Source organism: Apaloderma vittatum, unplaced genomic scaffold, assembly GCF_000703405.1.
Source record: "Apaloderma vittatum isolate BGI_N311 unplaced genomic scaffold, ASM70340v1 scaffold9654, whole genome shotgun sequence".
In the NCBI taxonomy this organism is placed as follows: Eukaryota; Metazoa; Chordata; class Aves; order Trogoniformes; family Trogonidae; genus Apaloderma; species Apaloderma vittatum.
This window is the reverse complement of record NW_009713194.1, coordinates 1-61,994: the sequence shown is the minus strand read 5'-3', so window position 1 is coordinate 61,994 and position 61,994 is coordinate 1. Positions and strand designations below refer to the sequence as shown.

General features: G+C 40.4%; 1 protein-coding gene across 1 annotated transcript; it reads left to right on the top strand.

Annotated features, from left to right (window-relative positions):
* Positions 1-13,700: 13,700 nt before the first annotated feature.
* On the top strand, positions 13,701-57,711 carry LOC104268708 (glypican-5-like; the record flags this gene model as incomplete). The annotated part of the gene is made up of 4 exons (XM_009868271.1): positions 13,701-14,395; positions 51,080-51,210; positions 55,607-55,666; positions 57,586-57,711. Coding segments are annotated over 4 exons (1,012 nt in total), but the record flags the coding sequence as incomplete, so codon positions are not given.
* Between the last annotated feature and the right edge of the window lie 4,283 nt (positions 57,712-61,994).

The window sequence follows — 61,994 nt, the reverse complement described above, 5'->3', positions numbered from 1 at the left end:
TTAGGCTGGACATTAGGAAGCATTTCTTTACCCGGAGGGTGGCCAAACACTGGAGCAAGCTTCTTAGAGAGGTGCATTCTCTGTCGGTGTTTAAGAGACATTTGGACATGCCTTGACCTGGGCAGCTCTGAAGAGGTCAGGCAGTTGGACTAGATACTCTTGTAGGTCCCTTCCAACTGAAATAGTCTATGCTGTTTGCAAGGAGCTGGTTTATAAACTTGCCCAGAATGAATTAATCAAGTCAACATTTTTTCTTCTGTAACCTCATTAGGAGTGTCAGTGTACAAGATTGATCTGAAAGACAAGGGAAGACTTTTCAATAATTTGACACGTACGGAACGCGAAGGCAGATTTATCAGAGAAATTGAAATGGCCTTACAGAATTTAAATGATTTTGCGAACTTTAAGGCCCTGCTTCGCAAATCCACTTTCTTGGCAGGAAACTGAAGTGTGCATTGAAGTTCTGTGGGGATTTTGTGGATTAAGAACTATATTGCAGAACTAGGTTAAACTTTGCCTGTGCCAAAATGCTTTTTTGAACGGGGTCTAAAATGCAGCAAATGTCTCTTCCTTCAGGGCCCAGAATTTTTTATGCTTTATCTGTTACCCTCTCATTTTCAGTCTGCCAGTAATTTCCTTATTTGGTTGAGTTGTTGTTCCTCTCGGTTTCTTTCAGCGCTTCTGCTGGGATTGATCCCATTGCAGGGTTATACTGATAAAAATTCCTGCTAAAGGGTCTCTTTCAAAATAAGCAATCAGTTCTGGGGCTTCAGGGAGTAGAGCGTAAACAGTGAGAGGTGTCTATTAAAATGAATTGAAAGATCCAGAAAAAGTGGAGAATTTACTTATTTCTCCTGAAACTTCAGTATGTTTTTAAAAAATAATAATAAATGTGCGGTTGAAAAGCAAGGACTGTGGTATATGGAAGTGAATGGATGCATATTTGAAATAGTTTCACTATGAACTTTTAATATTTAAGATGTGTATGAGCTAAGGCTCTTGTCAGAGCTTTGAAGGGAAATTTTTGGACTTCATGCCTCAGTAATTTTCTGACTGAAGAAAGCAAGTTGGCAATAAGAGGCTTCATGAGTCTATTTGGAAGTAGCGAGATGGCTGCACGGGGGTAATAGCAAAGTAAAATGCAATTTATAGCTGCAGCTTAGAGCTGCACAAGTAATTTTTCACAAACTGGCCCTTCTGCAGCAGAGATGCTTGTCTCAAAAGCTTTCCCGTTCTTTTCCGGTTTAGATAGCTCTCCAAACTTGTTGGCAAATTAGAGCCCTTAGTAGCATTAGACAGGGCATTCATGATGGGCACATGCTAGAAGCCAAATGTTAGGTGTATCCAGTGTTTCCTGTAGTGCCTTCTGAGCTTTACATATTAATTTCTTTCAACCTGTCAACCTCTTCACTTAGGAATATTTTCAATTTTCTGATTCATTGTGTCATTGTTCTACAGAGCTGCTTGATTCACAAGCCTCCTTTTTCCCTAAAGATACTACTGGCCTAATTTTAACCGTTTACGTAGATCACAGTTTTGGTGCTTTAGCTCTGAGTACTTGTTTGCTAAACACTCTCTAAAGCTACCTGGAAAGGGAAGTTCTGAATTGTAATTAAAGAGAACAATGTATTGCTGCAGTCGGTCTCGGGTAACTTGATTCCTGTGGAAAGTCTGCTGTAGCATAAAGGCTAATTTGCTTTTATTATCAAATTGCTTTATCTGCAGCTCTGGTTTTTCCTTAAGTTGTTGATTAAAAAAATCACAAAACTTTCAAAAGAACTATAAAAGCTGCATATACATGGGAGGCCTCAACAATGACACATTAAAGCCAGTATGACAGATGTCCGTGAGAGATACTTTGACCCTCAGTTCAACATATAACATTTCTGTGGTTGAGTTTCCATCGCTAATGACCCATGTTTAACCAAAACAAAGTATGTGTCGGAATATCCATAAGCAAACAGCAATGACTTCAATAATACAACATAAGAAAGTAGAAGAAAACTGGGATGCATTCCCACAAAAATCTGCAATCGGTGAGATAATTGAGAGCATCAGTGGTCCTCAATAGGTAAAGCTGATGCTTAAATACCTCCGTGAATCGGGGCCCAAGCTGCAAACGTGAATTTCAGGCGCAAAAATTGAGAGGACCTCTCCTTCTTGTGGGAGGACTGAAAGGAAGCAAAAGAAGTTCTGCGAGGGTTTTATGAAGCGTTTTCAAAGAGTTCTGACATGTTGAGGGATAAAGATTGCCAGAGAAATGCACAAAGGAGATACATTGCACCTTTCTCTCTGTAGGAATAAACTGGTCCTGCAGAGAGAGGAAACTCTCTGAGCTCAGAGCACGCTCCTTTCAGTGCATATAAGGCACGTCCATCACATTTTGTGAGCGAGGGCACGCAGGCGGCTTACTGACGTGGGGACTGCAGGCGGCATCGTGTTCTCCTTGGTGAGCCGCCTCCGGAAGGCCCTGCTAACGAAATGAGTATCAACTCTTAAAGATACCTCATCAATCCAAATCACAAATAGACTTTTCGTAGGAGGCCTTCAATGTCAGCAAGCCCAGAGGGGAAACAGTTACTCACTCTTCCCAACCTTGCAATCCCCAGATATTCCAAGTTTGGGACTATCTGTGGGATCTCCTTAACTCCTTGAGTCAGCTCGCTTTGATCCCAGCCATAAAGCTTTATATGGAAGAATTCAAAATAAACAAAGCAGATCTGTGAATTCTTTGGATAATTTTTCAGCCTGTCATTGTTCACTCTTACAAAATTCCTCTACTTCTGCTTCTCAGGAGAAAAATATGATGTGCTGAATTGTGATCGGACCACAACAGACCTAGGGGATGAATAAGCAAGCACAGGGTTGCAACTCTGCAACTTCATGAATTTAAGCAAATTCTGTGACCTTGTGAAGCCCTACACATCTTGGAAAGTGTCTGGATATGTGTGGCAACATTGAAATACGGTGCCATGGTGACTTTATTTTGATCAAGAACTGCACAATTTTCTGCACAGAAGAAGTTAAATTGCTTTGGTCTTTGTTGGTGCAACTGGGACTTGTCCTGAAAAATCTCTGTAGTCAGTGTGATTGGAAAAACTTACCTTTGTGTATTTTCTTTTCCAAAGAAGGAATTTCAGAAGAAAAAATAGGTGTCTTGATTTACTGGTGCTAATGGGCTTTGTGTGCTTTCCCTTAGGAATAACTAGAGCTAGTTCCTCACCAACATCTGGTTAGCTATCAAATCTCCAACATCTGTACCTCTGCCAGTGCTGCCCCATATGTTGAACACATGCCAGGCCCTTTACTTGAAGGAATTTGGAGGATAAATTGAGGAAGGAGTGCTTCACCATAAAGAAAAACGTATTCTGTTTTTATAGGAATATTTTAAATATTGATCCACCTTTAATTTTGTCATTGTTGATTTTTAAAGCCTCTCTCACTCAAAATATTTTTCTAAATTTATAGTGATTTGGATTCAATATCTGTTGAAGTCGCCCATGGAAGTCTTTTCCACTATTTTTCTTCAGTAGTCTAGTGAAATCCTTTGTTCTGACTGTAAAGAAAGTCCATGAGCAAGGTCAGTTTCTTCAAGCAAACACATCCTTTCAGCTACCTCATAGTATTATGATACCAAATAATCTACAAGGCAAGACAGCCAAAAATAGAGGTTGCAGGAGAGGTTTTTGGTTTTTAAGCACTACTTGCCTGTATCTTTTATCCAAGGCCAATACCTCTGCCTTTACTCTAGATGACTACATGCTTTCCAGCGTAGTATGGACAAGCCCAGCGGCTCTCAACCGTGTTGATCATCCATGAAACATTTGGTGACCTCTGGGTGCTCTGTGGTACAATACCGAAGACAGTTTTGGTAGACAGGAGTTGTCCAAGGCTCTGAAAAACACAAAAGCCACTAAATTGCACTGTTGGCAGAAGATTACTTGTATGAAAGACTGTCTGCGCACCAAGACCTAGCTTAAAGGGCTTTTGTGCTTTCCTTAGTTTACTTTTTGCCATGTGTAGGCTAGCTTGAGAGGATGGGTCAAGTTAGCAGGTGATACTGGGAAATGAGGTTGGTGTTCCCCAATCCAGAATCAGAAGAAACAGCCAAAAGGTTTTGTGGCCCGTGCTTTTGAACAAATTCAAGGTACGCAGGGATTGTGACGACGGTGGTTCGGTGCGTGACTGCCCTGGTGAGTAATGATCCTTTTCCCTCCCGCAGCTGAGGGCTGGGAGCTCGGTGTGTGGGCACGCAGAGGGCGGTTCTCAAGCCAGCTGGCAGTTCAGGCTTAGAGAGTCTTCACTGTTGAACACACAGGGTTGCTTTATTGCTGGTCTCTACATAAAGACTGTTTTCTTTGGTTTCAAGTTGTTCATAAATACAGATTTAATGTAGATTTTTAAAAAGATGAGGGGTTTTAAAGTCTTGTCTGTGACCTTAGCTCTTTAATGGAACTCAGATATAATTTAGTCATATTTCTACATTAGTACCTAAATAATAATAAAAAAAGTCTGAAAAACAAACAACTTCTCCCTTCAATTTTCATCTTTGATAAGCTAATCCTATCTCTTGTAAGTATTCTTCTCTTGGATTTTTAGAAACGGGTCATAATGGACCACCTAACTAATTCAGCTGGAAATCATGAAATAGTTCATGACCTTCTGAAACAAACGTATTAGTTTTCCTACAGCCAGTTGAACTCCTTAATTAGAGGGTCGAGAAAATTCTCTCTAGAGACTCCTGTCTGGTTGCTTTTCTGTTAATGAAAAGATTCCCAGAAGAATGGAAGGATTTTACATCTTCCTGCTTTCTCTTGATTGACTCAGAAGAAGAGATACAGTTTTGGGGGGTTCTTTCTCCTTAACTAGTGCAAGTCAATAAAACTATTTTGTGCTTTCTTGACAGTCTTTAACACATCAGAGAGAGACAAATAAAATACCGAATTTGTTTTGTGTGTCACAGTTACTGGCAACTTTCAAGTGTGTCCCTGCCAGGAACCACGGCCATGCAGTGCAGCGCTGTGCCAGAGACGGGAGTTAGAATATGGTCGGTACTCTGGTCACATCCAGATTTTATGTTTGACAGTTCCCTGGAGGTAACATCCCGGTGCTCAGAGCCCCGTGGACCATCTTTAGTGCCACCGCCTAAGTCAAGCAACAGAGAGGAGTCTGTGGTGTTTTTGGCAAGCCTTGCTCGTTTGCTCTCCAAGCCCGATTGTGTCAAACGTGCCGTGCGTTGGGGCTGCAACAGACCACCAGCATGAATGCCCTCTCTTTTTCTAACGATGGCAGCTCTTCCCCTCTGGTATTAGTACCTGGCACTGTGCGTCGTTGGGCACAGCTTTCACTTTCTCCATGGCTTTTGTTTGCAGGGAGGCTGTAGAAGTGATTTTTGGCCATTTTTTTCCAAACATTTTTTAATATTGCCTCTCCTCGAGCAATATAAACCAGCAATATCTCTACATAGCCACGTTTTACCAGTACGTTAGCTGTGTCCCCACCTCATTTTGGCCCTTCTGGTTTTTATATGGCAGTAGTCCATGGTTACTATGACTTGCTTGCTCCTGAACCCTTGGATGTATGTGTCCTACATGTGTTGTCATTTAAAGATTATCCTCATTCTTACCTTCAAGATAAGAGTCACTTTTTTCCCTCTCCATACAGGCCCAGAGCACTGAGCACTGTGATAAATGACGCACTGCCTCAGGCTCTCAAACCAGCCCATACTGTAGTCAGGAATATGTAGGATTCTTTCACAAGTCTGTTTTAGTTCTGGAAATTTCAGTTAGATGTACTATAAATCTGATTTCAAAAGTACTTGTGATAAAAGTAGTCTGGGAAATCCAAAGAAAAGTGATACCCTGTTATTCCATCCAGTGGTCTGTGGGAAGAGATTACCTGAAAGCCTTAATCCTAGAGATTGCAGTGCAGTGATTCACAGCATTGAGAAACTGTTTATGTAAGTGGAAGAGTAATTGCTACGGAACCCCTGGAAGAATGAGGTAATTGTTTTGCACCATCTCCCAATGACAGGAGCACTTTTGTGTGTCCGTGCTTAACGTTTATAGTCTCCAGGCACAGTTCTCTCCCTGGCCAGCCTCAGGTGTACGTGTGCCCTTAGCGGTACCTCAAGCTCCATCTTTCACTGTGTATTTTGATAACAACCATGTGGGCTTTCAGAAATGTACAGGTACAGTTTAATAACCAAAGTGTTGGGTATTGAAAATTGGTAGAAAAGTTGTGCAAGACTTTGGCGCTGGAGAGTTCTGCTCATTCAAACAAATTGCAGCCATAGATACCAAGGTCCTATTCTGAAGAACCCAAACTGAGGGCAATCCGCTTTTTAGAGCCAAGTGTAATTCCTGTTTAACACCATGCAAGTCTTGGATTGTTGGGCCAACTCACCTTCTGGGGCTGACTATGTTTTTACAGCAATACTCAAGTGTGTCAAAAAAAACCAACCCCAAACCACCCCATGGCAAGAACCTGACTTCAAAAGATACTGGGGATTTACTTAATTCCATAATGTGATGATCCAGGTTTGATGTTGCAGAAGGTATTTATTATTCAAGCTGTTATTTCTACTGGAAAGCTTTTTTAGTTTTCAAAAGAAAAGACTTTCCAGTTCACTGTACATCTTCGCAACTGCGCACAGGGTTTAGCCTGAAAAAAAATAACAGTGGATTGCTTTTTTATGTGACACAATCTTTGTTTGTTAGAACAGTTAGATCAGACCTAATTTAAGCACTGTAGACTGTTTCTGTGGATCTATCTTGAAAGAAGTATTGATGGTAACAGAGTTGTCTTTCAAAGCTATTTTGCAAGTGCTCTGTGCTGTAATCTATCTTGGGAATTGTGTGCTACTTGCTGTAGCTGTGGCTTCCAGTCATCGCTGTCTGTGTTAGTGATTGATCAAATAAATCAGATAACATCGTTTGTGCTCCTAGTCTAGTAGCTGTTAAACCTCCTAAGAACTTGAGAAATAGTTATGTGAAGGACCTAGCTACCTACATATACATAACTGCTAGGAGTTGGGTTTTTTTTCCCTTGTAGATTGTGAGAACCATTTTTATGAATTAATTGGTCTTGGGAAGCAAAGACATAGCTGAAGTTGTTAAAGCACAGCTGTAGCTTGTTCTTCAGTTATTTTGGCCCAACTCCTGTTAAAACTGTGAATTGATATTATTAAGTAATAGCTGACAGGTTTGAACTTGGCAGATATGAATTATATGAGTCATCTTTTGGAATTCTCTTTTGACGGAAGGAGATTAATACTGAAAGCCGTGGCTTATAAAAAGTCCAGTCATAGTCCTCAGGGCTTTTACTGCTCTTCTAGATCATCTTACCACGGTGATGCTAGATCTCCATCAGCCTTCTACTGCACAAATATTCCCAAAGAACTACTTGCTTTATTTATCTATCAGAGGAAGCCCAGTGGTGTCATAAAAGGTTAATTCCACATCTGGTGTCCAACTTTCTGCTGTTTTACTTGAGACTGCTCACTTAAAAAAAAAGGACTAAGTAATTGCACCCTATAATTACAGTGTATAAAATAATGTACAACTGTACTGAAAGGCAGTATAAAGAAATAATAAACAGCTAATTTTACCAGCTCATTCATTGTATTTACAAAATAGTTTGAAGGTGAAATAAATAACTAGTAGCTCAAAATGGTGATCACTTCCTCTGTAGTCGCACACCTGTGCCAAGGCTGAAAGCATAAGTTTGTACTTATGAAAACAACAAACAAGATTAATTTTCATGCCAAGATAGAAGGCTTTAGATGGAACTTGATGGTGTTCATTCCTGTAACGGGTGCTGAAAATCCGTCTGCCAGCAGACCATTTGGAAACTGGTGTTCCAGAGTGTCTCGGCTTCACCTACGTTACCAAACTCCAGGAGTGGTTCTGCTCCTCTCCAACTCGGGCTGCACCCGCCTTCCTCGTGGCAAACCACTGCCCAAGCTCCCGGCACAGGAGGTGTCACTGAGGAAAGACCAACTATTCTTATGCTCTGGAAGTTTAGAATTTGTTAAAGCCTTTGCAACTTCTCCTAAGTTTTCTTAAGTTAGAAACAGCCTTAAATTACACTTGGAACCGAACAGAAGGTTAAAGGATGATAGTGTTAGCTTGTAAATAATCCTACTCATTGATTTCTGGTTGGTCAGTGCTGTCCATAGCTGCCGGGTATGGACAGAGGAGATGGCACAGGCTTCTTACGTTTCAACTTGGGCAGAAGTTTCTATCAACAGCTACCAGACGGGATGTTGTTCTGATGGTATCAGCGTAGACAAACTCATGGAGAGGCTGTTAAGTAAAGGCTTTGCACGTATGCGCAGTAATGGAAAGCTGTTGTGTTTTTTTTCTCTGATCTGTATTCTGAAGGACTCATTAGCTCTAAAGACATCATACCCTCTCCTTGCCGTCAAGGTGAGCAAATTCAAACGTCCCTTTCTCCCCTTCCCAAAACTGACTTTGCTTTCTTGCTTTTGAATGTGTTTTTCCCTCTGCCGTGTCAGAAGCAGCTGCAGGAGGCGAGCAGAAAACAAGAGATGCTTCCACTCGACCCAGGTTCTGAGAGCTTTCAGGTTTTTCTCTGCCCCAAAACATTCTGGAGCAAGCTTGCAAGGTTTCCTGCGAGTGTTGGTGTGGTGTGGTGGAGAGCGTACTTCCGTGAGACTGCTGTATCTTCATTAGCATGCTCTGTCTTGTTGGCTTCCTCAAGAGTGACTGTGTTTATAGGAAGATTGCCATTCTAAAACCAGTAAAACACATGGAAAAGTAGGGTGTTCATGAACAGCTTTGGCCCTGCAGTCAGCAGAATAATTCACTTCTAGTGCCTCACAGTCTTTGCTATGAGCAGAATGTCACAAAACAGAAATGAAGCTGAAAAGTTTATAATATGTTGTTTTCAAAAGCAGCTTTATGAATGACTGGATTTCAGGTGCTGTTTCTGTAAACATGACACAATTTGTTTTGTACTTACATTCTTTTTTAACGTATTCTTAAGATCTAGAAAAAAACCTACCTGTTCACCTTGTTCAATGATGTTTTCTGAGCACTCTTTGTTCTTAGTCTTTTAAATGCATTTAGAGATCGCTGCACACCCAAAAAGGTAGAACTCTGAACTTTATCATTTGCGTGCTATGTAAAATGTGTACGTGGGTGAGATTTTCCACTGTGGGCATTGTTCTCTTTACATCAGATTGCAAATAGCATGTGCTTAAATTCTACTGCTGCAAAATATTAATACGTTGCCCTTTATTTTGGCAAGCCATAAAGATGCAGAAGATTTAATGGACTTGAAAGCATTAAAAGGAAGCTATTGTTCAACAATCTATAGCTTTCATTCATCCTGTAACTCTGTAATAAATGCAAGATGTTGAAGGGAAAGCAGCCAGATATTAGTGTGGTCCTAAGAGACCAAACAAATAATGGAGCTACTTAAATTTGTCATTCTTCTTTCATGATTACACTCAAACCTAAAATGTACACATATGTTATTTCTGTCTAGATAGTTTCAGTGTTTGCTTATACTCTTGGTTTATTGAGCATTGTTAAGTCTTTTCAGTAATGTGTGTCATGTAATGGTTTTGGTTTGAGGTTTGATTGGTTTTTTTTTTTTTTAGAAGTTTATGGACTTTTTAAGCTGAAGTTCAGCACACAGTCACCTCTTGCAGTGCATAAGGAATTATTAATGTAGTTGAGAGCCGTTAGTGGGGTGGTTTAACTCTGTCAGTTCTGTGCCCTGTAAGAAATGTAAGGTTTATGAGATGAAGGCAGTCCTGAACGCCAGCTCTCATCCTACCATGGGTGCGCAGACTCGCTAAGCACTTGAGTGAATCGTTCTGTTGAGATGTTTCCTTGAGGCTCTGTTGCCGTGTGTCTGGGAGCCTGAAAGAGTAAATAGTTCCTCAGAACACACCCAGAAAGGTTTCTGTGGCAGAAAGAGTGGTAAATTGATGTGTGGCAGTTTTGCATCTTTGCCTCTACCGTTACTTAAAATCTACTTGTTCTTTTTCCAAATAGACTTTTCGGTAGGGAAAAAATAGAGGAAATTGTTGGAAAATGCTGGTACACCAGTGTTGGGCAGAGTGATACATGCCTCGAATCTTCCTTCCTTTAGCAGAAACAAATTCTGTAGCTTCTTCTGACATACTCAGATGTCTTAAATCAGGGTTAAAGCAGGATTAAGTCCCACCAAACATGTCAGTGGTGCAAATGCTGGCGTGAGGTAAGTCAGGAATAGTTTGAGATTTTCGCTGCATTAGGTACACAAAATGTAGCTGCTGTCCGGTTTGAAAGAAGTCAAACACCCTCTGTGTCAGGCTGGGTGTACTTCTGTCGGAAGGAAGCTCTCACCCAAACCCACCCTGTGCCATGCTCACGATGAATAAGCGTGGATGCTGTATGTGCAAAGCAATGCTTTTCCATCTCTGTGTGTTAGACTGAGCATAATACAATTTTTAGTGTATACCAATGCTGGGAACCAGGCTAGAAGCCCAGCGAGCAAACTGGTTGCCTGCTTGACCTAGCGAGCTCGGTGCTGCTGGTGGAGCAGCCAAACCAGCGTGGCTCATCTCCAGAAGCTGATTTTCAGACACCAGCAGTTGAGATGTGAAGTTCCCAGAGGCGAGCTCTATTAGATCAGCTGGGTTTGAGCGTCACGAACACGTCAGTGGTGGTGTCAAGTCTACTGTATGTGATAAACAGTTTGCACAGAATTCTCCGGGTGGAAGGAGATGTTACCTGACTTCCACTCGAGCGGTCGGCAGTGTGTTAGCTCAAGAGCCAAAGCTGACTGTCGTTTCGCTTTCCCTGTACCATTAGATTAAATAGGGCTGTTTGAGGAACATGAGAACAAACCTTGTTCTCCACCTTGCTATTTATTTTTGATGCTAAAGGAGGACAAAAGATATATAATGTCTCCATCAAATTCGGGGGGATTTTGGTTACGGCTTATTTCTGTTCCCAATCATTGTGTTTGCAATTTTTGCTGCTGGTGGGGAAGTTGAAGCCAAAGGCTGTGAAATGTTTCTCCCCGTGCGTAGGCTTAGAATTCAGGTTTTTGCAAGTTCATAAATGTCTGAAGTCTGCTGTATTTGACTGCACAGGTGAGCACCCAGTTTTCAGATAGTGGTTACACCTTCCTTGGGGTGTAGAAACCCCATGCAAAGCACCAGACAAGGTGCATTCAAAGCTTATAATCAATCACTTTTAAAACAAGATGCTAAGGTTGCCTGCTCTGCACAACCAGAATGCAAGCTGTCCGGTGTCACAAAACCGTTGCACTGCGTGAAGCCCCGTTATTTCTAATTAAAAATCTAAGAATATCCCGCTGATCCAGCAGTTTGTCTCAAACATCTCTAAATGCCTTAACAATGAAAAAATACCTTTTCTTCTTGGATGTCATTGCTTGAGTGCCTGCAAGCACGAGACTTGTTTTTGTGTCCAGCCAGTGGTGATAAGGATGCAAATGGTACCTTATGGGTGTTTGCTGATCTACAATCAGAATTTCTAAATTTTTTATGCCATATTTTTGATGTTAAAGCTCTTTTTGCAGGGGGAATGAAGCTATGTACTGTCACGTTTTTTCCTCTTATACAATGAAAAATAAATGATGCAATTAAATATTTTGATTTCATACTTGTTTCAATAATGCAGAATTTTATTTAAATGAATGCAGAATTTTCACAGTTCAGAGGTTTGAAAATAAAATGCTATGTGGTTTCTGTCCTAGGAAGCTGCTAATATCTATTTTTTGGGGGATGTATGTTGTGATCGACTGTTTTGCTCTCATCTTTCACTGAGGCTATTATTTCTCAGGACAATAAGGATACTGGCACATTTGCAAATTCATATAATTTAGTTTTTAGATAAGAAGGATGATGCCTGCTGTGTTCTGCTTTTATAGATGTGGAAGGCAAAGCGAGTGTCAGGCTCTGTTGGTGTTATAGGGAACTGTCCCTGCTCCCACAATCTGATGAGAAGCTGAATATCCATGAGAGAGCATGTGCAGTCAAAGGAGGAAATCTAAAATATTTTGAATATTTCCATTGCCTTTTTAGTATGATAAATGAAAATGACGTTTAGGCTTCCTCTATGAAAGAAGAAATAAACACGTGGGGTGATGTGACAAACAAAAAACTTTCCATAATGTGCAGCAGCACACAGCTAACTGTGCTACAGTGTAGACTGCGTCAATGTTTCTGTTATAAATCCGATTTTCAGAATTTTTGTCAGCTGCAAAAGTCTACTTCAATCTGAAACTTGGCTTTTATCTGCCTGAGGATGAACTTCCCTCTTTTTCAGCTGAAGTGCACCTGAATTCTTAATTTCTAGGATTTTATGAGCACTCCCAGAGTATGCATTGCTGTAATACCAGTGGGAACGCTGAAGTGATTCTCTGGCAGAAGGATACAGTGCGCGCGTGTGTGAAATGCTGATGATTTAATGCACAATGAGATATGTTGTATTATCTGCCTAGTTAAATCACATTTTGTGGTAAAGGGATTGTAATGCTTATCATAACAAGCAAGTTAGTTGCCCAGGGAGATGTAACAGAGGAAGGCAGTGAGAAGGCTTTTCTACAAACCTTTGCAGCGGAGGCTAATCATGACTTCCAGTATTGTATCTGCTCCTTTGCTGGGCTGATCTTTGCGCCACTTGGGTTCGTGTTCCGTTGCAGCGAGTTGCACGGTGATGTTCCGATGAATGCAGAGCGGGATTAGACTGAAAACCCCATTATCTGGCCAGTCCTCAGGAGGTCTACAAGGAGAGGGCTCCCGCCTTGACTGGAGCCACTCGCCATCCAGAGACTGATTTGTGTCGGAGGCTTTTTGTTGTAGAGTTCCCAAGGAAAGCACTGGGAATGGTGTGGATTACTGTCTTTGGTGTCATAAAAAATAATCTTGGGGACTGATCCCTTCCTTTGCCCTTTTATGAATTGTAGCACCTTGACCAGTGTTTTGGGTGTAGAATATTTGCCTTCTGCAATTTGAAATGCATTCCTAAATACTTTTTTTTTTTTAAGCCTCTTGAAAATAGTGTAATTGAATAATTGTAGGAGATACTGTTTTCCTGACTATATTATTTTATTTTGATTTTGCTACACTTGATGCCAAGCCCTGCCCAACCACTGGCTGGTATCCGGACCTAGTGGATGCTAACAGGGAGAGAATTTATTCAAACAGCATCTTTCCTTCATCCTTGAGTTGTATCTTAAAAGAAGTGCCTCTCACCCACCCACTCACCTTGCTGTGAAACAAAACTTTTTTGTGTTTAGCTCAGTGAAAGCTTGTGAGATAACCAGAGGGGTGGTTTGGAAATGGTCGGTAGTTTAACTGCCCGAACGCTGTGCCACCTACAAAAAGCATCTCGCACGGTCCCGCCTCTGCCCATGGGAGTCTGTGCAAGTCCTTCATGGCTCCCTGGAGTTTGGGTCAGGGTTTAGCTAGTGAGAATCCAGTCATCTTTTTGAAAATAAAATATTTGTGTGTTGCCTTTATCATGCACATGTAATACGTAGCTGTCTTACGAATTCTATTGCTGATGAAAGCTATATTAATTATTAGTGTATTCATACTGCAGATTTTGTGTAACTATTGATGCTCCTGTTCAGGATAGGATTAGTCCTGTGACTAAGATGTCAGGTGCTTGCTATTAACTCCCAATTCTTTCTCTCCCCGTCCCTTTTTTTAGAGGCCTTTGAGTCTTTGCTTCGCTTTGCTGAAAACCGCACAAGTTCCCTGTTTGAGACAGCTTACAGACCTATGGCGAAAGAAGCCGCAGAGCCTGTTAAAGAACTTTTTACAGACATCTCTCTCTACATTCTGGGTGCAGAAACTACAGTGGAAAGTGCAGTATTACGGTTCTTTGACAGTCTCTTTCCTCTGGTGTACAGTCGGCTAATAAACCCCGGAATTACAGATTTATCAGAGGACTACACGGAGTGTCTGCGGCTCACAAGGCAAGACATAAATCCGTTTGGACGCTATTCTAAAAACATGGTTACAGAGCTGTCAAAATCCCTTTGGGCAAGCAGGATGCTCAGCCAGGCCCTCAGTCTGGGCATGGAAGTGATCAATACTACTGAACACGCAGCTCTCGCCAAGGAATGTAGCAAAGCTCTGGTGAAGATGCAGTACTGCCCCCACTGCCAGGGCCTCACCCTCATCAGACCCTGCGTGGGATATTGCCTAAACGTGATGAGGGGCTGTTTGGCCAGCGTGTCGGAACTCGATGCGCCATGGAGGGAGTTTATCTCCACGCTGGAGTATCTGACTAATGAAATGGCAGCCTCACACGATCTGGAAATCGCACTGACGGGAATCCGCAACTCTGTCAACGAAGCCATCCTGCACGCCCAGCTGAATGGACCACAGCTCTCTGCTACTGTAAGTAGTCTTTAATTATTTGCTTACTCCCATTTAGCACTTTCGTTACGCCATGAATAAATACTGAAATGGGTTGGTGTTTTCTGCATCAGTTTTCAGTCTTCAACTAGAACTTTAACAGCCTGTGAAAACGTTGCTGATAGTTATGATGGGGTTCAGTAGGGTCTGCTTCGAAATGAAAGGGTTGAGGGGGAGGTTTGTTACTGGAAAAGCAACCCAGTAAAGCAGATAGCTCTGGCTTGACTACAGAATTTTCCAGCTAAAAAAATTGGGATATATCGTACTTGATATCAACAATGCATTTTCATACTCTAAAACATCTGATCCTCTGCCTCTAGGAGCAGTGTTTATAATATGTGGGCACGTTCCGCAGGATTTGGTAAAGAGGTTGGAAAAGAGCATTTCTAAATAAAAGCAAAGAAATTAACTTTCATATTTTTGCAGACCCCTTTATTTTTGTGTTGACTGAGACATCAGGAAGGCAGGACAGGTCTATAATGAGTACACCCATCACACAGAAGTTGGAAAAAGAGCATGAAAAAACCCGAACTTCTTTGGCAGCATTTATGTAATAAAGGATAAAATTGGATTTGTTTTTTAAGTGGTAGGTTAAAGAGGTAAGAACCAGGATGGCAGAACTATCTCTTAAATAATAGCAGCATATGACTGACAGGTGTTCTCTCAAGGTGTTAAGGATTAGATCAGAAATTATTGAAATGACTAATGGTGCAGCTGACTATGTCTGTGTGAAGTTTAACATGACTATCAACGGAAAAAAATGTACCAGTGTGGCCTTAAGTAGGTAAAGACTAGTCTAAAAAAAGAAAATAGATCTGCCTGTCCTGAAAGTAAATTAATTCTTGCAGGGAACAAATGAGAATGAAGAGCACACATCTAAAATTTTAATTCCTGTGCTGAGCTCTGGTCTCTGTATCACATAAGAGAAAAAAATACTTCAAGGACTCTACCACAAGAAGCTCTGGCAGAGGGTATTCTAAACTAACAATGTATTTTACTAGGAGAAAATGGCCCGTATGTTTGTAACCTTCCAAGATACCTAATATCACAGCTTTCTTAAATTTAGAGTGTGGCAGAGCCAGAGACTTACAGTCAATATAAAAAACCAAACTCAACCACTTCTAGAAAACCAAGAAAACTTTCACTTGGTATTCGTAGGTATCTCAGTTCATGTTGCTTCAGGTTCTCCTTTCTTTTTCATCAGTGACACTTGTTTCTGCTGGTTTATCTTACATCCAAGGACAAACATGAAAAATTAAGAAAACTTTGGTCCAGTTTCTTGGATGACGCGCAGTCGACACTGGAGCCCATGGGCATCGCGGAACAGCAGGTCCCCACCCTGCTAATGCCAAAGGGGTTGTGTCAGAACGTATCCCATAAAGCAGTGTTAAACCTAGAACACAAAACGAACGACCTTGGTGCATCCGCTTGAATTTTCACTCAGATGTCGTATTTATGTGAGTCCAGAAGGGAAATGAAAATCAACGTGCACTATTACTGCATATAGTAGTGTTATCAGCCTGTAGGTAGATACCTCTTAAATCATCACATGGCATTGTTACTGATTACACAGAAGTAATTAGGAATAAAGTTAAGCCTTCTGACTACTACCGGCAAAAATGGCCTGAGAGATACATCCTGCAATATATGCAGCGTGTTAGAAAATGCTAGACCTTAATTCTGCACTGCCTTTGTCACCTACAAAATGCTAGACCTTAATTCTGCACTGTCACCCTCACAATTCCCATGCACTCACTTATTTGCTTCTTGATGGGTCGAGAGGGGGTCCTGGAGCGGGCAGCAGGGCTGAGGATTTTCTTTAATGATTACTCAAATAATTCTGTTTGGGTCTTCCCCAGTTCCCTACTCATAACCTTAAATGTCTTTCTTTTCTCGTTCAGAATAAATTCAGAAAGTGCTGTTGTGTTTCAAACTACATTAATACTTATTTCCCCAAAGTTATGTTTGTTTTCTCTCACTAGTGAAATCTCTGTGTGCTGAAGAAGGTTGTGTGGGCTTTTAGGCACCGTTCTTTAAGATAGAAAAGTTTATTTTTCTGTTTGAAAGCAAAAAACTATAAGCCAGTGTGTGTTATTCTCAGTCACCCATTTTTTTTCATTTGTCAGCAGGGTAAGATTATATTTTGAAGACAGAGAGTGTTCCGCTATTTGAGCAAGCATTAGTCTGATACTGATTAAAAACTTTACTGATTAGTTACAGAGGAAAACTATTATTTAGAAAATTGAGCTTAATGAAGCTGTATTTCCTTCTCTGAAGAAATGGAAAGGAGTTCAATCCGTAGCTTCAGGATTTCCGGCTGTGAAATGGCTTCTTGGAATCTGGGGTTTGATTCTCAATTACACTGGGGCCCTTCAGGGCTGTGCTGACGAGATTTGTACCCGGGTATTTACTGTTTCTTTTACTTACAAGAATTTATTTTTTTTTTTCCAGAGAAGGAGATACCTTTTCTTTCCCCTCGTAAAAACACCGAGATCTGTTTCTGTTCATGTAGCATGCTCTTCAGCTTCTGCAAGAGTGGAAATGTTTAACTTCTGTACAGTTTCCATTAAAAATGCTGTAATTGGTTTCATTCATTTATAAATAATCTATGGAGAATTCGTTCAGGAAAGCAGAGTATTCCCACTAATTTTTATCTACCTAGAGGCAGCCTTAGTTAACACATCTGCCGTTTTAGGAAACATTTTATATTTTTTAATAGACAATATAGTTAATTATTTGAGGTTCATTTTTAGCTTGCTGTTTGTCTGGATGATAACAATGGAAAGTTAGATTATGTCTTCTTTAAAACAGGAGGAAGGGGTGAAATAAACCAACAAAGCACTTAGGATACTTTGCTCAAATGAAGTACAGTCAATTATTATGAATTTAAAAAACAATATTAATCCTATTTGTGTGAAGAGTGCATAACTTCAAGAGACTGTGGCCTCTGCTGATTTTGCCCATTGCAGCAAAGAGAAATGCCTGATGTGCTGGGATAGCACGTGTCAGAGGTCACCTTTAAGGTAGGAGCAATCTCTCGGGTTCCTCCGGAGCGTGCTGGGCCATTTGCGCAGTGACGCGGGCTTGCAGCCAGCTCGCTTAACCTGGTGCGAGCCAGCCCCGGTCTGCGCCACGAGCGATCATCATCAGCGCGTTCGTGTTTGTCTGCTGGAATCTAATTGTCTTTCGCATTGCTTGGAGCCCTGACTGCTGCTTGGTGCCAGCTACAGAGACCAAGTTTGTTCAGCCTCTCCTTGGAATTTTTGAGACTTTCTCTTTGTTTTTATTTGTCGGTGTCATGTTTTAAAGCCAGTCTCATTTTCCATGTATTCAGTCTATCGTATTGCTGTATTCCAAACTAACCTTTCCGATTTATTATCTTTCTATTTAAAAGTAAAATACCTTCAACTAAAACACAAGGAGTAGGAGAGACAGTTTTGAAATGCATGTGACCACTGGCAAAATGTGTCACGAGGTCGTGTAACAAATGCTGTTTTTTAAGTCCCAGGAAGGTGGTGTGGGCTAGTGAGGGCTGGGCTTGTAGCCCACCTTCAGTGGGCCAACGGTCCTGCACGGGGACAGGTCCTGGAAACGGAACAGCAGATGAGGGAGGGAAAGATTTCTGTTGGATCAGAACCAGAATTTGCCCAGCCCTGCTAGGGGCAAATCTGCATCTCCACACGTACAGAGCACCTCCCTGTGCTGCAGTTTTAGCTTTCAGGGGACCTGGATATTTTCTCTGCAGAGCAGCGCTGCTTTTTCCTGGTCGGATCTGAAGGGCGCGGCTGATCTGTGGGATGGGTTTACCGCTGGACAGGCAGGAGCTCAGCGGTCAGTGCCCTGCTCCGGCACAGAGTTCCTGTTAGCTTTGCCAGCTGGGGATGGCACAGAGATTCATCTCCATCTGTGGAACAGAGTATTTCCCTTTCCCAGGTCAGAGGAGTGCTCTGAAGTCTGAGAGCAAAAGGATGATTCCTTCATTTACTAGATTATCGAAGCGTGTGAGACGCGTTTGCCCATGTTGGTAAGCATTGCTGTCCTGGGTCCCCTCTGGGCTTGTGGACGTAGGGATTTGTCACTTGTTCCTCGGCCGTGCACAGCACTCCGCGGGCGGCTGGCAGGCACTGTGGGCGTCACTTGCAGTCGTTGGGTCACGTTTCAGCAGTGAGCTCCGTGAGGCTGCCAGCCCTGATATTTGGTGGTGGTCTCAGTGCCTTAATTCCAAGGGCAGTGAGACCATGTGCAAATACCCCTTTAAAATAGAAAAATTCTGCCCAGTTTATGTTGCTGTGTATTAGGGCTCTGTTTGTCAAAGCCATGGCAGAGGCAAGGTTTTCAAAGAACAAGCACGTTATGGTCTGAATTCCACTTCGGTTCAATTACTCGTCCTTCTCTTCAGCACTTACCCCAGGTATTTCTATAACCTCAGCTCTGCGTGTGGCTTCTTGTGAAACTTGTCCACCCACCCACATGGTGGAAAATGCAGTGATGTGTGTTAGCAGAAATATTTGGAAGGTGGGAAGGCACGTATTCCTCTGTGTTCTTGCTGCGTGAAGTCCGTAAGCGGAAAGTACTTCCCTCGTTACTATCATTTTAATGGTGGGAAAAGGATTAAATGAAGAGAATGTAAAAAGCCACAGAGCTAATATTTTTAGAATGGCCAACTGTCACACGAGAAAAAAGTCGAAAAGCAATAAAAGCAAAGGCTAATAAAAGGCTTGATAGAGAGCGATTGTAAAACCTAGATATGATCAGAGATAAAGCATCAGGAGAAAGAAGAAAATATCTGTGCCTTGAGCCAATTAACTTCTTGGAGACGAGTTTACCAATTAATGTGATAACAATGCTCTAAAAATGATAGAAGAATAAACTTTGCGAAGAGGAGCAGATAGAGGCAGGAGAATCACAAGAGGGGAAGGATATTTAAGTTGCAGGATGGCAGGAATTTCAGGGGTTTCGTGAAGAACAGAATTATTGAGTGTTAGAGAAAACAATCTGTCAAAATCCCAGAGCAATCAATGACAGTTCCCACAAGCTGCAAAGACATAAAGGAGAAAGATGGGTAATATCGAGGAGAGATCTGCTAAATACTTGATTATGTTTTAAAGGGAGTTGGTTTAAGGTTGTAATGAAGGAGACTTCCTGATTCCTGCTTCTGGCAGATCGTTTGAGTGGTGTTTCTTAAAAATGTTGTGGTGTTCAGAATAAATTCAAGGCAGGCATGAGAAGGCGTGACCTTGTAGCAAGGGCTGTTTTCCTCAGGGATGAAGGAAACGCAAAAGAGTTTGACTTTCCATGCCTGCCCAACCTATGGGCATTTGCAGTTGGGAGTGTCACTGGGAGTTGGTGAGGCAAATCATGTAGAATTTACAATAAATTAGCAATTAAAAAAAAACCCACAGAAAATACTTTTAGGTGGTGGTTCTTGTTGGCTGGTTCCCCAGTCTCCTCCCATCAGTGGTTTTAAATTTTTATTTTTTCCTGTTGCAAAGCAGGTAGCCGGTAGTCATAAAACACGTGCCCACCCCTCTCCACTGTCTTCTAAACCTGCTTCCTTGGAGCCATTTTTAAATGCATTTCTCAAATTTTTCGTATTACGTCATCACTAGTGCTTTGACTCCAAAATTGCTGTTGCTGACCACTACGTGGTACTTAATGCAAAAGAAAGTGGCAGCTTTGAGAAGAATTCAGGGGAGGGCTGCAGGGACATAGTAATTGGAGGTATTTAACCGAGAGGTGGGTAAGATGGGGAATGCTGGTAAAGTTGGAGAGAGCTGGGTGGTAATAAGGAGTCTAAGAAGAAGACAGAAGCACTGAAGTGTGTCTCCTATTTGGTTCTTCCAATATTCTTATAAAATAGCTGTATTTTGATGTCCTATCTTGAAAAACAAATGGAGAGAGCTCGTGTGATTTGTTTACTCACATTCAACAAAAAGTCAGTGATAGAGGTAGAACTAGAAATGAGTATTTTTTTAATTTTTTTCCAGTTCTTAGGACAGTACTTCAGCAGCATGTTGTTTTTAGAGATATCTGGGGGCTGAGTCTCTGCACTACACAGGCATACGTGGTGCAGTTCCACTTACACCCTTAGCCAACTGGAAGGTGCAGAGATCTGTCTAATGTTGCACTTAACTGGAACAAATAATTCCTGCTAAAAAGCAGCATATATTACCTTTGGTAGTGAACAAGCAAACGATGTAGGTGTTTGGTAGATTCAATTTAAGGATGGAAAGGGGCATCTGCCAGTCAAAGAACAGGATTGGTGTATCCCAAAATGCTCACATTACTGTGGTGGGCTTGAGCCAGAATTTACAAGCGAGCGGCTTTTGGGAATAAAAAAATAAAATAAAATCTTGCCATACATTTTCTGGTAAAAAATCGGCCATATATGGAAGGTTTACAGAAGATAATTTAGGTGGTCTGACATTGTTATGAATGGAGTTGGAAAAAAAAAGTAATCCTGAGAACTAAAAGACCTTAAACCCCTTAAAATGGCACCTTTAGGAAAATAAGAACTTAGAGAAAAGACTGCCAAACTTGCAACGGCAGGAGATTGACACATGGTAAGCTTACAAATTTGAAAAGGAAATGGCAGTACTATGAACAAAATAACTTTGTGCTGAGCGAGTTCACAGCAACAAAGAATTTCTGCCAGCCAGTAATGAACTACTTGATTAAAGACATTGAACAGTATCATAAAACACTCCTGGAGACTTTGGAGAACACTCAGAGCTGAGCTCAGGTGCTTCCTTCCTGCAAGTTTTCCAGTTCAAGTGATCAACGCCAGCTGTCAATAAGAGCCACATTTAGCAGAGGTTGAAGTGGTATATTCAATTCCTTGTGTTTAGATTGCTGAAAACAACCGTAAAAACATCCAGGAAAAACTGTGTTGTGCAATATTTGCGCTAGAAACGTTATTTAAAATGACATTTGCTTTTTCTAAGCACTTGGCAGGAAACCTCCTCTGCAAAGAGAAAATTGAGGAAATGCCTGACTCGGAGGTATCTGTAAACGATCTTGATGGAGCCAGAATGGTTGCCCGGTTGAAGCTGTCGGATTTCGTAGTGCCTCCTGCAGACATGATCTTGAGTGACACAATCACTTCAGCGGAAGGCATGGCCTTGTATATTTTGCTCTCATCAACCAACATTACATGAATGTACACGAGGTTCAAATCCTCTTTGAACCCAGGGACAGGAGAAGACCTTTGAGTACCCCGGTCAATGGCACTGAAGCCACACCTTGTAATGTCACAGCCTGTTTCTGTGCGAAAGGTAGAAGATTGGTTTTCACAGTGGCATAAGACAGATAAAAATATGTCTCCATTAAAATTTTGGTTTATTTCTCTTGGGCTTTCTGCTCATTAAGATACTGCTCTCAACTTACGGTCAGTCATGAATTAATTTTTAAAAATGAGCAGTGGAGTTATATGTCTGGAATCAACTGAATTTCATGGAGTATAAGCATCTAATTCTTGTAGTCAGCTTTTGTAAGTCTTGCCACGTGCTATTTGCTTGATTTAAAAGCATTTTGACACTTGAGTACTGTACAAGTATTTCTGGAAATAATCATCTAAATTGTTTAATGCCTTTGCCTCACTCCCATCTGTTACAAAAGTCCTCTGGAGAATTAGAGCTCCCGTAGTCTTGAACAGCTCTTTAAGAGGATGCAAGGAGCTTTCTGGCCCACGTTGGTTAATGACAGTTGTCTTTCCCGCGGATGTTTCATGCCAAAGAGTAGCCTCATTTCCTGATGTTAAGGATTGTCTCATCTATAGTGATGGAACTGCTTGAAATTTGGCATTTGAGTCAATATGAAGTAGGTTGAAATGAAGTACTTATATTTTCAAAAAACCCTAAATTATTATAAATCAGAGTAGGTATAAAAAACCACCATGTAATTACCGGTGAGTTGGTTTTGAGAGACAGTTACTGGATATTATCCAGCTGTCATGTTATTTGACTAAACATGTAGAAAAAAATTGGTTTTACATAAATTGTGTAGCCTTAAGTTTGCTTTTGCAGAAATGATCACTCGTTTGGAGGTACGTGTCTTTTCATACCCGAGGGCATTCTGTCGCTTCTTACCTCCCAGCTGGCTGCTGACTTGCTGATAGTGCTTAGCCACACTCTTAACAAGTCATTAATCTGTAGTAAGATAAAAAACTCCTTTCTGCCTGGCGGAGCAGTATTCAAGTTCTACTTTCCATTCACTAAATCGTGTATTTTGTGTAAACATGTAACCTGAAAGTTTATGTCCAACGTTCATATCAATGGATTGATGGATGTAGCTTTTTGCCAGCTTTTAATCTGAGGCCAGTTCTGATCGTGATTAACCGTTTGTGGTTAATTACTGTAATGAAAGTTTGGGGGATGATCGCGATTTGGGTCTGCTGCCTTCTGACAAAGGCTTCTTTCTTTGAGAGGGATCACAGCACCGTTCTTTTCTTTTTCCCATCTACACTCCAGAAACGCTTGTTTAGCCTAGTGTCACTCCCAAAGTGCCTGTGGAAAACGCGTCGGGTATTTTGGTGTGTTGGTGGCACCACAAATGCTGTCAAGGTAGTATAGTGTCCTCAGGAGATTTTGCGTGCAAGTTGATTCAAAACAGGTTACATTCTGGATGATTCCGGTGTTTCATCGAAGTTGCGCGGGCCTAGACTAAAGTCCGGGGTACAGCCAGTAAGTTACCCAAATGTAGAGAGTAAGAATAGCAATTTAAATAGAAAGCCAAGAAATAGTAACCTGCTTGCAGAACGAGAGGCCTAAACAGTGCAGCAAAAAAATTCATTATTTATTATTCACCATCTTCGTTTAGGGAAAATAATTAAAAGAGCAATAGATTTCTGAAAAGTACATTTCATGAGTACATTGTTGTTTTCTTCTCGAAGTTTAACAAAAACAATGATATACCATGGATATAAATTCTAAATACAGGCTTAAAAGTATGTAGTTAGTAAAACAAGTGTCCCTGGCCCCTGCAGGAGTGTTAAGGGCCATAAAGAGTAATACAAGCACACAGGCTCTGAGATTTTTCACCACCTTTGGTTCCTAGAGGAGTTCCTGGGAATTCTACAGAGAAGTGTGATTTTATTAAAATGATAACGAAAAGCAGAACCCAAAGTTGTAACCTGTGTCGAACACATGATCAGAATGATGCGTATTTTCACCCTGAAGTTCAAAATGCTTGAGAGTATGCCCTAAGTCATCGTGTCTGGGTCCTGTTTGACTTCAAATCGATGCCGTGTGAAGAGGAGGGTGCACCCGGGTGGGCCTGGTGGCAGCAGGCTATGAGCTCCAGAACAAAAATACTCTCGGAGCCGTAATCGTAAAGCTGCCAGGACAGCACAGCCATCGTGTCACAGAGACAGTGCTGGCACTGAGCTCTCTGTGCCCTACGTGGAGTGGGATTCCGGTGTCAGCGCTTCACCAGTGTTGCAGCTGAAAGATGAAGAACGTGAATGTGGTAAGAGCCCAGGATTTCATGCTCGAAGCACAATAGTGAGCAAGACAATCACTGGTTGGGATATAACATTTATGGAAATGATGATACTTGAGCTGACGGATGATGTGCTTAGTGTTTCAACGAGGGTTGTTTATGCTTTATTCATCATTTCTACTTCTTTTTTATTCTGTTCTGGGCACCTATTGTAAGCCTCCTTGATTGTGTAAGTCATGTACTGAAATTGAGTGTTATTTTCTGTTACAAAATCAATGTAAACTACAAAAAAAAAGAAGAGAAAATAGATGTGCAGATTTTAGGTTTTTTTTATGAACCTGACTATTGCGGTTTATTAAATATTATGGATTTTGTAGCTGGGGTGCTTTGGAACTTTGGCACTTCTGTTTGTTGTGGTTAATTTTTGGTCTTAAAAATTAACAAGGCATCAAACAATGAAGTTAAGAGTGTTGCTGGGTTGGGGTCTAGTCCCTGGTAAAAAATGCAGCTCTAGCATATTGGCAGCTAGACTGCTTGTTATTCATTGTAAGGCGTCTAGCTATGGGAGTGTTAGATGTTTGACAGCATTGAATAGATTCCAGTCAGCCATACAAACTACCTCCAGTGAAGTGGAAAGGACCATAAAATTGTTTTAGCAACAGCTAATTCTCTTGAGTCTTTTAAGGCTTTTTTTCCCTTTTTTTTTTCATTAACTGTTTGATCACCAGTAGAGGATTTGCCAATTTAAACAGTAAATGTTCCCAGATTGATTCCACTTTTTTAAAGATTAATTATGAAAGCTTTTCACGGATTTTGCATTTATCATAGTTTAGATTTTGAAAACAAAACCAATAAACCAACCAACCCAAAGTGTATATTTCAGAGTGGTACCTTTCTTTGAATATAAAGCCTGAACTATAAAGAAATTTACAGCATTGTTGTTTAAAAAGTAATTATTCTATAAATAACCTGCAGTCCTGCTCTTATCAGCAAGGCATTTGGGTTCTAGTCTCTTAACTTGTAGCTATTTCACTTCATGTCCTTGCTCATCTTCCAGCTGTCAAAGTGCCACACGAGCTTAGTGCTGCAGGGTTCTTTCACAAGCGGCTCACGGACTTAACTTTTCTTTCCCATCTCCAGCTAAAGCGGTGTGTTAATTCTTCCAGCTTTCCTTGCCTTGAGTAATTTTCTTCTCTCCTGAATACCTTAGACTGTGGATTCAGTATGTGAAAGAACATAAAAATGTGTCCTCACCTGTCAAATATCTCATAATGTAAGAGCAAGTTGCCTCATAATGTGCAGTAGTTCAATCTTTAAGAAAAAGCCGTGAACATGAAGTGTTTAAGTAGTCTGGGAGACACAGCGGCAGTAGCATGGGAGGAAGCATGAAAAACTCTGGCTTTTGGAGTACCAGGGGAGGATGGAGAATGAGGGAACAGTTTCATTGCAAATACTTCAGGAACCTGGGTAAAAGAGGTTCAATTTTGCAATTAGGGTGCAAGGCTTTATTCTGCTGACAGTAGGTGGGCAAATGACATGAGAGTGAAAAGCACCTTGTGCCCCAAAAGAGACTGCCTTGTATGAAGAAATCTTTCTTCTACATTGGGAAAAATGACATATTTCATCCAACTGAGTACACAGTTTTTCTTTCCTCTCCTGTTGGCATCTTTGCCCCAAGAATTATTTAGTTAAGTTAACCTTAACTGAAATAATTGAGATAAAACTGTCATTACCAGCATTTGGTCTTACAGTAACAAGACAAGCTGTGCTAGAAAGGCATCAGGCAACTGGCAGCATCAGCGTGTGGGCTGGATCGGGGTAGCAAAGGCAGCTCTTGTGAAGAAACCTCAGGCACAGCTGGGAAACAGGATCCTGGTGACTCACGGTACACGTTCCCTTCTTCTATAGTAGCTGAGGTGAAAGTCCCTGGTGTTTTTATGGTGCTTCTCTATACTTCTGTTAATTCTAATGAAACTTTATTTATAGTCTTCTAGGCTGTCTACAGAAAATCCTTACTTCACACACTTTAGTCTTGCTATGCTGGTATGAACCAGAGAAGTCAACACAGTCTGTGTAAAGAAAAAATAAAATGATAAACCCTGGTTATTGAACTTTTACCTGCATTTAGAGGCGAAGACTGGCCTTTTCATTAAGGTTTCAGGAGAGACGGATGTGGGATTTCTAAGGCTGCATCCCTCATATACAGCAGCCAGATGCTTCCTGCGTCCATAGCACCAAGCAGAGCAACCAAGCGTCTTCCACTGGGTATCGCTTTCCTCTTAAGGGGAGTCTACTCAGAGAAAAATTCAATATTTGTGTAGGAAGATACCCCAATGTTTTTGTTCATGACTCAAGCTACTTCAAGTGTTGCCTTTTGTATGCATCACTACATGGAGACACCATAAAAATCTGATTTTTTCAAGTCGAGACAGGGCCTGAGCAGTTTGTGGTGTATTTCCTGTGAGCTATTAGCAGTCACTGGGATAACTTTCAAAGCTTTTTTTTTCCCCTTTTTTTTTTTCTTTTTTTTCAATGGTAAGAGCTTCTATTCACCCTATCTGAAGCACATACTGGTGGCTCCAGTCTCTGTTTCCTAGCAAACCTGCTCCATTCTGCACCATCACCTGTAGTCATTTTTTGGGAGACCAAACAGTTTTAATCCTCTCTAATCGAATTTTGTCTTGCTCTTACTGCACACGTAGAGCTCCTGTGCTTGTGAGCCCTGACAACGTGGGAATCTTCATCTTCCGAGAAGTGGGACTAGTTGCTGCTGAGTTCCCCAGAGGGCATTTACTACTGGAAATATTAATGAGGAGTGGAGGATAGGAGACAGAGAGGAAAATGTAATTCTTAAAATGAATTCATCAAGCATTCAAGTCTTGTTTGTTCTGTGTGGTCAGAGCGGGGTCAGGACTGCAGGGCGAAAGATGAGCACGGACTAGTTGCTGCTGAGTTCCCCAGAGGGCATTTACTACTGGAAATATTAATGAGGAGTGGAGGATAGGAGACAGAGAGGAAAATGTAATTCTTAAAATGAATTCATCAAGCATTCAAGTCTTGTTTGTTCTGTGTGGTCAGCACATGATGAGCACAGGATCCTTGTGTCTGGGACTGGAAAATCACAGAAGCATTAGGGTTGGAAAAGAGAGAAATCATCGAGTCCAACTGCCAACCCAACACCATCGTGACTACTAAACTGTGTCCCAGTTTCCTGATATCCCATCTAAATATGGAGGTGACCTGAGGAGCAGACTTCAGTCTGGAAAGCGAAGAGGAAAATGGGTTATTTCTGTCCATCCTTGTGCCCTCCCTGAAGGACACTTGTTTGCTCGTATGAGGCAACAGAAGAAATATTTGAAGATGTGCACGTATTTGTTTGGCAGGCCCATCGGTTCTCTGTAGGGAGACAACTACACCGTCTGTCTTTTGGTTTTCTTTATGATTTAGTCAATAATTTTTTGTTTAAAATATCACTTAATCGGATGGTTTTGTTTTGCATCGCTGCTGTTCCTTCAATATCTCGAGTTTACCCTTGGTTCTCATTTTGCTCTTAATCATTTTAACTATGTGGGGGTTTCCCCCCCCCCTTTTTTTTAATAAGCAAATATGCTGCCTTCTGTGGGGGGCACAGGCACGAACAGAGGAGGAGAAATAGCTTAGACCCCAGAAAAAGCTTTTTTTAGGGAATGAAAGATTCAAGTAAGTGATTAAACGAGGTAAACTTCCAAAAATAGTCGTGTCCGGGCAAAGGTGCGGTTTGTGACAGGAGTTTCTTGTTTATATTTCTGAATTTTGTGGGCGTTGAAAGAGGGAGGGGAAAGGGGGTGCGAAGAGCTGAAATAGTGATCTGAGGTAACGGGGAAAAATCGGATGCTATTCCCAATTAAAGTCGTGGCTGTAAAGAAGTTGTCAAAGGAAAATAAACCAAAAGGCCTGCTGGAAAGGGGAAAACATCTGCTGCATCTAACTGCGTTTGTATCAAAATCAAACTTATCACGGTTAGAATGGGACAAGTGGTGGTTTGGAGAGAATTTGATGTGCGCAGAAAGAAGGGAAAAAGGGAGAAAAAAGCTAACCGCGTAAGGAGAGATTTGGAAGAGGGAGTCAAAGGGTGGCAAAGCAATGAGCAAGGTATGTGAGACATTGAGACAAAAGATGTGGAAAAGAGCTAAAACCCCTTTTTTGAAGAACCAAAGTCCTGGAATGCTTTTTAAGGTAGAGTCAATGATGGTCATTTCTTACTGACTGCAGGCAGGTTTCGACAGCTGGCATGGGCTGGCTGGTCTTACAGACCTCTAAGCAATGCAAGCTGGTTTCCCTTGGGTTATTCTGAGAAAAAGAGATTTAATAAAGTGCGGGTGTCCTGCGTCAGGTCCAGAAACATGGCCGTGTTTACCTGTCTTCTCAGCCAGGCTTAGCAACTTGAGTAATATCATATAAACACAGCTGCGCTGCATCTGGATGAAAGCGTATGAGCCTCCATGGTGCTGCACGTGGCCATGAGAATTTACCAAGGCAGAGCCAGGCTCTGTTTTTCCTTTGCCGTGGTTGCATTTCAGGCAATGGTTTCCCTTAGCGCTGTGTGGCTGCAGTGCTATGGTTTTTCCAGTAAGGCTGAAGACACACCACATGATGGGTTTCCCATGATGCCCTTTGGGGAAGGGTGTCATGTCAGCTTACTGTCAGGGTGGACAGACTCCTCTGAAGAAATCTTTCTTGTCACTGATTATATTCCTGTTATTCACTTTTTAAATTATTTTTTTTTAAAAATTATTTGTTTTGTTAGTTTGACCTGGCTTCAGCCTTGATGGAACTAAGAAGTCGGCTCCTTACAGGATTAGGTCAGGAAGCAGCTCCATTGATAGATTCCAAATTTCAGTATGAGCTTAATTCTTCATGATCATTATTCTTCATGATCATTATCATTATCATTAGGTGTCCGCTTAGCTCAGTGGTTTGAGCGCGGTGCTGGCAACAATGACAACACCGAGGTCGCAGGTTCGATTCCCACTCAGTCCCCATGTGTTGCCAGGTCTAGTCGAGAGGTGGCGTCCCTGCCCATGACAGGGAGGTTGGACTAGATGATCTCTAAGGTCCCTTCCAGCCTAGGCCAGTCTAGGATTCTATGACTATTTGAACTGATGCTTATTGTGATCTGAAAGTAAAAAAGAATGGCTTGTTCCTCATGTTTAACTATGAAAATATATAATTAGACCACAATTCCATTTTGGGACTCCAATTAGTCACCCAGGATTTCCCACTCATAAGAAGCGTAATACACTTTTAAAAGGCTTTTCATATTCCTCTCCACTGCGTATAAACCCATGAGAATTTTTCATCCCTTCTCTACAGTATAGTTATGCTTTTTTGACATCAAACTCCAAAGCAGTTGTATTAAAACAAGAGAGAAGTCAGCAACTAAGTTTTTCAGAGCAGGTTAAGCCTAAATCTCGTTCTGTTCATCTTTGGAACTTTAATCTTGTAGCACAGATATTCCTGACAGCTTGGATTTGTACCAGCTGTGGGCCAGATCCTAGCAAGTACAAGTCTGTGCTCAGGCACTGCAATGCCAGTTCATGCCACCTGAGCGTTTGGTCTGTGTAATTCATCTTCATGTGCTTTCAGCCCCTTGAGCTATTATAGCCAAATTGCAAATGCCTGGATTAAGCATGAAGGAGTAATATACACAGTGAGGTTTGCCTGGGAGAGAATATGCTGACTTCCCAGCACTGCTGATCCATTGTAAAAATGACTCTTGTGCGTCACAAATCAGTGTTGGCTAAATGTTTGGATGTGTTTGCCAAGCCTAACTCACTTATATTCAGAAATAAACATGTGTCTTGATCTGAATTTTGTCCCTTGCCGCCTTTTGCAGAAATAGAAGCAAGCTGCTTTTCGCTCAGAATTGTCCTAAGAGGTTTTTATTGCCAAAGGTTTTGGTGTATAGAAAACCGGCAACAGACTTAAGAGAGGTTGTCACATTTGAGCTTCTATGTCAATATTTGTCTTTTATATAAAATCGCTCCAATTTAGTGTCTTCGGTGGGATCTGTGATGGGCCAGCAGAACTGAAAATGGCAGATCTATTTTTTCAGTGTGAAAAAAAGTGTGATACACTTTTTATCTCTTTTTTTTCTTTCTAACTCTCAGATGCATTGCCCTCATGCATTTCATGGTGCGTTGAAAGTGGGATGTTTTCCACAGCTAGTACAAAATATGTTGAGTGGAATCACATGATGCTGGAGCTGGAAGAGATCCCAAGAGGCTATCTGGTCTAGCAGAAGAATCAGCTGTGTTTTTGTGTTACTTGTCTAATGGACTAGAATAGTGTTTACGGAGAGCTGGTGCCAGATAACCAGAAACAGTTAATTTCTTTTGTATTTCTATCTACTCTTGTTATATCCACCTCTTCCAGTCCATCTAACGACCTTCTGACAACTAACTAACTAACTAACTAACTTCTAACTAACAATCTGACTCAAAATAAAGGGCTGAGCCAGTAACATCATTGTAGTTTTTGAACTGGATGCTTCAAAAGAAAGTCAAAAATTAAGCCATCAAGTATTGAACAGGTCTCACCTTGGCCTTCTTCCCAATTTTTGTTGTAGTAACTCTCTGTGAAAAATAATGAGAGTTGATTTTTCTTGGTTTACCACAAACACCTTAAAATTGGGGAGCTCATCTGTCAATCTCCGGATTCAGAGATTATGTTCCCCTCGAATTTGCTGGGATTTCCTAGTCTTCAAAGCTGAACAGCCTTGCTGCAGTGGGTGTGGGACAGAGCCAGTTCCTCTCTTCCACACCTGCCCTTGTGGATTATCTTGGTGTGGCTGCAGTAGCCAAAATGTCTCCTCTTTAGCTGTGTTGTCCCACCGTCATTGCCACCAGCTGGGAAAGGAGGGGAAGTGGTGCAGAGATGGCTTTCCCCCAACATTCCAGAACTGAAAAATTTCTCCCTTTGTTTTTTGAGGCTGATGGTCTTTGAGTATAAAATTTTAGGGTCGTTAGAGTCATTTCTCACCAATGCTTTAGGAATTATTGGAAAAATAATCCCTCTTTTTTTGAGCAATTTGGAGGATGGGTTTTTTAGGTATTTGCTTCTGAAGTATTTTTCCCAAGTGCTTGTTCTTTTTCTTTTGTCTTACAGAGTCTTAGATTTTTAAAAGACACATAGAAAATTTATACATTGAAATATAAGCTATCCAATGCCATACTACTCTGGTATTAGTTTTGATTACTTTTCGATCTACGTATAATCTGTTTTTTCGCAGATTGAATGGGAGAATCTCATTGTCGCTTATCCCAGTGATTCTTTGCTTGTCTCTTGTTATCCAATGCCATACTACTCTGGTATTAGTTTCGTTTACTTTTCGATCTACGAATAATCTGTTCTTTCGCAGATTGAATGGGAGAATCTCATTTTCACTTATCCCAGTGATTCTTTGCTTGTCTCTTGCAGAGTAAAGGACTAATAAAGTGAGCACACTTTATGGCTTCTTTTTTGGTACAGTGGCCTTCAGCTTACATGGCGATCAGGCCACTGTACTTGAGGTCAACCCCCACCCCTCACTGGGCTCAATCCTGAAAAATAAGCAAAACTCAGGGAAAAGAGGTTTGCTTGGCAGAAAGAGTGAGTTGACATTCTGGATGTGAATACATAGGGCTCAATTCTGCAAAACACTTGGTATCCTGTCCCTAGTCCCACCAAACACTTAAGCACAGGCTTAACTTTCAAGCAAGCACCAGATTGACCGACACCTAGAAAGGCTGAACCCACAATCCTTGGGTTGCTGGAGTGGTTGTGTCACAGCCAGGGCTCGCCGTGTCGGGAAGAGCAAGGCTTATGCTGCCAGCGCCCGGTGCCTTTGCTGGGGAGCACAGCAAATCTCCCTTGACGGGGGTAGGAAGGAAAAGGTGTGGAAATGTTCCCTTACACCAGACAAGAAGTTTCCTCCACCCAGCAAATTCCCAGCTGTCCTGAGAAGGCTTTTGTGCTCAGTCTATCCTCTTTTTGCCTGAGCTAAGCTCTTGCACGTAACCGCTCTGCACATGAGTCGTTCTGTCCAAGAGGAACAGACACGTCGTATTAGAGGGGCTCCTCTAGGAGGGGAGAGGGAGCGATCTGTCAGTCAGCTGTCAAGTATCCTGGCATTTTCATGATGAATTAGGCTCTGTAGATGCTTTGTGGCTTGGCTAACAAAGAGGCAGACTTTTTTTCTTTACCCAATTCCCTAGTGCTACTCCTACAGAACATGATTTTACAAAGATTTTCTTTTTTTTAGTGCTTTCAAAATATAATACAGAGCACTGAATAAAAACGAGAAACCTTACACACATTTGAAGATTATTTTTTATATCAAGTTTTCTTTTGTTTTGTCTTTTAAGATTGTGATGAACTTGCATTCCTGATACATAACCAATGTCTACTTAATAAGGTTTATTAATTTTATATCCTTGCTTGTTTGCATGTTTCCCTTCAGATTCCATGGGTTATTTGTATTTTGTATTGCACCTTGCATGTCTGTTTTATGGGTTTATATGCCTTTATTATGTTTAGTGAACAAACTCTGTTGGTTTTGTGTGTGTGGTGTAAGTTATAAATACTTATTCACCAAGATATATTTCTTTTCCGTAAAGCAAAATAGTACTGTAGTCATAAATCTTTCTTTGATCTCCTTAGTATGTTTAAGTATATCACTAGTGCTGATTTTTTTTTTCCTTCCTTAAACTGATTTACTGTCTAAATCACGCTGTTCTGTTGGTGTTTATAAGTAATGGAAATCAGTCTTTTGGTCTCTAATTTTGAACCCTAGTATAATTTACTGTTACGGTATTTTAGATGACATTCCTTTTATATTTACATTGTGGTGTTGTTAGCATTCACAAAGTAGAGATGGCAAAGTTAAGGCCATGTATTTCTATCTTCTGCAAAAAGTCCTAAATGACTTTCCGTAAAATCATGACACTTTCATATCTTGGACCAGCTTAGAAGTGAATTATCTAAAAGACACCGAGGCTTCAAAAGGACAAAAGTATATTTTTTTTGGAGGTGGCTACCGATGGCAAGACGTTGCAAAGAAAATAACTGGAACAAAAGGTTAGTTCTGATTCGATAGACATGGCTGGCATTGCAAGCAGACTTACCTCCCACACCGCATAGCAATGAGAAGGGAGCTTGGTGAGAAAGTTCAAACTGCAGAAGATTATCCTTTCACAAATAAGTTCTTTTAAAAGGCCCCTGTTGAAAATTGTAAGATTATACCTCTGTGGAGAGGTAGCTCTTTGAGGAAGTGCTTATGCCACTTACAGTTTTTGGAAACTCTTAAATCTTCTTGAGTAGAAGTAACAAACTTTTCATCCCTTTAAATAAGATATGCACTTTCTGTCAAGAACAGGTCTACCAATTGTGAATTATTTGAAGAGTTTATAGTCTTTAGAGGAAAAAAAAACCCTGAGATTTGCATAGTAGAATATGCTTTTAGTCCTTTTTATTGCCATGCTTTTTGAGTGACTGAAAGTTTCTTCAGCTTCCAAGTCATAGTATCTAACAAGTTTTGATGTATCCATCTCATTTACCTGTTGTGAGCATGCAATTTGCATTCTTTTGCCACAAAATGTTTTGTTACTGTGCAATCTGCATTCAAAATTATGGACTGAGAGTATCCAAATATAAATTGTTACAGTAACTTATTTGATAGTCCAATGTAAATGCAGAAGCTCTCTAAACATATTGAAGCTAGTTGTGCAAGACCATTTTCATGCGGTTTACTGTAAAGTTGAGATGTTAAAAATTTGGTTAAATTACTACTTTTTAACTCGATAGCCTCGATCTGTTTCAAACGGGTCTTCTAAAGAAAGCAGTAGGTCTTAAGTGTGGCAGTGATTTTGATATACCTAAAGTGTAAATACTGTATTTTAGTAGTAAACTGGAAATCAATGTAATATTATTTACAACTATTAAACTTGGTCCCAATTCTGAGCCAAAAAGTTAATCAAGAGCTAAGTCTGGTAAATCCCAATGGTAGGATCCATGATGAACATGTTTTCTGGGATATTTTGATGATATGGCATCAAACATATATATTTTTTATGTGTAGCTGATTAGTCTGACATTTAAGTGACTTTTCTAAATGCTCTTTTGCAAACAGATATCATGTCCATATTCTTGAGGTGTGATTGAACTATTTGAATGAGAAGATATTTAAAGAGAAAACAAATTCCTCTTATATTTAAAAAGCAGAACTATCCATGTTCATTTTCTGCAATTTTTTATCTTTCTCCATCAAGAACAACATAAAGTGTTTCTAATAAAATGTGTTGAAGTGGCTGCTATCGTGCTTTTGCACCTTTTCCTTCTGCCTTGCTCACTGCTTTAGTAAGATTTGCAATCTCTCAGTTCCAAGGTCAGATTCCTGACAACAGTGACATCACCTAGAATTTATTTACTAAATAGATCCTAATAATGAAATGGGAGTAAAATGCCCATAATAAACTATTCAAAAACTTGGAAAAATGATGAAGACGCTAGGATTTGCTGTGGCATTTCAGCCGAGCTATATAATCTCCATGTGGTTGCAAGGGAGTGGAAGAAGATTAGTCGAATATGTCTGCCTGCGTTGGGAGTGAACTCCAGTACTTGCCACATGAAGTTTATGCTGAATATGGTAATTTCAGTATTTAGCTGGCAGAGTTAGAAAGCACGGATTGCAGGGATGGGGAGAATTGTCAACTCTTTTGTTAGTTGTAGTTAACCTCTTGGAAGGTTGAGAGTGGATTTATCCATGTTTGGCAAAAATTGATTTCAATGCCTGATAGCGAGAGATCTCTTTTCTGAAGTCTCAATTTTGAAGCAATAGTAACAAATGTTATAGAAACTTGTAATGTTGAAGTGGATCTCTAAGGAAGATCACTCACAAGATCGCACTCAAGCTTTCCGTTTTGCGACTTTTGTTTTGAAAACGGATTGTCCTCTAGCTTCTTCCTGTCCCCCCCCCCCGCCTAATTTATTTGGTCTTTATTTGAAAGATTAGTTTTAAACAATGCTTTTTCTTTTTTTTCCTTTTGCCTTGAGTTGTTTAAAAAATTGGCATTTGGGGAATGTTTCTCAAGTGACACAAGTTTTGCTTCTTTTCATACAGAATAATGAATAGTGGCAAGTCCTGAAGCCTGATGCTTGTCTTGAAAACTTGCTTACTGAAGGGGTTGGTGCTGTGGGATTCGAGGGCTGGAGAGAACATCCTCCATTTATGCAAGTCAAAATGCCAACAGCCATATGGGTGTGAATAAAAAGGCCATTTGTGAAAACTGGTGATTGATTGCTATTCTAAATTTTGGGCTGTCATGTTCTCTGACAGTATTCCAGCTCTATTTCCAAGTTTAAAAAAATAAATTTCTCAGCAGATAGTACTGCAAGCTCAGTCTGATTCTTCAAAATTGACCTGTTACCCCGTTTACCTTCCAAATAAATTTCAACTAAAATTCAATTCTGGAATTGCATTCCTGTGTAGAGTATCAGGCGAGTACCAGCAGAGCCCAACAATGTCTTTTAATCTGCAAATATATAAAGCACAAGGGAAAACAATGCACTATCCTGTAACAGAGAAATACACAGCAAGCACGCACCTTCAGGAGGGCTGGGGCCACTGGTCCTGAGCACTTGCCATCTTGCAAAAACTAATCCTTGGTGTTGAGGATTCAGGAAGGAGACAGAGACCTCCTGCCACAGAAACTCCATCTCGCTGAGATGGCATCTTTCACGGGCTTGTGGACTGCTGTGATTGCAGTATAATTTCAGACAGGTATTCAGTGCTGGCCTCTGTGCCAGTATTTAATGCAAAATGCTTCATCTCTGCAGCAAATAAATATTCTAATCATACAGGAATAGGGTTGGCAGATGGACTTCTGCACGTCATGTAACGCAGCCTCTGTCTGAGGAAAGAATAATTATCCTTAAGCCATTCCTAACAGATGTTCTTTAAACTCTTCTTAAAGACCTCTAATGATGGAGATTCTGTAATGTCCCCAGACAGTCTTTTCACATTTTTCTGCTGTTGCTATAAGAACGTTTCTTTCAATTTCTAACTTAAATCTCCATTGGAACTTGTTATTACTTGTAAGGATGCCTCTTGGGTGGATACAGGGAATAGATTATTCTTATATGTGACACATTTTTACTTATTTTAATATTGTGAGTGTATCTTCATGCTTACTGGTGCCGCTTTGTTCAGCCTCTATTTATTAAATTCTTTAGATTTCTGACCTTTTTCTTCTCTGTCCTTTAGATTATTTTCCGTTTGTTTCCTCAAAGAGCCTGATGCTTGCAGAGTCGGGCCTTGTGGAAGCGGTTTGAGGGGAGTGGGTCCCTTCAACTAGTCAGCGTGCCTAGAGAGAAGGAGTGAAATGAATACTTCATGGATGAGGAAAGAGTAAATCTGAAACTCTGGAGTTGTAGCAATTCCAGCTCGTCTTCTTGTGGCCAAGTAAGGTGAAGACACTGGGATTTGAGGAGGCAAGCAGCTGTTGGAGCTCTGGAGTGTTCACTCTTGAGGATTTATGAGCAAATAAAGCTCCATTTCTTCTCTTGTTCTGTATTACGCGCTGTGGCTGTCATGGACAGCTTTATGTTTAACTTGGTTACATGAAACCCTTGGGAATTCTGCCTCGCAGAAAACAATGAAAGCTTATCTTTGTGCTGGGAGGTGTTATCAATAGTGTAGCATGTGGACTGGGTTGGGTTTTGTTTTGGTTTGGTGTTTTTCCAGAATGCATAAAACTATTCCACGGATATAAATTTTACTGTCTATGTTTCATTACATTTCAGATTTATGCATAGCTTTTTAAAAATTGTTGTCGTCTTGTGTTTAGGTGGAGCTAACACTGCCCTGTTTTGGCAGTGGTTACAGGCTTTTAGTTTTTAGGCTAATGAAAACATCTGTCTTTCTGTTTTAAAGAGTTTTCTGAGACATGCAGATGCTACAAGGAGATTAAAACAAAGTGAAAAACAATTTATTGGGAATTATTTTTTAGGACTTTTTTAGGACCTAGGATATTTTATTCAGACCACCAAGTTTTAAAGCAAAGTGAATATGGGACAGACAGCTGGTATTAGACATTCGCTATGAAATGAATAGCTTACTTTTACGCTGTCATCCTACCAAGTACAAAGGTAACTACGCATGTACATGTGTTACAGGTTTTTGATATCTACAACACATCGCGAGTATGAGAACTTTTTCAAAGTGCTGCAGAGTGTGCGGTATTTTATATTTAACTTGAATTTCCGCAAAATCTTGTAGAATTGGGAACAGAAGGTCAGATTCCCAAATAAATGTGTTTCGAAGTTTATTTGATTAGGGCATTTCCACCGTGACATGGATATCTTTCGTGTGGTAATTCAATCACAAGTGGAAGTGTATCCTATACATCTTGTTAAGTTTGCCCTCTGGCTTACCATCGTGGAACAGTCTTTTGCATATGTATTGGCAAACCAAGTAATTTCTTCTCCTGCATCTTTCCCCTGTATTGTTCCCCTATTTCTCAAGCAGCCTAAATATCTTTTAATGGAATAAATGTTTTGTGTATAGAAAAATTCTGATGAAGAATCCATCTTGTTTAGTTCTTAAAGTTAACTCCTAGGAAAATTAATTAGCAGTCTGTCAGGTTTTTTTCATGTTATTAGGCTTTGAGAGTTGCCAGTGGAGCCGTGACGTGAATTTCTTGAACCTAAATGATGACTGTGTATCTTAGGCCCCATTGCACATTGCAGCTACCACAGTGAATAAATTTATTTGGTCGTATAATCCTTCACTGATGGAAATAGTGGTGGTTCTGAGTTGTTAGACAAACAACTATAAAATTAGACTGGCCTTAACTGAATGCTGGTAGTAGCTACTGTACTTTGCTTCATACTGGCGTTGAATATACAGGATGCCAGTGAAGTCTTAAAATCTAAAAGAAAATAGCCAAAAGCAGCACATATTCAGATGAAGAATTTGGTCATGCATATTTTCCAGCAGCTGTTTTTATTTTAGGTTTAATTTAAAATACATTCAGCTTAATTCCGTGTTCAGAATCATCAAAGCCTACCAAAAATCCTCAGATTTTGTTTCACAGAGATCATTATCAAGTTCTGAGCAATTGTATGTTTATTACTTTCATATTTTGCATTTCTGGGGTTTCGTATACTACCCAAGGGCATGGTCTAACTCAAAGAATAACAGGAATCGGCATGCTTTTCATTTACCCTTTTTCATTATTACAGGCATACTATATTAAAACCTGTTTTAGAAACAAGCCAGTTTTATTTTTTAACTTATCATGTGCTTTATTTGGTTGCTGAGATTTTAATTTACTTTTTTTAAATAGCTATGAAAATAAGGGATTTTGGTGCCGATTCCCATTCATGCCATAGCTTTTGTAGAAGGTTTTGTTGTACTGAATTTGTATATGTAGGTCTTTTCAGTGGCTGATCAAAGTGGCAGAAGGGCCACAGTATAAATGAGAGAAGCCCTGCATGTCTCTTTTTATTCCTGGGAGATTGTTGTACCCTGCAGACTGCTGTCACCTTGTGCTTTTACCCATTTCACCAAGCGCTGAAGCCCCACCGTGTTGTGATCCAGTATTCTGTGCTGTAATGTAGTTCAGAGCAACGCTCGTATGGACTACTTTGGGTAAAGGCTTTAATAAAATTATGCTACATAGCACTGCCCTCCCAACGCAAACTGTATTTTTTACATTAAAGAATCTCAACCCAAGACGTATAGGATTTAGGCTTCAGGATTCCTTTTACTATCTAGAATGCAGGAAAAAGTTTCCTCTCCATGATCGTTCAGCCTTCTCTCTGTGTTCAGTTACAGTAACAAGTTGTGCCTCGTCAGTTCTTACCTATCAGAAAAAAAGTAGGACTTAACTCTTTTTGCTCAGGTAAACAAACAGCAATCTGCTATTATCATATGATTATGATGATCTGGGTCTCTTCCAGCTGATACAATTCCATGATTCTATTTTGCGTCCAGCTGTCGATGGCCAATGTTGAGTCGATACACTCTGACTAAAGGACTTTGAGTCAGCTTGTTGCTATAGTCTAGTTTTTATTATGTTTATGCTGTAGGCATCCAACAGAATAATGAAAAATGTAATGTTCACAGGACATCAAGATGCTTTTGGAATATTTTAATATCCAATTCCAATTAGCTCAAAACCAGGCCAAGCTGGGCCCCCCATAGAGTGATGAACTGACAGCAATGAAACTATTGGTGTTAAGTGTGAAATTCTGTGCACGTTTTGGAGTAGAAAGAAACTATGCAGATGTTGGAATTTATGAAATGGGAAATACTTTTTTGTGATGAATATTTTACTCATTTGTTGGTAAGACATTACAAGATTTTGCAAGTAAACCTCTTGCTTCTATCTAGTTATGTTGCTGTGTGAGAGTGTGAAGTGAAATTGTAACTCCAGTAGATGCTGTGTGGTAATGAAATGATCTCAGGTACATACATATAAATATATATATATTCCCTAGCTTTCTGCAACCAGTTGAAGACTCTTCTCACTGGTCTGCCAAGCTCTTGGTTCAGGAACTCACTCCTAAGTGAGACCCTAGGTTCTATCCCAGTATGTGCTGAAAATAGAGCTTTTGACTGATTTGTTGGCTGAATTTGAGAGAACGTACCCCAGAATTTGCAAGATCAAAACCTTGCTGGATGCTTTTTAGGTCAATATTATAGTAATCCTACTTAAACAAGGAGGTCAAAGGAAGAAAGCCGAGTTGTGGGCACCAAATAACTGCTCTCTCTCCTGTTTTGCATTAGAGCCTCTGCAAATGACCGTTCAGTTGGATGTTCCACTGAAGGCGCCGTAAAGAAAAAGGCAGCAGGTTAGGACTTCTTGAAACTGTCAGTTCACAGACCAGTTACGGTGGAAATTGAGACCGTGTGAGCTGCTCGCTGCCGCGGGAGGTTGTGGCTGAGGGACGTGGACCATTGGGTCCTGAACACAGACGGAACCTCGCAGCAAGGGGAGGGGTCGTGGACCAGGGCTGCTGCTCCAGAGCATCTGGGTAGGAAGGGCAGGTCCTTTTGCAGCCCAGTATCTGTGGTACCCGTGTCGTAGCAGAGTCCAGCACTGTAGGCGGTGGCAGCAGCGTGCTGCGTGCGTGACGGGGGCTGTGCCTTGGGTCACGCGACCTGACAGGTCAGCCCTAACCACAGGTGTAAGGCTCCTGCCATCTGACTGACAGTGCCATTTCACCCCCCCCCAGGCTGCAGAGCAGAGGGTAGAGATGGGGATTCAAACTAAGGTGCCTAAACTTTTTCCTTTTTCTATGTTTTACATTGCTGCACGCCTGCTTTTTCTGGACAGTGTCTCTTGGCACATGCATTGAAAGGGCCAGTGGCTTAATTTAGCTCTGATTTGAGCAAGGAATGCTTTCTTGTGGCTGGAGAAAAAGGGAAATTAAACTCCTCTCTAGTGCACGGAAGGCAGTAAAGAAATGCATGGTATTAGCAAAAAACCTGCGTCCCTGTTTTGAAAAGCAGATGAGCATAGCGCATATAGCTTACATCGACTGCTTCCAGTTCCTATTTTTAGGCAAGTGAAACAATTATTGTATGAAACAAGTTTGTGTGTTCAGGGCAGTTTAATTACAGCCTTAAACAATGAGTTGGGTTGCGCTGACGATTACCAACTCCTTTTGCTGTGCTGGGCTGCTGGGTGGTCCTGGCCATTAGCTGGGTGCATCATGCCTGGATTGTCTGCAGAGACAGCCCCGGATCCACTAGGATGTTTGTGAGATTTGTAACCCAATTCTGCAAATCCACAAGTTTCAGCTAGGCGAGTATCTAATCACACAGGCACTTTGCCAGAGCTTTTGAACTCGAAATGTGATTTAATTGTCAGGGAACTAAATTGGTTGTCAGGAGTTGGTCAGTTCCAAGCCTGTCCTACATGTTTTTCTCAGATTCTTTAATCTTTCTGCCTTAGTTTCCTAGTTTGAAAAATGAGGATAAAAATAAAAAGTTACCTCGTGCTGTGAGGTGAGAGCTGTACGATGGGAAAGTTGCAATGTTGATAAATGCCGCTCAATACTGTACCTAGAAGTGAGCAGAGTACTTCCTAGAAACGTAATAGTCTCACCAAGCACATATTTGTTGTATGAATCCTATGCTAGACTATCGGTTTGTAAGTAGGTAGGCAAGTTTTGATAGGGAACTCCTACTGTGGTTTTTGATAATGTGTTTTGTTACATTTTGGTTAGGTATTTTCATGAGCTACCTGAATTTAACTGAGTTATTTTCCCTCCTGAAATGCAAATTTATTTTCCTTTTCTTTTGAAGTGCTTAGAATGTGTATTGAATGGTAGCAATTTGACTACACCGAATTCCCATCAGTTTTGGTACTTCTCTTGCTTCCAACTTTTACCTGTCATTTTGGCATTATACGGTGTCATAAGCAGTGTCCTGTGAGTACGGGAAGTGCTGTGTGCCTTTCAGAGATAGCAAACGGAGGCACTGGATCTCAATCTTCTATTGTTGACTTTGACAGGTGTGAGACAAGTCTGTAGTAAAGTACTTGAACACTTGAGAAAGTGTGGAGGTCTGTGTACACTTAAGTACCCGTTGTTTTCTCCCGCTTTGGGTGCTTGCCTGGTTTGAGTCCCTTTCTGAGATTTCTTGTGCTGCAATTAAACACGGACATGTCCAGCAGGGGCATCAAATTTTTGCTTCCCTGCCCAAGTGTCTTCTGGGTAGAAGGAGGGTGCTGTTTACCCCTAAATGACTTACCAGATGTCGTAAAGGAAGTAAAAAGGTGAATTGTCAGAATCACAGGCTGGCTGAGGTTGAGAGAGACCTCAGGGTGTCACATAGTCAAACCCTCCTGCTCAAACAGGGCCATGTAGTGCACAGAACTGGCTACAGTGTTCTAGGTGTGGCTGAATAGAAAGGGAAGGTCACTGCTTGTCCTAATATAGTCCAGAATACTATTAGCCTTCACCACTAGGGCAAGTTGCTGACCCAATTAAAATTTTCTGATACCCAATTCTGTGTCTTTTGGGACATCTTTTCCATGCAAATTCAGGTACTGTGCTGAAAAATCCCTGATTTCTCTCAGCCTTCTACATATATTCAGTGGGCTTAAATCTCCACAGATGTTCCCTGTGCTGCCTTTTATGTGATATGATACATAATGTACTGCTTTACTGCATGGTTGATAAAGCATGATTGATCCTTGACAGCGCTGCTAACACTAATTCAGCGTGTTGTCAGAGCTGGCACCTCATATCCAGTCAGTTACCGGCAAAAGACGATTAGTTTTTGTTAAAGGGACGCGGTCACAGTTTATTGAAGTGACTGTTGACTACGCCTGATGTGCCTGCTTGAGTTTGTCAATCTTTAAGTGAGTAAGTCTTAAAACATTGTTAAAATAGACTTATTTTGGACTGTCATATGTTTTTAAAAGTCAAGATGTTAAGTTTTCGCTACCCTCCAGCTCAAAAACATTCTGTCTGATTCGCTTCGTATTTTCTAGCATTAATTCTCTGAGATTTTTACAAAAAGTCTGAGAAATTTCAAAGCAAAAGAAAGACTTTTTTCTTTGCCCTTAATGCAGAATGTCATCAGAAATGGATCAGACAAGCCCATGAATGGATCTCAGAAATTTGAGTGTGCCATGAGTGACAAAATGGTTTCCAGAATAAGAAATAACAGCAAGACTTCTTGGCTAGATATAGTGGTTTAAAGCGGACCCTTCTGTTGCTTTTGTTGTAACAAAGCATGGATCAGAAATGGAGTTTGAATGTAAAAAAGACCTGACAACTATAAATGAAGATTCAAGATCTTGGATCTGTTATAAGCATCTTTATTCCTTGTTTTCAGGTCTTGTTTTCACACTCTTCCTCTTCCCTAATCCCAAACTGCCGTAATGCACTTGGAGCACAGTCAGAATGAATTCTGCAGAGAGCGGGCAGCGTTAAGATGCTGCTTTCTTGAGACTGACTTTCCTTTAGTTATCAGTTTGCCACTGAGCCTTAAGTTGAAAACAGGATGCATATATTAGTAAATTGTGCTTAATGTCTTGCTAGAAAAATCTCTATCTTTATGAAATCCAAGGGTACAATATTAGGGGTCTGGACTGCAGTTTGGACATAAAATTGTCCAAAAAAACTCCATAAAATTTGCATATAAAACACATAAAATTTACATTAAAACCCCATAAAATTTGGACATAAAATTTAGTATCGTCATCTAGTTTCAACTGCAGAAATTCTCAACCAGTGAAATAACATTAATGGTCCTGAGTAGGTCCACATTAATCAATCACTGTAGTAAATCCTCATGCATCCTTCCTTTCACCAAGTACACAGGCACGAGAAAACATGTTTTTGACAGCAGCTGTCAGCAAATAATCACTGAAATGATGCATCTCATGAAAAAAAGAAATAATTGATTGTGTTTACCTTTTTTTCCTAATTATTATCTTCCTGTTGTATACAAAATAAAAGGTTATTCTGACCTTCTTTAGAGATCTTGACATTGCTATTAGCGTGTTTGTTTAGTGATTGCATAAACTTAGAGCATTATTGCAGCTCGTATGTGACAGTACAGTGGCCTTCTGACTTCCTACGGTTTTGTTGGGTTACTTTCGTAATATCTTTGGAAGAGAAGGTTCAGGCATTTTGCCTATGCAACTAAACGCTTGCAGTAATGATGAACAGACAAAAAATAATCAGAAGCATCTAGAATTTTTACTGAAAATTAGTGCTTTCCTGCTCTTGATTCCCATTTCTGGAAAAATGTTTTCAGGAAAGGTGTATCAGTTCTCTTAAATATATAGGATATGCATGACTCTTCTTGTGTCTTAAAATCTTTTGCAGCATTAGCCAGCCCTAAAAGGGCCATTTTCCCCTGTAAATCTCCCCCTGAACACCCTATTTTGTGTCTTAAAATCTTTTGCAGCATTAGCTAGCCCTAATAGGGACACTCTTCCCTGTAAATAACCCCCTGAACACGCTCAGATGTCTGTTTGAAGTAATGGAAGTGTTTTTTCTCAAAGAAATTTGAAGCAAACTCTTTTACTTAGGGAATGTTCCCTCCATTTATTTTCCTGAAACTTGGTTCTTAGCATGTACATACCTGCAAAGAAAAGATTTTAATGGGGAGCTGTCAGTCCTGTGAGCCTGATGTCCCTTTTTTAATGTGTAAACATTCTGCCTGACGCTTCACCACCCTGGGACGTGTTCCCAGCTCACGCAGCACTGCTTTAAAGCACCCTGCAGAGGAAAAGGGACCTACACAGAGTGCACAATAGCTTTGAGAAGCATGTCTGAGAGCCTGTAGCGCAAACAGTGATATAGTTTATTTGTGTAATTACATATCTGATTAGTGTAATAATTTACAGACAGTGTGGAAGCCATGGAGTAAGCAAACCCAAATCTTATTTTGTATTACTGTTCTTTGTCTTTTGAATACACCTCATAATGCCAGCCATATGAAAACTACTAAGAAACAATTCTGTTTCTATCGTATATAGAGACTGGAGCCAGAACACTTCAGCTGGAAGCTGGGTTTAGAAGGAATGTACCAAAAGGCCTACTAAGATAATTGTTTTGGTTATCTGGGCTTGTGCCTAAGTACCTGAGTGGTGATGTCTGCCTGTGAAAGTGTGTTAAATTCAAAAATGAAGCTGAATTGCACACTCAGAGAATTATGTGATTAAGTTATTCATGGATCAGATCTGGCTCGGGTTTGTAGTAATTCATTACAAATTTTTATTTGTTCAAATATGAAAAATGAGTGTTTACCATCAACTTGGCCAGTTATTCAAAATCATTTCGGCAGTTCTGTTGTAATGATGATTGCGATGACTGTGGATAGAGGAACTCGAGACTCCAGCTGGGTCAGACTAATGGTCTGTTCTAGCCTGTTGTCTTGGAGATACTGTTTATGGAGAAACACTCCCTCTTTCAGTAGCCTTCTCTTCACATTGATTCATTCTGCCCATGGTCCATTTTGCGAATTCTGCTGCCAGGCAGCTGAAACTCGCTAAAACCGATGGGACTGCCTGTGTTGGGGTGATGATCCATCTGACTGCACTTAGTAGGAAGGGTCCTGATCTTGTCTTGGAGAGCTTTTGGGCATCATCAGAAAATGAGGTACAGATCTACATTGCTAAAGTTAACTTGAGAAAACAACAGTGTATTTATAACTCCTTATTTGACAATCTTCTGGCATGACTTAAAGCAAATTCAAGAGTGGCGCACTTGTTTTTTGACTAAAGTTATTCAGGGAGGTACCTCAGTCTAAGGAAAGATGTTCTTTTCCAAAATTGTCAGTGACAACTGGTGACCTGCCTGAATCATGGGTACGATCCCTTCTGCTCGGCACCTGCTGCTAGAGGTTGCAAGGCCTCATCGGAGTCAGTGACGGAGCTGTCTCTAACTAGCTCAGTATATATACGTGTGTGTGTATATATATATATATATATGTAAGATGTAGGGTCTTTCTCCACTATTTTTTTATCCTTGGTGACTGAACCTTTGAAGAACAAAGTAAGGAGGGTTTTTCTCAGTTTCATTTTAAGCTTGCAACACTGAAAGAAATTCCAGTAATGTTTTGATAATTGCTTTCACTTAAGAATGGGAATAAATAATAGGCAGGTAACACGCAATACTATTTTGATACGCTGAAATTAATTTGAAAAGTGATAAAAGAGAAATTTGAATAAAATCTTGTAATTGAGTTTCTTATCTTTAAAATTACCTAATTTTTCAGAGAGCCTTTAAAGTGAGTTACTTGGATTGTTTCCCAGTGGAATTTTCCTTCCATACTAGATTATTGTAATTAATTATAAAATTGAGCATAACCTTTTTAGGTTGTCTGTACCTAAGGACAAATGTCACAACTAAAAAAGGTCAGGAAAGATTAGTCTTGAATCTTAGGGGTATTGTCAGGGAGAAGGGGAGATGTCATTACTTCTCAGGTGCTGTAGGTGTTTTGTTTTGGCTTTATAAATAATTACTATTTGTCTTTTCAGCTGGGTAAATATATATGCAAATTGAAGAAAAATATTTTACAAGAATCCGAACAAAATATACAAAGTTATTGACTTGTGTTCTTAAAAGATTTTACGTGTGGAGAAAAACTGTGGCTAGTTTGATATCCAGGTCAGTGTGTGCCATTTCAAAAGCCAGTGAGAGCAGAAAAGAATATAAATGTAATTTGTAATGAAAATTTGTTAGATCTAAGCTGTGTAGAACTCTTGAAATACCTGATGTCGTGTGACGAATTTCCTTATCTTACTTTTCTCAAGAAATTCTTAACTACTATCCCTATGAACAAAACCTGTATGTTTGCCTTCAGATGCAGGTCTCATGGAGTGCCCGGTTGCTCGGCTCAGTACAGATTATTTAACCATTCTTTCCTAATGGTGTTGTAGAATAAGGCCCCAAATTCTGGTTACTCATGGTTTGCATTCTTGATTTGGGAAGAGGAGTTTGCAGAGAGTTTGATTCATTTGAATAGCTGCTGCAGAATTTGACTGCTGTGTGTGCCCAGTGTTGATGCCTGAGAGGATGTGTCCTCTGCTGCAGGTAGAGCCTACAAAAGACAGCAGTGCCCCTCCACGCAAGCACAAAACCTCCTAACACAGCACTTTTCAAGAACCAATTCCGGGGCTGTTTGCAGAATGCTACTGCTGCTCCACTTCTGCTGAACGCTCATCTTTCTCAATATATCTGCTAGCCTGGAAATTTGACCTTTTTAGTTAAAAAGGAAGAAAGATGAATAATGGAATAGATGAGCAGAATCTTTAAGTAACACTTTTTATAAGGGCATCCAGGAGTACTTCTTGGCCTTGTAATACCTCAGGTTGGACCCACAGAAATATGTAAGGGGAAGCTGATTTAAAACAAGGCAAGAATCAAAGGTTATTTGCTCTCTTCTCCTAATAATTTTTAATATTCTGTCTGCCTTTTCAATGAGTGCCAGATTTTGTTCATTAAGTTGTAGACAGTGGCCCTGAGCAGTAAGCCCTGGCTTACATTTTATCAAATGTGCTCCTACTCATCTTTTGAGCATTGGAAATGAATGTTTTGCAACAATACTATAGTAATAAGTGATGGCTACTCCAACGAAAAGGATTCTATACCTGTTGGTGTCTTGTGCCATGGGTAGTTGGGTGATGAGGGTGTATCTGACCTAAAAGAAACAAGATTTTGTGGTGAACGTTCAAGTCCGAGAATTTAAACCTGATTTCCCTGTAACTCAGTGTTTCTTCCTTCCCTCCCTTCAGACTTGGCAGCGGGAAGCAGCAAACTCCAGTTCCGATTTGAAATGTGTTTGTGATCTATGTGTTTTGGGGTACGGCTGTGCTGACGCCTCCCCAGAGGTCAGGAGCCTGGGCTGAGGGTGCAATTTGTCAGGGCTGTCCCCCCAGGTTTTCATGGAGCTATATTGGGTTATAGGTTGGGGGAGCAGAAATCTGCTGGAGAATGCGTGAGCATTTTAACAATAACTCAAAGCCCAATCACAAGAAAAATCTTGTATTTTAAAATAGTGAGTTTCCCATTACAGAATCAAAGAAAATTACTGTTCTGAATTAGTGAAAAGGTCTCTTGCTTTGGAGAGATAAGATTCTCTTGGTATCCCAAAGGGCATGACATTTTTTCCTTGTTTGATTATGTTAGGTATATTAAATATGACCTCAATGCTTAAGGTTGCTCAAGCTGCAAGAGTTCAAAAGATCTTTGGATGAGATTTTTTTCTATTTATTTTGTTAAGCCTCTGAAATAATTGTAAATGGTCATTCTTTTAAAGAACAAATAGTAAGAGGTCAGATAATCCTTATATATATGACTGTATTTCGTTACAAAGTAAAGTTCACAGGAGAAGAAATGTAGTTATGGTTGCTAGAAAGATAGATATTTAAGAAGAATCATTGGTGTATAAGTAAAAACGAGTGTACACTACACTAAGAAGAGTGTATAGAATTGAGAAACATTATTGATAATTCAGAAGATAATGAGATATGAGGAATACCAATTTTCAGCCATGCGTGTTCACTGTTAGAAGGCAGACTTCATTAAATATTGTCAGAAAGACAAGAGTAATGACCTTAGTGTTATTATAGTTAATGAGGGATAATTTCCCATCAGTTTGTAATTTAAGACTGGCAGACTTATTTTTAAGTGTAAAAATCAAAGAAATAAATGATCTTAGTCATTCTTTGTGTTAAATGCTGATTATTCTGAGTACTAAAAGCTGGATTTAGGAAAAGAGCAATGGATTTTCTGTTTCTACTAATTTTTGTTAGCTTTTATCATAGTTCTTTGCAGGTAATGTTTTGCAGTTCTCTTGTTTTTCACAGTATTTGATATTTTTTCTTATTGTGTCAAATTCTAAAGTCCAGTATTAGTAGAGGAATGCTAGCTTCTGTTTAAAAAGAAACAAAGAAATCATTCAGTTTACACTTTCACCTTAAGAGATAACTTGGAAGTGGTAAGTCACAGAAACAGGGAAATAAACCTTTCAAGTCAAAGTCACTGGTTTAGTAGCACTATTTTTCCTTTTGGTGGTGAGGCTTGATTCGTGAGCTGAGTTAAACTGACGTGCAGTTGTCTGGTGCCCCTAGAATGGGAGAGAAACCCTGTGTGTTCCTTGATGTTGTTAACAGACAGGTAACTTGTAGCAGTAGATTCCAGGTGTTGCAGTTCCACAAAGTAGGTTTTTTAATTAACACAGCATAAACTCATATTTCATGAACGCCCAAGCTGGAAGGTTAAGGTGATTTTCTGTACATGAATATTCTCTGCACCACGTTTTCTTTTTTTGTTGCTTTAAGTGTCAGGTGCTTCACACTAGTTTTTGTCTTCTCAGCAAAATGCAGTCTGGATCTCAGCTGAGATTCCTAAAAGCTACCAATATGACAAATAGTATGTCTTTATTGTAATTTCTATATTGCTAATCCCACTTTGGATTAAAATGTCTGTGCTGCATTTTAAATTACGGAATATTACTATTGTTTCTTAGGATATTAATCAAAAGAAAGGTACTAAAGAGCCTGCATGACAAAAAAAGTGAATGTGCTTTGCCCTTTTATTTAACAAATTGATTTCTTTTTAATGGAGTACAATTAGTTAAAATTTTCCAGTAAGAAATATTTTTCTTTAAAATACTGTGGTTTTATTGATACACAGGAAACTGTTGTTACTTGGTAAAAAGAAAATGCCAAAGTTAAGGCTCGACATAGAAAATGCTGAAACTTCTGCAATTTAAAGAGTCATTTTATTTCTAAAGGTATCAAAAACACAAAACAAACCAAAGTTGAGTATTTTCGTTTGGATGCATAAAGTATTGATTCGCAGTAAAAGTGATGACTTGAAATCTCTTTGAAACTTCTCATAGGAAAATCAAAAAACTTGCGTATGAAAACCACACTGCTTTTCCAAACTGCTCTGATGTTATTTAAAACTCTATTAAAATCCATAGTGACTAGACTTGAGGTGTATGTAATTTGAAGACATGAACTTTAGTGACATGATGTAATCTCAGATGGATTTTGCAGAAAGCTTTGCTGGGAATTCGGGTCTCCGTGCTGTAGGAGCCCTGGGAAACCTGGGGCACAGGCGAGAGAGCGTCCTGTGCATGAATGCGGTCCAGCTGCGCTACGCTCTCTGTCCAGCTCCAAAGGGTTCAAAAGGCATTTTTTGTTTTATATTTTCATTTGCCTAGTGTGTATTTTCTTTCTTTTCAGAAGTTTAGAAGGGATTGAAATAGACTCTTTTATTTCACAAAGTTGTATTTTAAAACAATGCTGTGCTAGTCCCTGGTGAGACCAGAACAATAAACACAGTGAGAGGTGTTGAGTGAGGCAGCTGGCTCCTGCTCCGACTGCTGGAGGTATGTCAGGATTAATCCAGTATGTTCTCATTCAATTGCTACAGTTTTAGGTTCTTTACTGCATATTATACTGGATCGAGCTGTAACTTATACAACTAAAGTTGATGTTACGTGCCATGCTGATACAGCTGCCAACTTTTCACATTTGAGTGGCCTATTTTTTTCAGAGGAAAATGGCTTGGCTTTATATAGCAGTAGTTTTCCTGGAGGAAATGGGCTAAGGTAGAGAAAATTGTCCTGTACTTGTGCTGACGTATACAACATAGTGGTTCAAAGGGGCAGAGAAAATTATTTAAAGTCGTCTATGGTCTGAAATATTCAGCAGCTAGGCACTTGTGATCCTGTAAGGGTTTTGAAGATCCACTGAAATATACAGACTGGCAAGAATTCATCTCACTCTGGTTATAATGGAAAACTGAAGAAGGAAAATCAAATTCAGTGCTGTGCGGGATGGTAGAATCTGTGTGATTAAGGTCTCGGATAGTACCATGCCCACAGTAGGATTCCCTTTGTCTTCTTTTCACGTTTGCTTGAGGATTTAAGTGTAGGTACAAACCTTACTGATTACTTACTTGTGGGTTGGAAAGGGAAGAGGTTTGTCTTACTACTGTCACTTAAAGCTGTTACAGCAAATAAATGTGGCAGAACCCAGGAGCAGTGTCAGATCTACAGTGCACGAAGGATAAACACAAGCTTGCTTTCTCCTGGCCTTGTGTTAAATCCCCTATGAGAGGCTTCAGGAAGGGCAATAAGGACAAATGTCTGAGTCATGTTAGTGTTTGAACCCAGGGCACTGATGATTCTCAGGACTGGAAACTCCTTTTCATTCTGTTTGGTCCAAGAGAAGAATTTATTGACAGTGATATGTTGCTGCCGACTTCTTTTGCTCGTTTCCTTGTTTTAAGGGAGCATTGTCTAGTTACAGGCTGGAAGACTCACTTGTCCTCTGATTATGAGCCTTTTCCAACTGTAGACTGTGCTCTCTATATACAGGGCAGATGTTCCACCAAAATCTGTGTACTTCTAGTTAAAAGTTCAGTTTGGCAACATTTCCATCAGTCACTATTTCAGCCTGTTTCCCAGTGTGCTATAGTCCAGACATTCAGTGACAAGTCCATGACTGCTGGCTTTCTGGTGGCAGTGCTCTTTGCACTGCCTCATAATTTGATCCTTCTTGTGCAGGGGACCAGGTTCCAGGTCCTGGAAAGAAGCAGCCTTTCTTTGTCTCACCTTCTCTTTCAGTAAACGCTGAGCACAAAGAACAACCAGACCTTTGAGCAATTTTAAATCAGTTTCTCCACTCAAACCCACTTTTCCTTTCCCTTCCTTTCATACAGGTTGATAAAGTGTGTGGACAGCCCAAACAACAGGAAGGGAACCTGCCGGCAGACAACATAGTGCCAGTGAAGGAAGCGACTGAAACCCAGACGTTCGTGATGGCTCACACTAGCCTGAACCATAAAAGAAGGTAACCCTAAGCAACAGTTGCTCTGAAATAAACTCTCTGCCTCACAATTTGTGTTAATGATCCCTTGCACCATGGTGTTTAAGCCAGCGCCGCAGTTTTGTCACCTTGTGTGTGAGCTGCCCAGCCGTTGCCATCACTGATAGCTACACAGATGTCTTTGTGGTATTGCGTTGCAGGTCTCTCCAAGGAAAGCTTTTTAGAGGCCAGACTTTATGTCATTACTTAGCGCCGAACTGTTCATTATTTCCAGAAACCTTCAGTGAAAATGATGAAAGCTTTTCCTCAACAAAGTCTGAGTAATTTCTGCAGTTGAGTCTAAATTACTTAAAATACAACTACCCAGGTCTTTAAGGATTTGAGCTTATCCAGGGACAGAGGTGGGGAGGAGGAAGGGATGAAAAGGAAAGATTCATTGCCCAGACACAAAGTCACTCCCTCATTTCACAGGGCTCTAATAAGGAGTAATAAGATCCCTTGCCACCTCTTTGATTTGTTGTGTAACAGAGCAAGAGCAGAAACATCTATGTTTAGGCTTATGGTTTCCATCCTGGCTTCTGTTCTTCAGCTGTGTGCCAGGTGAGACACTAGACACCTGAATTACTGCCACTGGCCCTGCCGTGGGTATCCCTGTGCCCAGATCTCCTAGTCTTGCTTTCACTTTCATGCAGCTCCTGGGATGGTTTTCTGTAAATTTTAAGCGAGGAGGGAAGGACGCCTTTGCAATCCCGCTCATGATACACGAGTAGATGTCAGAGCTAACTGGCCATAAAATCACAATGACATATTTCTGGCTGATAACGTTGTTTTCTGCAACACCAGTATTAATCTGGAACAATTTCAGCGAAGTGGGTGGAATCATGCTGGGTTTATCCCTCTAGCTGAGAACAGAATCTAATCTGCACAGGGAGTCCATGCGTATTGCTCTATGTTGGATAGTTGGGTGACAGGCAGCAACGTTAAAATTTCTGCATTTCTGGAGTTTGAATTGTAAAGATGAGATTTTTTGAGTGATGGTGATATTTTTATCCCTTTGTGATTTAAAACCAAAACACTACAGTTTGTGCTAGTGCTTGGAGCTAATATTTTTTACCGTGTAAATCAGAGAAAGGCGCATTAAGGAAATTAAATTAATAAATTCAGCAGTAATCATCCAAAGAACAGATGTAGTATAATTAATGAAATACACTTTTAAAAACACAGAGATCTAGGCCACCTTCTATATAACTCATTGATTTCACTGACACTTATACACCGATAACCAAAAAGGCAGAATTACCAACCTGTTAACAGGTAACTTCTTAAACAGACGCAAACGGATGTCTTTAATGGCATGACAGCAGTTCTTTTTCACCTGAGGATCTGCTCTCTCCCCTTCCCAACCATCTAGAATTATACAGATATTGACCTTCTAAGATGGAAGACCTGTAGATGGAAAAGAAAATGTAGCAAAACTAATAAGCTCTAAATTGGACAGTTTCCCAAAATTGTTCAGTGCACTGAAAAGTAATATATCAAAAAAATCTAAACTAAGGCCATCCTTAGATAATTAGCATAAAACATTACTGAAATAGTGTTGATAGGTACTCTGGAGAGCCCATGCACCAAAAATGAATGATGGAGCCATGCCATAATTAGTAAGAAGTGGAGAATATTTTTAAATTTTCCAAAACTTCCTATAAAACACATGGCATGAGGCTTGTATTTTGCTTCTTGGAAATGATCGTGAAACAATAAATACTGAAATACACAGAGATTGGCTACGTTGCCGTGTTGTTCATCATCTATCATTTATTCACATATGATATCAATAAAGCGCAATTTTAGGTAATAAAATTTTATAATGGGTGGGTGAAATCATTCCCGCAATGGATTGTGTAAAATGCACTTGGAGTGACAGATAACTGCTACAGGGGATCTAGATTATGAGAGTAATTACGTGAAGCTTTTTGGGTGCCATTCCTTCTGGTGCTATGAAAAATGAAGAGCAGTACCGTCAGCTGTCTGTCGGTTTAGGTGCAAGGTGACACGGGGAAGTGACCTGACCGAGTCTGTTGATCTGTGGTAGCAGACGTCCCTCCACGTGATCCATACCTCAAGGGGTGTATGGAACACGACTCCTGCCTTTTAGAATAAGCAAATGAGAAGGAACAAGCCAATGCTCCCCAAGGAAGCAGAAAACCTGTGGCTCATTCCCTTAATGTGTCAGAATATTCTCAAGCTCAGATCCAGCCTGCCCAGTACATCTCTAGGAGAAACCACAATAAAGTGGCCTCATGTCTGTTTTGTCATACCTGCTTAGAGTTGCGCTTAAAAACCTGGTGCCAAACAGCTTGTACCTACAGCCGTCTGTTTGCTCCAAAAGTATTACATCTTTGTGAGGCCAGGTACGAAATCAAGCTCCTTTTCTAAAGAGCTTGAGAACCTCTGATGTCACCACTGGGTAGAGCCAAGGCTGCTGGTGCAGCTGAAGAGCAGGACTATCGAGATGGTGTCTCTGCCTGACTGCTCTGTCTTCTGGACGTGTGTTGTGTGAGTCTGGCAGGAGACAGTCATTCTCACCCTCCGGTCTTCTTCACAGAGTGGTCTGTATGGTCCCTAAATTCACACAGCAATTGGATCTTCGTTTCTGGTAGCTGAACCCTTTTCAGCTCCTCTAGCTCTCAAGGGTTCCTGGGAGATTTCCCTTCTTTCTTTATTTTCCCCTGCATTTCATTCCTGCATATTTTTGTTATGCAACACCAAGCATCAGGGGACAATAGTGAAAGAAGCTGAAATTTGAATAAATGTTCTATGATCTTGTAGGAAACCTTTTCCTCTGATTAAGCTGAAAAGTATAGATTTGATTAGTAATTTTTTTTTGCATTATACAATTGTATTCAGGGATTAACTGAAACTGGCAGGATTGCTGCTGTAGTCGTTTTTTAATGTGGAGGTTACTATAATGTAGTAGAGATGACAAGAAGATTGAAACCATATGGTTCAGGGAATGTACATGGCATGTACAGAATCAGTAAATTGGAATGTTATTGCTGAGTTCAGCACAAAGTACAGTTTTGGTCACGGTCCCGGCTCCTAGCAAAGTTGAATACCTGCCTTTTAGCATGTCTGCTGCATGTAATATTTCAAACCACTAAGCATAGACTGGTTACAGATCTGTATGTAAAAATTTGTTTAACAAAGAACCATAACATGATGATAAGTCCCTGACTGGAGGAGGCAGGCTTCAAAAGAATATTTTCTTGGGATTTCTTTTTTATAATGTGGACTTATGTATCTTTTATACATCCTAAAATAAAAAATTTTAAGTTTTTTTAGAGGAATAGTTGAAATCAATGGCATCTATTTTATTTTAAATTAACTATCTGTTGAACTACGCATCACATGTTACTATTAAAATTTGAGTATCAGACTGCTAGTACAAAACAGATTATTAATGCCAGATGCAAATTATCTTACTGTGGAAGTCAATCAGACCTTTCTGCCTGACTGGCCAAGGCAGAAGTTTCAGCAGGTCCAGATTTTCCCCGTTACAAGTCTTTGTTTCCTTTTTCGGCTGGCCGTGTTGGAATCCCTGCTTCAGTGAGGACAGGTGACACTCACCTGGTGATGAGTGGCAGGTCCATCATCACCCCTGCTGTTAGCTCCCAGAAAATGTGATGGCAAAGCCGCTGTCGTGTGGCTGTCCTCAGAGCCTGTGCATGTGGTGCTTACTCTCTCCGGAAGAGTTAACTGGATTTACAAATATCATTGAAACTGTTTCTGTTCATGCATTAATGCAGCTGTTGCTGTTATTTTAGACATGAGGATATGGGTATTTGGTTTGGTTTTTGGTGGTTTTTTTTCAGTGGTGCAGTCTGACCAGAACTGAACAGTAAAAATTACCTGTATTCTTGTTAGTTATTAACAGATAGCAAATTGCTTCTTGCACCAGAAAATGAATGCTGCCTGTTTCTATCCCCCTTCCTGTCGCCCTCATTCCAAATTGTTTACTATTGTTTTCTTGTATAGCCTGATATATTTACAATTCTTCCATTTGGTGTCAGTTATAGTCAATTTAAGTACCACTGAATTTATTTTCAACTTTTTGCTGTGTGTGCTGCATTTGTAATTGTGCTCTGATTTGAAAATGATTAGGAGAAGCATCTCAGTTGTATTTTTTTTCATATTGCATTGACATTATTAATTGCATCTGTACTTTGGAAAAATCTCATGACAATTTTCCTCCTTATTTGTTTTCTTATATTATCCTATGCATGTGCTTGATGACCTTTCTTTCAATTAATTTTTACTTTTCTCTTTTGTTTCTCATTTCTTTTCCTCATTTGCCTGAATTCCTGCTTCTCCCCTTCTCCCCAACCTCTCCTGATTGATGCTTAATCTCCCCGGCCTATTCCAGTTCTCTGCCTCTGAAAGCTTCAAAGAATGACAAATCAAGAAGTTTGAAAAAAATCTCTCGGTAAGAATAAAAACAAGGTGACATACTTTGTTGTCTCTATGCTTAGCTCATCTCCATTGTAAGCTGCTATTTCAGCTGTAAACTTGCGATTGCTGCTTTTATATTGTGGGGCGCTGGGAAACCGTACATTTTCTACCCAGTGTGTTCAGTTTGATACTCAGGAAAAGTAAATATTTTTACTTTGTAAGAGTAGGGGACAGAATTCTGCCTTTGCTAAGATGCTACTTGGAAATCTCAGAGCCTCACTCTGCTGAAAATGAAAAGGAGTTGAAGTCTCTTGGGGTGAGCTGAGTAAAACAAGCTTTAGCCTCTTAAGAGGGTGCTCTTTTCCTCTTTCAAAGAAAACTCCCTTTTACAATCTGTAAAATCTTTAGCATGTGTTTAACCCTTCGTAATTGATTCTCTGGCTGTTCTGTCAGGTAGGTGGCCTTCTGTCTGGACCTAACTTTATTATATCACTGTAACTATAAGCAGCTGGAGTTCATATGGGTAGGTTAGTGGTCAAGAGGTAGAAATAGTGATTCCCTTGTCATAAAATTCCTGCTTTTTTCTTTGCTTGAAATGACAGCATCATTAGGATAAGTTAGTACCTTAGGACTGTGTGATGTATTAATTTATCTAGAGATAAATTTATCTAGAGATAAATTAATAAGATTTCATCCTATGTAAGTGAAGTGGGATGGTTAAATGTTTCTGAGAAAGTATAAGGACAGCTGTGGGAACAGTTGACCAGTGCCTAAACCTCGTAGGCGTAGATATTATAGATACCCGGCAATGGATTTTGCTATTGTTTAAAGCAGCTGTTGCTCCCAAAAGAATAATAAATCCTGACTGGTTTTGTGCCAGGCTCCATCCAACCATATCCCCAGACACCTCTTCAGTGCAGTGTCCCCTTACAGCCCGCCAGGCAGAAACACCGTAACCCAAAATGCGTGCTTTGGCCTTCCCAGTGGGGGTGTTGAGGGACTTAAAGCTGATATCTCCATGGTAGCTCTAGCCCAGTTTTTCTGTCCTGCATCTTGTTCTCAGTATCTTTAAGATCTTAACACCAAACAGGAGCCTCTAAAGCCATGGAGATAGGGTGATTTCCCCTTCCAAATTACTCTCAGTTGTGTGCTGAATGAACACTTGTTTTGTTAGTTTATTTTTATGGCTATCTCAGCCAGATGATATAGGTACAATCAGATTGTAAATGGGGCAGTGGTTTGCCCACAGAGCATTTTTCCATACACACACGATCAGAACTGGGCTGTTGCTACTGCCCAGGAGTTTGGGTTCTTCACCACAGCAGCAGGCACAGCCTTCTCTGCACAGGTGTCAGGTGGGTGCCAGGCATGATGAAAGAGGAATTTCTTTCTAGTGAGAACGTGAAATAGATAGGGATGATGGAGAAGGCTTGTCCCCATCACATCTCGAGGAGATGGCTTTCTGTACTGTTGTTGCCCGTGTGGGGTACTCGGAGCATATAGCAAGTCTTGTGATGGGGTATTGGCTTTAGGAAAACCTTTTCCACCCCAAAGATTGTTGACAACGTTCTTAATTCATCTCACACGTGTGCAGGAAAAGGAGAAATATTCACATCTAGTAACAGAGGAAAGCCCACTCCTTTAAGGTTGTTTTCTCATGATTTTTTATGTTTAAACAGAGGTAGTATGTATAGACTTTTTTCAAATTTTGTGAGTGATGTGTTAAGATAATTTGCTAAAACCACTCCTTATATGTAATTACATGTATTACCACTGGACTGCCTAAGACTGAATGACATGCAGGAGTAGAAATGCTCTAGAAAGAGAAATCAATCAACTTGGATGACTTAATTTCTCTAAGGGTTCTCTACTCTCGGTTTTGTGGATGGTTGACAGGGACTTAAAGCATAAGTGTACTGTTCTGTTACTAAATGTGTTCTTCCTACGTTACAGAGAGTTCATCAATTACATGAAGCGATCCCGAACGTTTTATGCCTCTATAGCGGAAAGGCTGTGTGATGGAGACCTGGTGATGAGAGACAGCTCAACCTGCTGGAATGGAGAGGATGTTGTAGAAAGGTAAAGTTACAAGTAAAAGTTTTCTTGAATGGTGAAAAAAGGAACTTCATATCCTTCTGATGAGTCAGAAGCATTCTGAGACACTACTGTTATCGTTAAGTTTCTCCTTCATAGTGAGGTCGATGTCTAATTGAGCAAGGGTTTTGCTAAAATAAAAAGTTGTTACTGCTGGGTTTTAGCTATCTGAATTAAATAGGAGCAGACCACTTTCTTGAAGGGTTGCTTGACTGTAATTAGAAAATATGTAGCAATTCCTGCAAAGGTATCAGAATAATACAGTGACCAGGCCATTATGTTTTGAAAAGATTTCCCTGCTTTTTTTTTTCCCCGGAGTTTCTGACATAGCACTTTGGGGTAACAACTGGTTTTGGAATTGCCCAGCATCCTTACCAGAGCATGTTCTGCAGGAATTTGTATAAAGTTACAATTAATAAATGTGCTGTTTCATGTTGGCAGGACAGCTAGAAGCTCCTTACGATGAGAATATCTTTCTAGTTTGTCAGCTAATTTTTTCCTCCTCTGTATTTTATCACAGTTTTTCCTGTCACCCTTTAGAATCCAAACTGGAAAATGCACTTACACTCTCCATGAGCTAAACTTCTTGCTGTCATTTCTCTTACTCTGTAGAGCATGAGAAGACAGTGCACTGAGGAGAAAAATATGTGTCAGAATATAACCATATCTGTTGCTACCATTGTCAAAGTGTACATCAGTTTTTGCTATGAGAGCTGGTTGGAAGTGTGCCAGTAAATGTTTTCCAAAAATGTCTTTTTGTTGAAACAGAGACATTCTGTGAGAGAGTGTTGTCTTTCATGACGTTTCTTTTTGAAGTGTATTTTGTGGTTTGTAGCAGTTTTAAAAGATAAAGTTCTCATATTCTATTTTCTTGCTTTAAAATAATTTTCATCGTTGAAATTTTTTTGTAGGAACTTGTGGAATAATTCCGATGAGGAACTGAGAGAAATGTTACGCTTACAGGCTGTCCCATTAAAGGGAGTTCTGGCTCCCATACAGCTCTACTTGGAAGTTTAATATTTCAGTGTGTATTGGCATTACAAATTAATTGTAGAAGCATATATTGGAAGATTTTGGCAACAATGCAGGATTCTAAATATTAATGTAGAGTGATTGTAATAATGACTGAAGTTATTACTGTAGAAGTAATGTGGAGGAAGTGGGGGGAATATAAGTATTTCCATTTCAGAATCCCTTTTGCTGGTAAATGTTGCTGGACACAGAGTTAACTTTTAGAACAAACTGCCTTCTGGCCAAAATGAAAACAAGAAAAGCAAAACCAAGAAAAATGTTTTCTATATAAACTCTCTGAAAAAACATGAAAGCAAAATTTAGGTTTGTTCTATGTTTTTTATATGTTTTAGAAAGGAACAAAGGGGGATAGCTGTTGTTTTTTTCCTTTTCCCAGTGTATAACGGTCCCAGCTAGAGACACGTGGAAAAGTTTCAGGTTCGAAAAGGGTAGGAACCTGGGAAAGGTAGCAGGGAAGAGGCTAACAAGACCCATCATAGTTTGAATTAAGAGCAAAAATAGAGGAAGAAAAAACTAACCATGACAGTAGCAAAGAAACACCCCAACATCAAACCTTGAAACATGTATTTGCAGTTAACATATTAAACAGATAAGTTGGAAAATAAAAGTTTCATTTCACATGTTGAATTAGACAGCAATGTGTATGTATTTATCAGCTCAGTCTCAGTACTGATTGCCTTTAAGGGAGGAGACTCCCTGGGCAGGCTGTGCTGCCGGCAATACACCCGGCAGCACCAACGTGGCGCCTGCTTGCTGGCAAATTTTACTCCTTCCATCTGTTTTGTGGGCTGGACTTGTCACCAGTTCGCTACATACGAGAAGTAAACCTGTCCTGGTGATGCCTGACGAGGCATCTCTTTGCTCTTTCTCCTTTCCCAGGAGACCAGCGGATTCAGGGTAAAGGTGGAATTAAGTACTTCACAAGAAGTTTGCTGGGTTTGCTCGTTTTTCTCTGCCATTCTGTATAATCTTAAACTTTGGTGCAAAAAGTTATCGTTTTCTAACAGCCGTACCCAGGATCGAAATGAATAATGGTATTTATAAACCACAGCAATAGGGCTCTGCATGATACACTCTCAGCCCTGTTAGTTTAGTAGTTGTAAGTAAGAAGTTTTTTGCATAACTGTTTGGGGTTTTTTTGTAAAGTATCTAAAAGCAAAGGCATAAAAACATACAGGATATATTTGGATTGCCCATCAATGGAAAAGATAGCTAAAGAGAAATGCTATTTATTTTATTCAAGTCCTCAAGAGAGCATTATGGCTGCTTAACCAGTTAAAATGAATAATTTTTGCAAAATTTAAGGATATTATATAAATAGAACGTATCTTCAGTGTTCAAACTATGTAATGACAGGTTCATATAAGGTGTGAAAATTCAAATTACTTGCTCCTGAAGCAGCATGGTTTACCAGGCAAACAGGTGAAGGGAGATTAACCTTCTGATACCTGGAAAAACTCCAGGTTTTCCTCACTATTTTTCTTGCCGATTGCTTTATTTGCATTTAGAATATGTTAGTTAAGAACAATTCAGAGCTGTAATTCCCAGAATAAACATGTGCCTCTTTGTACAGTACTGAAGAAGTTGGGAAAAAAATGTGATTAACATTTCCTTCTAAATGGCACCTTGTTAGGGCAGGAATGTTGACCCGTGAGGGTGTATTATAGGAAAGTAAGGACTATACGGGAGCATTGGCCTCGGGTAACACAGAAAAAACGAGATGATGTTATTGACGAGGAAGGTGAATTGTGGTGGAACTTATGAATTTAGGCCGCGCTACTTCTCGAGACGTCGCAAATCAAAACCAGAGCACGGTGCACGGGGCATCTTGCAGTGGGACTCCAGGTGTTTGTAGCCCCTGCCAAGTTGGGTGTGGGAAAACCTGGAGCGCCCTTCGCAGGGGAATTTCACTGAATAAGCGCAGGGCGGTGTCTCTGCTGTGAGGAGAGAACGACAGATGTGCCCTTTGATCCTCCGTGGTGCCTGAAGGGTCACTGTGAAATGCAGCCGAGGTGAGATCTGCACTTGAGAGATGGACTTGGCATTTTCCACTGGAAGGGCCAACTGTGGCAAATCTTCCTTGTGAAACCATGTGTTCCTCTTTTAACATGTTTTCATGCCTCTGTATGGGAAGGGGCTGCAGTTGTGTGACACTTTAAAAGTCAGATCTCTCCTTACGTACTCTTTTTCATTTGGTGGGGAGGTGGGACGTTAGTCATAAACAGAGTCAGTCTTAGATACTTGACACGCTTCTGCCAAGCTCAGTTAAAAAGTGAGTGTATTTGGAGCCTCAGCCAGGGAAACGGGTATCATTCCCAACGGGAATCAATCAAAAATGGCTCGAAAGGATATTTTTGCAGATTTTTGCATTAAAATCTGAGCAATTATGGATTGCCTCCATCATAGATATACATGGAGTGTGCACTTACACCTTTGTTAAGTGGAGTACCATAATCAAACAGTTTTGAATGACTGAAGGTGAAAGGGCTACTCTAGCAACCATGACTTGTATTTTTTGAAATTTCAGCCCTTACAAGCAGGGAAATGGATCCTGAGTTTTCCAAGTATCCCTGTTATTCTCAAGCCTTTGTTGATGAGTGAAGGAAAAGGGCCCAGGTTGTTTTGAGTGCTGGATTTTAATTTTTTGTCGGGTGTTTTCCATTCCAGAGGCTTCCTGCACTACTATTTACCTTCCCTTGGGAACCTTGAGATGTTTAGAAAGGAAATAACAAATTATGTGATTTCTGAGACAAATATTTTTACAGACAGTGCTAAATGTCTGATGAATTGAGCACATTTTCAGTCTTCAGGTGTTACTATGATGGCCATTCTTGTGATCACTTGTACTTTTTAACCTGCAAGAGGGCAGATTGAGACGAGCTGTAAGGACGAAGCTGTCCCCTGTGTGGGTGAGGCGCTGGGTAGCCCCGAGAAGCTGTGGCAGCCCCTCCCTGGCAGTGTCCGAGGCCAGGCTGGACGGGGCTTGGAGCAACCTGGTCTGGTGGGAAGTGTCCCTACCCATGGCTGGGAGTTGGACTGGGTGATGCTCAAGGTCGGCGTTTGTTCCGAGCGGGAGCGTCAAGGCCTGCGCACGGGCCCAGGGTTGCTGGCGTGGCGGCTGCTGCCGAGCGCTGGGGAGGTGCAGGAGGCCCCTGATGCTGTGAAAAGGCTGAAATCTGAACTTCATAGCCTTGATGTCTATTCAGCAGCGCTGGGCACACCTGGGATGGCTCCAC